This window comes from Clytia hemisphaerica, unplaced genomic scaffold (genome assembly GCF_902728285.1).
Source record: "Clytia hemisphaerica strain Z4C2 unplaced genomic scaffold, Clytia hemisphaerica genome assembly, whole genome shotgun sequence".
In the NCBI taxonomy this organism is placed as follows: domain Eukaryota; kingdom Metazoa; phylum Cnidaria; class Hydrozoa; order Leptothecata; family Clytiidae; genus Clytia; species Clytia hemisphaerica.
In genome coordinates this window covers 1,902,584-1,961,146 of record NW_027104114.1, presented here as the reverse complement: position 1 = coordinate 1,961,146, position 58,563 = coordinate 1,902,584, and the positions used below count along the sequence as shown (strand labels likewise).

Below are 58,563 nucleotides of genomic sequence, written 5' to 3'. Positions count from 1 at the left end.
AATTTTCATTTTGAGGTGGCTTACAGGGGGGGGGGGGTTGTAGGGGTTCGAAATACCGTTTTCCCATCAAAATTTTTGCTGAATCCAAAATTGAAAAAAAAACAAAAACACCGTCACGCCGGTTAGTAGAGGTTCAAATACCGGCATAATGACAAAAAATAAGGCTAAATATTGTCACCGTCTGATTTTAAAATACCGTTGTCCCGTCTCTTTTTTCGTCAAATCCCGTAGTACCGTACTAACATAGGGCCAATCCTAGACTATGCTATAGTCTAAGACGAGTTTTATCTAAGAGGAACAAACGTGAAGACAGGAATCTTTTTCAGGGGTAGCTGTTGTCGTAAACACAGACTCTATCCGCCGCGAAACATATTACGTTTTATAATATACAAACTATGTTATATCATAATAATATATTATACGGACGATAGCATAGTCTAGGCCAATCCCGTCACACCGTAAGAGTATTACCCCCCCCCCCATACAACGAAATTCGTTTTAGGTTTAAAGGAAAAAAAGTAAATTAGGAAACTTTTAATCTTGGAAGATCAACTTTAATAAAAATAGAGCACCTCTATCCATAATAAGTAAGCAATTTTACGTGACCTTTTCCCATGCTACTACTGTTCCTCCAAAATATTTTCAAACCCCTTTGATGCAAAAAGAAAACGGTCTAAAAGCCCATTGGCATAGATTTTCAGTATGATAAATTTTTACCTAAAGCTTCTTGTGTCATTAACATGCTAAACTGTGCTGCAAATTAGCATACCTTTTTAATTCGGTCAAATTGATCGTGCTGAAATTCCGTGTAAATGGAAAAAAAAAAAATTTAATTCGATTTTTAGGGCCAATTTATAACAAAACACAATGAATGGCTTTTTGTCAGTTTTTTTTCTCCACGGGAAAGATGCTACTTTTTGAGATCCGTAAACATTCATCATGGATGGGATTTCAGAGCACACCGACAATAATTCATATGCGAACGAGCGTTATAAAATGGAAAATTTTCACCTTTTGATTCCCCACATTAGTTGCAAGACCTATATAGTTTCAGGTATAAAGAAAAGCACTAGTTTCAATCCGTTGTCAGAAATCTAGTTTTTCTTTGCTTGTGATAGAAGATCCTCAATTATACTTAGCCGTCCACAATTATTTCACGGTACTTCTAGGACATTTCTGAGCCATTAAAGGGGGCGTAATTAAGGTAAACTATCTTAGCACATTCTTATCCGTATTCTATGGAGTTACTATAGGCCCTGTTAGTACAGATTATTATGGCTTTAGGAAATAAGGGATTGTGGGTACAGTACCTAAAATTCTGAAAAGTTTAATTTTTCTCTTTTCCTCAGTATAAATGCTACAAATTCTCTGACTTTATTCAGTATGGAAAAAAAACTTAACTCTACGTATGATGTTTACAATGGTTTATTTAAACTTTACTAAAAGTGGAATTTTATTTGAGGACCTTGTTATTTAATGTGACTTGACCGTATTTTAAAAAATTAACTCAAAATGTCTAAATATATACAAAGTTGAGAACAGTTAAAGCAAAAATTAAAATCTTTTTATTTATATTGCAAATTTTCATTTAAAGCAAAAAATATTGGAAACACACTGGCAAAAACTCTTTTCAAATACAGTTGAGAAGTCGCAGTTTAGAGGTCTTACCGACAAATTTATTACTTCACTGGAGAAAAAATGGTATACAATATGTTTCTTTTAAAAAGTAAAGTCCAATTTACACAAAAAATTAAAGTAGTTGCATAATAAACTAAAGCAAAAAATAATATCTAAATTTTTTAAATAATCCATTGAAATAGCTCTGAAGCCATCATCCCTCTAGTTATCATCCTCATTCGAGTTTAAAGACTCATCTTGTTCAAGCTCATTAGCATAATTACCCAGTAGTTCACGGAGTTCTTTGAGATAATAATCAGGTGGTAAGGGAAGTTTGACCACGTATGGAGCAACTTTGCTGGTCGACCATTTGGGATTCTCCTCGTCCATGTCTTGGTCATTTTCACGAAGTTTCTAAAATTAGAATGATGAGATAAAGTGTTCTTAATATGAGCAACTTCAGTTAATCAGCGGGGCACGACTAAAATCAATCGTTCCCCAAAACTCCCAGCCACCTTTTTGAACGGAGTGATTGGCACTATAGTTTTCAAGTATTAATCTGAGCATATACATAAGTATATTTACAGGCGTTGATTTTTTCTTACGAGGAGACAACACTATTGGCATTAATTATCATTAATTGGATTTTGGGATTAAATCAGTCAAAAGTTTCCCCTTTACTATCCAAAGGGCTTTTGATGTGTTCAACAACACTCTACTCGAAATTGTTCCTATAGTTTTCAAGTATTAATCTGAGCATATACATAAGTATATTTACAGGCGTTAGTTTATTCTTACGAGGAGACAACACTATAACAAATAACACTTCAGGAGGCTCACCATTTCAGAAAACACAATTTTTAACATATTGGAACAGTTCCTTGCCATCTCTGATTGACATAATCTAAATGAGAAAGAAATTTCATTGTGTTTACATTATGCTTCGATAATCTCAGAATGTTTAAATAAAGTTTAAACAACAAATTCTTTGATAGGATATTTTTGGATGAGACATCCCTTCATGAAATGCTAGAGCCGCAACCACAGTTCAGTTCAAAAGTAGATATAAGAGTGACGTTACAGTTAAAACGCCTTATCCTAAATACACGTTTTTTTTGTAAGAAACACACTTTTAAGAAATACGAGGCTCAGAATGCCTAAAAACTAAGAAACATCTAAAAAACATGCTGAGGCTAAGAATGAGAAAATAACATCTTTAAGTCGTTTTTTTAAAGAATCTTCCAATCAAAACAAATGTTGTTTTTTTCTTTGCATGAAGATTAGGCTGATTATTCAAAAAGTTTAGAAGCATGTAAGAAACATTTAAGACTCAAAAGGCCGATTTCTTAAGAACATTGAGGCTGCTTGGTAAAACTAGTTTCTTAAAAAAAAAGTGTATAAGTAAAATGATTGAAGATTTTTTGAAAATGAATTCTAAGAAGACATGGAATAGAAGATAAAATTCAGAGCAAAAGTGTACTATAATAAGTCCTGTACTCAATACACGAAGAAATTTAGCCGTTTTATGTTCGTGAAATCTTCAAGTTATACCTGCATGAACTATGAAGCTAGCCTAGAAATCTAAGCCAGATTGATTCAGTCACTTAGTAAAATCTGATGGTAAGTTTTGACTGAATATCTGTGTTTCAAGGCAAACTTAAAACTCCGTACATCATAAAAATCATTAAAGCACCGATAACGCTATATTGTCTTCAGCCGTATCTTGGCCTTGTAAAAACTGGCTTGGTTAACCAGGCTACTACGAAGCTTCCCAACTGGCACAAAATAATGTTGTTTTAACGTTTATCTAACGTAATATGAACGTTGTGAACATTAAATAAATGTTGAAACAACGTGGTGTGCCAGCTGGGTTAACTCATTTAGAAAAGGTGCAACCATACAAGGAAAATAAACACACCTTTCCCTAGAGGTAGTGACTTTGAGTAATGAGACACGATTGATGAGAGAAGCAACGTCCGTCTCCATATCTTCCAAATGATACGAACTCAACTCATACGATCCCTAACATTGAAAGACACATTATTTAAAGCTAAATTTAAAGGGAATTTTTCTTTTTTCTTGTCGGGGGAAAGTGACGAAAATTTTGAGGGGGTGACGAAATTTTTTCCCCGACGAAATATTTCCCCAATATTTTATCACCCGACCAAAACTTGCACCCGATTTTTTTATCCCCATCAAAACATTTACCCGAAGTTTTATACCGCAACCAAATTTCAAATCTAATTTTTTTACACCTTTATTTACCGAAATTTGTGCTTTAAACGTCGAATTACAAGATCCATTTTCGAGCTAGTGAAGGAAAACATTTCTTTTGGACAGTTTAGTCGGGGAAAGTGACACATTTTAAATTTTTGTCGGGGAAAAGTGACGAATTTGAAATTTTGGTCGGGGGAAAGTGACGAAAATGCCTCTAGGTGACGGAATTTTTCCCCGACGAAAAGACCCCAACTAAATAAAACTCCGACATTTTTTTCCCCGATAAGGTATTTGATAATATTCTACTTCCGAATATCTTTTCAACGATCATACGATCATAAAACTATCATTTTAGTCGTGTTCTATGAAAAATTACGGCCTTTTTTGTTTCCACTGCAGATTATATAGTATTGAAGGCAGAGAATTGCATTTCAGTTTTAATAAACCCCCAGTAAATGATATCGGGAATACATTGTTATGGTGAAGAGGTTTCAAAACTGAAGGACCTTACCGATTTGATATCTTCCAACTTCTCATGAAGTGATATATAGTCGAGGAAGACCTAAAACAAATAAAATGGATGGTTATCGGTGTTGGAATATAATCATAGTCAATCAAAAGTGGGAATGAATGTTTTGACTTAAAAAGCAGGATTTTTTTACCTGTCCCCCAGTCCTCCAATTTTTGACGGTGCAAACTCTTTCTGGTAAACTGATGTCCTGTAAAAGTTCACGTAATGTGTCGTGGTCATCTGTAAGAAGAAAGAAAACATAAGAAAATTCAAACATCATTGACGGTTGCATATTTTAGGCCTTTGACTTGCGAAAGTACATGAAACTGATTGCTATATAAATATCCACATTAGGAAAATTAATAAAAAAGCATCTCAATTCTCAAAATGAGCAGATATATACACAATAAAAGCTATTAAAACGTATCATCTACCTTCGATAATGGAGTCAGCTGCGAGGTGTTCAAGGATGACTTGATGTGCTCGATTCCATTGGCATGCGCGGATCAAAAGCATGGCTTCTTTATAGTACTCCTTCGCGTATTTTGCATGCAATGCTTTAGCTTCATGGATCCATTCTACCGGCACACGAAATTTGTCTACCATCAAGTCTTCTTCTTCGGTCAGGTCAATAGAATCATCCTCGTTCACTCGACAATAACGTTGTAGAACTTCTCGAACGTGGAATTCACGCCTGTGTGGGAATAATATTAGTTAACAAGGCCCAAGGAAATATCTTTCATTAATTAACAAGATAAATACATCTCCTGCTGACAAAGTAAAACTTATACGATAATACTTTTTAAATTTATGCGAGGAGGAATCTTTTGTTTAAAAGAGAAAAGGATGCCCCTTATTAAAACCTCTTTCGACAGTGTAAAAATATAAACACTCTACCTTTCATCATGGCGGAGGTGCATGAGAACATAGACAGCCCAATACCACAGACCAAGACTTTCCAACTGAGACGCATAACTGTACTGAAGGAAAGCATGTCGCTCATCTGTCATGTGTGTGTAACCAAGATCTTCCAAAACACGCTGTAAATGCCAGCTAATGAGAGATGGAAACAGTAGATATAAGCAAAAGAACTGAGAACTAGTTGGAAGATCTAGCAACTGCAATAAAGCTCATATGTTTTCGACGTTTAAGGTCAAATCGGGTGGCCCTTAGACCAATATAAAAGTCAGAAACAAACCTGAGATGATAGTCGAGCGAGTTGTCAGTATGTGTTTGTGGCGTCAGCATCTTTTCCAAGCAATGAGGACGATTGCAATACAAGGCAAGTAGGTGATAGCACAAATCTTTGACTTTACTTCCACTGTCCTCAACGTACTCCGGTGACGGAAAGACTGCGTACGGCTCATACGTGTTCGTACCCTGAAGAGAAGATAAAACAGTTTGAAAAGAAAAAGAGTTTTAATGCAAGCAAGTTAAGAAATTGTCTGTTAATAATGATAGTAAGCAAACGCTAATATTTTTGAGAGCAGGGACATTTTTTGTGATTTTGGTCAATACCATTTTTACCTTTTACCTTTGGTATTTAGATATTCCTCAGTAGTTGTGTTTTTATATTTCATTAAGCCATAGTATTTCAGGGGGGGGGTGGTCAGTACTAAAATGTAAGACATACATGAGTACTAAAAGGATTTTCGCTAATTTTTGACATACCCCCACCTATTTTTCGAAAATGTTATTTTAGTACACATGTACTAAATTATTTTGAGCAATTTAACATAGATACCACCCATTTTTTGCCCTTTTACGGCTTTAAATTTACCAAAATGGGGTCATTGTTACAAACCTAGTCGAATTTAGTGCATCAATCTGCAAAATAATATAATTTTATTACTAAACTGTGCTGAACTGTATATAAAAATATTTTTAAAAAATATTTAAAAAATTGGAAAAATTCTGAAAGATTTCTGAAGATTTTTTCGAAAATTTCTGAAAAAAAAAATCAAATTTTTTCCAAAATTGTTAAAAAAATGCTCCATTTTGGCTGATTTTAGAACAAAATACTAAGATTTTTCAAAAATTTCTTTAAGGGACCACCCTTTTTGGTATTTTAGTACACATGGTACTAAAATTATTTTTGAGCTTTTTTGCAGTACCACCACGTCACTAAATGTCATGATGTCTGAGATTTTAGTACCGACCCCCCCCCTGAGTATTTAGGTATTTAGATTTAGTTCGTAATGTACATATCAGTAGCATAGACAGGGGTGAAGAACGATTTGCTTAGGAAAGAAGATTTTTACCTATTCGTGGTAAAAAACATAATTACTGTGTATAATTGGTCTTAATCAACTTCCAGAAAAATACTTTCAGCACATGGGTAAAAAAACAATTACTGTGTATAATTAGTCTTGATTAACTTTCATTAAAATACTTTCAGCACATGGCGTTCTAAATCTAGATTTAGGACGACATACTTTCTGAAAATTCAGTCAGGTAACGTGGCATTCAAACAAATATCAGATCAGTTAATGATGGCTCAGACAAAAGAAAAATCGGACAAAAGGATATTCCTTGTGGTTCAAAATTTAGATTGTAGGGTGATTCCCTTCTATGGCTATAAAAGCCTGACAACAGAACAGAACAGAACAGTTAAAATTAAAGCTTTTACAGAAGAAGAAGACTTAACAGAGGAACAAACAAAAGCTATTACTGCGAAACTACCCATGATGCTGATTTGGACTTTCTTCGTTTTTGCCACCGTCATGTTGATGTCCAACTGCAGCGGACTTGGATTAAGTTACAACTACTACGACGAAATGGGCCATTCCATTTTGTGTCCGTACATAGGGGTGGACGAACTTTTCCAGGGGGTATTTTGATTGAAATTTCCAGGGGGTATTTGGAAAATTTCCAGGGGTTCCAGTAAAATTGAGACTATTTTCCAGGGGGTTAGACACGTAAGCATCGTCTTCCAGATATCTGATTTTCCAGGGGTCAAGTCGAAGTAACAAAAATTTCCAGGGTATAAAAAAATCTTATGAGAAATTTCCAGGGACTTTTGCCGTTAGAAAATTTCCAGGGTATGAACAATCTTTTCGGAAAATTTCCAGGGTATAGAAAAGCTTTGAAATATTTCCAGGGTATAGAACAGCTTTCGAAAAATTTCCAGGGTATAGAAAAGCTTTCGAAAAATTTCCAGGGTTCGAAAAGCTTTGAAAAAATTTCCAGGGTATAGTCGTATAGGTAAGAGCTTGGAAAATTTTTCAGTAGTGTACAGCTCAAGAGGGGAATTTCCAGGTTATTTGGTAATTTAAATGTTACACGTTGTTTTTTTTATAAGAACGTCAAAAATTTTCGAAGCCTTCGGATGTTCTTAGTTTTTTGGATTTGAAGCCTAAAAATGTTCTTAAAATGTTCTTATTTTCAGCATTTTTTGAGCATTTTGATGTAATTTCTTAAGAAAATGCATGTTTTTATATCTCCAAAGCCTTAGAATGTTCTTAGAATATTCTTAAATTTTTGGGCCTCGAAGCCTTATGTTCTTATATAGTTTGTTCTTATAAAAAAAAAAACGTGTATCCCCTTTTAGGTTACATTATTTTTAATGTTCCATCCTTGTTTTAGCGTACTTTTTTCTAATCTCGCATCTAAAAGGTAAATCGTTTATAAAGACTCCTCTAAATTTACAAAACTGGCATCGTAAAGTAAAGTGTGTTTGAATGGACCAAAAGTCGGTATCAACGATGAATTAAATTTAGAAAGCATGTTTCCCATACTGTACATAATAAGGTTCTACTAGGCCTACTACATATGTTTTACAATAGAAATGTGCCGTTCTTTCAAAATACTTTAGACAAAGGCAAAAATTCACACAAAATCAAATGTGTGATGTAGACTACACTAAAAATTGTTTATTTTGCCAATGTCTTTAGCTGACGTCATAACTTATTTGTTAAGGCAGTTTCTTTTTTTGTACATATTGACTGTTGGCGTCGCAACATTACAAAAGAAAAAAATCTTCAGAGCAAAAACATCCGAAAATGAGTTTTGGAATAAAAAAGGTCGCGGAAAAAAACATAATCATTATTGTTTAGTAGTGTGTGTGTGTGGCATATGTATGTGGGACTATGAATCAAAATTCTTAAATTTAAACAAGAAATTTTATTTTATTGAATTTGTTTATGGAAATTTGGGTACTGTATTGATGTTTCCCCCTTTCACTTTGACGGTAAGCATAATACTCACAGGAAAATTTACGGGAGCGGTATATATTGTGAGAAAATTTTGGTGCGATCGATATTTATGAGTCTGATTTATAGTCTGATAAGTCTGATAAGTCAGATTTTGCCCCCCTCTGACGTAATCTTTTTACCAAAACTAAAAAAGTTTACTCATGACTTAAAAAACTTAGTCATGCTTCGAGGCATGACTAAACTTTGATTAAAGATGATTAAAGTTTAAGTTCGTTTGGAAGTTTGGAAGATAAAATTTCACCAGGGTGTGTCTGAAAAAAAATTAAAATCGGCCGAGGGAACATTTCGAAAGAAAAAGATCTATTGAGGTGTGAATTTTAGCCTCGCTTTTCACCAGAAGTAATATCGAATTTTGGACAATTTTAGGGTTACATTATATAGTAGCCTGATATTGAATAGATGGTGAATTTTCTATCGGTACGTTAAAACTCTGAAAATAACCATCTGAGGAATTACGCAGTGTCTAGTGATACAACTTTTTGAATTGCGCCATTTTGCTCAAAATTATATTTTTTCTCCTTTTGTTGCTTCATTTTGAAAATTCATGATTGTTTTTAGTTTAGCTCGTACTCTATAATTTTTTAAATTATGTAAGATTTGATCGGGCTGGATCTGACACTTTTCGACTTTTTTCTCGCGAATCTAATTTAATATTCACAGCGCTAGACAAACAAAAAATTGTCTATTATCATCTAAAATCTATTATATAATGTCTATTGTTGTATTTAAGTCAAGAGCAACAAAAAATTATATGAGATGTCCTATACAAAATTTATTAGTATACGTACACTCTTTTTTTATAAAAACACAATTTTGTAAGAACAATGAGCCTGAAAATGGCCGAAAATTTAAGAACAGTCTTGAGGCTCAAAATTGTTCATTAACGGTTTTTTTCTTTTTCGAGCATATTTTTACCAAATATGTTTGTGACTAAGCTATAATATAGTATCTTTTGAAACCTTTGTTACCTTTTGCTACTCAGGTTCATGATTTGATTTGGAGTTCAAGAACATATATTCAAGTTTTAATTTTTATGACGTCATGGCTATGGCGTAATAATTTAATTTTGATGACGTCATAATTAAGTTTTTAGTCTAATATCTTTTTGTTTGTTTGAAATATCAACCTGTCACAGGTTTCTTTCATTTTTTACACCCAAGCCAAATATGTACGTTTCTTTTAAGTTATGAGAGTATGCTCAGATTGATGCATGCCGTAAACCGTCCGAGTAGAATTTTTTGCTCAACATAAGATTTTTCCCGCCAAAAAGTAAGAACAATTTGAGGGTGAAAGTGCATTTTTCTAGAGCGAAAAATCGTGAATTTCTAACTTGCTACACGGACTAATCCTATGGATCTATTGAGATGTGTGTCGTCGTGCTTTATCTCGGATACTTAGGGGTGAGGGGAGCCACAGTTTCAAAATATTTTTTTTTTTTTCGTTGCGGTAGAAATAAAATAAAACTGTAAAGCTGTTACCAGTCAGGAACTATTCCAAATCAGGCTATGTTGGCCTAACTTACATATGATATCCTAGTTAGCATAGATGTCTACAAAACTTTTTTGGCCTAATTTGGGTATTCTGGCAAAATTAGGCTACTTCTAGAAAAAGTGTCATATCTTTTAATTTTTTCCAAAAAAGAAGCAAGTTTTTCGTTGAAAAGACTCTTCATACATAGTACAAATGACAAGTTGAAAGAGTAAAAATGACGCGGATTTTTCTTGTCCTTCTAATATGCAAGTTCATTTTTTTTCTATATTCTAATTAGGTTAGATTATCTTAAATAAGATTTTAATTCTAGCCTTATTAGGAGAAAACGAGAATTAGGATATTATATGTAAACTTTCGAGGGTTTTTTTCACATGCAGCTTCGAGAGAAAAAAGTCTTTCTCCCGCCGTTTCAAAATTTAAATGGACGTTGTATTTATTTTTCGCGTCTTTTAACTTGCCGCCATTTGCTATAATTGTTGACTTCGCTATTTTGTGAAATTTTGATTAAATATATTATACTCAAAACAATGGAATTTTATGAAATAAAATAAATTCACAATTTTCTAATTTCTTTGATCATTCCGAGTGATTTCTCTGTTTTCCTCGCTACAAAGCTTTATTATATTTAGAATAATTCGATAAAAATGAACATCGCGTTGAAATTCAAACATGGGGGAAAGGAAATTGGTTTTGTTATTGTCAAGGAAGAAGTATTTTATGGCAACCTTGATGTTTTAAGGCATGAGATGAATTCACAAATTTCGGAACTGCTACCTAAAGAATTCTTTTTCACTATAAATAAAATGCCAGTTGGTCTGAAACAAGAAAGTTTCCTAAATACTCAGATGGTTTCAAAACATCACGATCAAAAACTATTTGACCTTGAAACCTACTGCCTTGATATCAAAGGAAATAAAGAGGAGAATCTTGATGTGTTCTCTTCTACCATAACATCCAGTCTTTCTTCGATTTCTACGACACCAGTCCTCGAGTCGACAAACATAAATCAATCTGATCAAAATGAAGATGCCACTTTTGAAAAAGATATATCTGGCGATGAAAATATTTGCACGACAAAAAGTTTTTTGGAAGTCTTAGGGCAGAAGCGAAAAAACGACGGATACAACGATAGGACAAAAACGGCGAAAAAAACTAAAATAAACGAATTTTTTACATCGCCTTCTCCCAACTCCTCCAAAAAACAAACTTTTTTATCACAGAATAAGCAGTCATCTGCATCAACTTTCAAATTGAAAGGCATAAAATTTTTGACACAAAAGAGCTTAGTGATAATAATGTTAGTTTTATCGAAATTCAACGGCGTAGGTTTTGGAACAAAAAGGCAACTGCCATAATAAACACTCCCAAATATCACAATTGGTCGAAACACGCCATAACAGGGTTGATCAACTCGTCGTGGACTCTAGAGAAATGTTCTCACTTGGAACAAAGTGTGAAAGAAATTAAAATTAAAATCAATGAAGAGCAGAGGAAAGATTTATCCTTTAAAAACATTGATAAAAATCTTCAAAGCATGTTACAGAAGAAAGATGATCTAAACAAAATTGATATGGAGATACAAGAGTTGTTGTCATCTTTTAGAAACGAGACGAAAAAACTAGAAAAAGAAAAAATCCAATTTTCTGTCAAAAAGAAGCGTAGCCTACTTGATTTGAAATATACAGAATTAAAAAAAGTACAAGACGCATTACGAAAAAGTCTCAAAACATTAGAATCAAAGTTGCTTGTTAGCAATATCCATAATGCACCAGAAATCGTGATTGCTGAACTTGATGAAGAGGAAGAACAAAAAGTTGTGAAATTTAGTCTTTTAAGTGATGGAAGCGACTCGAGTGATGGAAGCGATTCGAGGGATGCAGGTGGCTCGAGGGATGAAAGCGATTCGAGGGATTCTGGTGATGATTAAAAGTTTTTCATGTTGTTGTGTATTATGTATTATGTTTTGTTTTGTTTTGTTTGGTTTTGCGGTCAATCAATGTTAATTCAGATTTCTCTGGTTAGTCTATTGCCTGTACCAGAAGATCCCGCTTTTTTCCCACACACAGCACAGTACCTATGATTAAAAAATGCTGAAATCTGATAGGGAATCTGATTGGATAAAAAAGTGACGTAGAGGGCAATTACGCAGCAGTAATGACTTTTTAACAAAAACTGCAATGGCTTTGCATTCCAAGTACACTTTTTTTTAAAGAACATCATTATGTACACATGTTTCAATAAAAAGTAAAGAGGTTGTTAAGCCAATTGACTTAATAATTTAGGACAATCGCGTTTAGAGACAATTAAGTCCCCTGTGCGTAAATTTTTGAGACTTAAATTAAAAGAATAATTAAGAACATTTTAAGGCTTGAAACCAAAAAAGTTAAGAACATAGCAGGCTTCTTCGAATTTGAATGTTCTCATAAAAAAACGTGTGGTCACAAAGTTGCGATTAACTAACCTAAAAATCCTTAAATTGGAAAAAGTTTCCTTGGAAAGATCTAAACACTGTAAAAAATTTATATGCAGCTTTAGTGGTAACACAATGTAATAAATATATAACTTAGTTATTTTCTTCAGTTTTTTATTTACGATAATTTTTTTTTTCATCAACTTCCGTCATTATCTGATACTAGAAATCAGACTGTTTTAAGGTTTTCTTTTTAGATCAATCTGAAATTTTAATTTTGTCAACAATAGAATTGAAATTGAATACAGTATGGAGACTAGCCTAAAGAAAATAAGGAGCTCACGTTTTCTCAGTTTTCACGTTTTCATAAGCGAAATTTATTTATTTTCTTTATAGTTATAGAACAAAGAAATGTTTAAAGAATATTTAAAAACATTGAAAACTCTTTCTACAGACTTTGAAGCTTTTGTAGACTTTTCCACTCATCTCATAAAAGAAGTCGGAGACAATGAAGTCTTCCAATGCAAACTGGTACTGAATAATGATCTCTCGAATTTTCCTGAAGATAAAATGTCAACAAATCTCATCCCAGGTAAGCCTTTTTATGCAAACATTTTCTTAAGCAAAAACTTTTTTATTGTACAAAACGCCTACGCGATATTATATGGTAACTCATATCATTGGAAGCAGGCGCGTATCGTTTTACTGGATTTTTAATTGGTCAATTATAATTTTTGACATTTCATAATCTTAGAATCCTTAAAAAGACCATGTGATTTCTTCTCTGGAATTCTTAAAATATAAATACGAAAGAGCTTGTAATTAGAAAAAGCCGAGTAAACTTTTGAAAACAATTCAAAACTCGCGCCACCACTTAAAAAAATAGTTCTGTTTGACGTCATCACTTTTGTTTATCAAATCATAACAATAAAAAATTTACCAATCAGAAACTGCGGACAAAATTGGTATCCTCGATAATCCCTGTACAAACAATGACATGCTTTTACTTTTTGCTTTTCTTATAAAATTCTTCTTATAAATAAAATGAGAGTAAAAGTTTTAAGCATCTAAGAAGGAGAGCGTTTTCAGGCTTGGATACAACAAAGGTAGGCTATAATCAATGGAGGAGAGTTATTAGATATTATTTTGATATATAATATTTTAGTTCATTTTTAAGTCCTGGTTCTTTATCTATTGTATATTGTTTATGCTCAGCATATACTTTATTCTTTTATCTTCATTTTGTTTAGATATCCAATCATGTGAAAATGAAATCGCTCTAAGGACGACAGGGGATGGTAACTGCCTTTTTAACTGTGCAAGTATTATGTTGGTTGGAGATGAATCGATTTCCGAAGAATTAAGACTTCGAACTTGTCTGGAACTTGTATTGAACTTGTATTTTTATGCTGATCATGATTTTCTCAATCAGCAAATAAAAACCGTCGACGGGAAATCTTATTATAAAGTGGAAGCATTGTATGATGTTGTTTGTTTTTCAAAAACATCATCAAAGATTTTTGAGCAACAAGGATTTCAAAAGGCTTTGGAAGCGGAAATGACGAAAACATCATTTAATGGACAATTTTGTGGTATTTTACAAATTGCGGCTTTATCGTCTGTGATTGGATACCCCATAAAGTTGATTTATCCAAATCAAAATTTCAATTTACTTTTGTTGTACCAGGGCTTAGTTTTACCGCGAATAGAAAGGTCGGAAAAACAGTTAACTATACTTTGGAGCAGTACAAACAATTGTGACCAAGATGTAAAGTATTTTATCGCAAATCATTTTGTACCTTTGATTAAAAGAAGAGAACATCTATCAGAATGTCAATCTTTTGATAGTTCTCCCGGGCAGACACCTATCATAAATTTTTATCCACACAAGAGGAAAGAACCACCTGAAGAATTTGAATTACCCTTTCAAATGGATAAAGATTGGTATGCAAAAGTTGGCAGAAATGATTTGTCAAACGTTAAGAGATATAACTCCAGAAAATGTAAGTAAACTTGCTATTCAAATTTTATCAACTTGGTGCATATCACTGAATCAACACACTGCATACATGTCCTTTTCTAATTGAATTTAAATTCTTTTGTTTGAAGTTTTTTCATTGTCTCTTTTTCTATACGATTATACATTTGCAAACATTTTTAAAAATAGAAAATTTGAGTAAAATGTTGAGAGATGTTACACGATAATATTTTAAAGAAACATTTCATAACTCAGCTGCTATTTTCTATTGTATTCAAGTGTACACATGCTCAACATCCGTCTCTGCCTCTTTCTCTATGTTCAAAAATCTATTGTGAAAATATTGTGTAGCAAATCATTTTTTTAAATGTTTCTGAATATGTTAACCCATGTTACACGGTAACATAATGTATAACATTCGCTATTTTTAGAAAATGTTACACAAAAATGTTACCGAATGTTATCGTCTAACAAGACCCATATCCTCATTTGCCAGATACATACTCCTTTTAAACATAGGTCGATCAAGAGGCTTAAATTTTTAAGAATCATACAGCTTTTGATACACGCTTTCTTATAACAATATATACCTTAAAGGAACTAATTTTGGCGGGAATTTAATTTGGCGGATGGCCGAAAAAGTTTTTTTCAGAGGGAATTTAATTTGACGGATGGACGAAGAAACTAAATTTGGCGGGAATTTAATTTGGCTTTTGCTCAAAATTTTAACCTTAAAATGGCGTAAAAACAGCGAAAAAAATGCAAAAACACCTTTAAAGGAATCTTATTTTCAAAAAGTTTAATTTGGCGGGAATTTAATTTGGCGGATTTCGGCCAAATCCGCCAAATTTTCCTTCCGTCAAAATTTCTTCCTTTAAGGTACACGTTTTTTTTATTAGAACACCTAAATTTTGGTTTTCAGCTGTTCTTAGGATGTTCTAATTCAGTTTTTAAGCCTCATTAACAAAATAATTGTCTCTACTCCAATGAATTGTCGTTTTTGAATGAAGTTGAGCGACTTGAGATTATTATATCTTAACATATATTCTTTATCGTTTTTATAAACCTCAGTCTGAAAAATATTTACAGTATTATTAGATCTATTTTAGATTATAAAGATTTGACCTTGAAAAAAATTATAATATAATATAATAGGACAGTTTTAACATTTTGGCTAATTCCATCATGAATATTCTTATAAAAAAGCGTGTAATCATTACATGAGTGCTGACGGATTTTTTAAATCAGATGCGTATACATAAGGTACTCAAAATTGACAGAGAGAGAGCACTGACTTCCTTAATAAGGAATGTAATGCAAAAAGCAATTCACTTCCATTAAGAAGTCTGAGAACCTTCTGAATCCAGCACTCCAGCAATGCTCAAAAGGTCATTGAAAACTTTAGTTGCTAAAGCCTTAAAGCTAAAATTTATAATCACTTTTATGCTTTTATTACAGCTGCACCACCCCCACCGCAAAAAGATTTGCAAACCTGTATCGCAGAATTGAAAACCTCAGATTCACTCCATTTTCAAATAGTGGCAAAAATTGGTGAATATATAAATGAGAATGGTCCGCTGGTGCTCACATTAGATTTGATCCAAAAATACCAGGAGTTGAAAGGGTTGTCACGTATGTCAAAAATGAAATCAAAAGAGATGTATGAGATTTTGTCAAAACATCTTCCAGTGAGCGTGATTTATGTAAACCGAAAGTCGTATCTTTATGAGAATCTTTTCACAAAAGTGATTGAATCAGTTATGACAATGCCGTCAAGTTTTCTCGACCAGAGCAAGTTAAATGAATATATTGGTGAAAAGATTGGCACAATCTACAAAGACGTCCTTGATTTTATGGATACAAAAAGAGACCGTGATGCTCTCAAAGCCGTAATCTCCAAAATCACTAGCATAAGATTTGCTGCAAGACTTCAAGGTGTTCAAAGTAGAACTGGAGTGAGAAATGCTGTGAATTCCTTGGAAGGAAATCTTCTGAAGTTTGATGACATCAAAACAACTTCGAAAACAGTGAGGAATGATATGACAGTCAAACAACAACACGAGCACAATCAAAGATTAGCAACCCAAAGAAAATTTAAAGAAATAAAGGTAATTTAAAAAGAGTTGTAAACAGGGTTTTAAGATATTTCGGATTTATGAGACTTTGTGGGGATTTTGGGATTTTTTCGGATTTTGAGATATTATTCTAAAAATCAAACTACCGGTATTAAATGAAATAAACATACCGTATAAAGTGTCGGGCCATACGCGTTCTTTTTATAAGAACACAGTATATAGAAAAACTACAGATTTTTTCTTTTTTCTTAATTTCTCTTAGTTTTTGGAATAAAGAAAGGACCAAAATTTTCAAAACATCGACCCTATCAGAGTAGTTTTATTTTTTGGACCCTGTAAGACACTCCAGACTCCCTGTACCTGATTTTGCCTAAGTGCCTGCCTCCCCTGGGGTACAGTATATATATATAAGAACATAAAGCTTCGAGGTCAGGGAGAATCACGAGTATCGAAATAAGAATATTTTTTGTCATTCTTAATCATGTACACGTGAATTATTTATTTAGTAGGCTTCTTACGTTCTTAGAATTTAAATGTTTTAGATGAGCCCCCTCCCGATTTTAAGTTACTTGTTTGATCATCTATAACAACCTAATAATGCCTTTTCTGCTGTTTTCAAGAAAGAAAGAAAAAACAATACGGAAAACACATGTAGTCTCCCGCGAGAAAGATCAAATCAATGAATGATCAATCAGAAAGATCAAATCAATGAATGATCAATCTGAAAGATCAGATCAATGATAAATCTTTAATTAAAAACAAAATATGTTAAAAGCTTTTTTCCTTTTTTTATTTTATCGATGATCAAACTATTTTTCTGGCATTTTTAAATATAACTAAACAAAGAATTAGAGCTGCCCTAGCTGAATATTGAATTTATGGACATGGAAACTTTCATGATAAATTTGCTGTATTTTAACCATTAAAGATTTAAATGTAATAGAACGGTTATTCAATTTTTAGACAATCGCTGATGGTAGAGGAGCTCCATTGAAATGTGAAAAGTTCCCGGAGTTAACAGTTCTTCTGGAGAATATTTTTGCAGACAATGGGCTTGAAAGCCACCCAAGATTGATCGACGACGTTCTCTATCGTGCCACAAATAATGCTCTAACAATGAAAAAAGCACGCGAAGTTCTTTTGTCTCTTGCACCAGAAAATTTCAAAATTTGTCTATCAACTTGCTTCAATTATACGCAAAATTTCAAAGCTGGCACAGCCCAAGCAAAACGACACCACGAGGGCAAGAACATAAACTCATGTATTTCTCTTCATGCTCCACCACGAATTGGAACAGAAAAATCATCGCCAAACTTACACTGGACCTCTTCAAATGTTAAATTGATGTTATCAACAGATGATAAAAACACAATCTTTGACTCCAAAGATGCCAAAGCAATCGTTTGTGCTGATATATCTCCCGTTCAAAGGCCATCTAAGACTTGGAAAAAGAAAGAGGGGGTACTACTTGACCACGAATGGAACCAAAGTCGAACAAATGCAGTGACACCTATGGCTCATTTGTTTCTCGACGAGTCAAAAAATAAAGACGCCAATTCTCTTCTTAGATCAGGTAATTTCATGTTTTTTATTTAAAGCCAATCGGATATATTTTACACTGATCGGCTTTTGAAAGTGATACACGCTTTTTTTCAAATAAAAGTAAATTCAAAATAATCTCACAGTTACAGCAAAACACCCAAGTTTTGTCAGATATATTTTTGTCTCTGCGTCATATAAGTAATGCATTACAATGTAATACATTTTGTTTACATTCCAGGAGTTTTTTGGTCTTGATATTGTAATAAAAATGAATTGTTCTTTGTATAGAACAGTAGGATCCGAAAAGTATAAATACTCTGTAGAAGAACTCCAGTTTGGTACTCATGATATTCACGACGTAATCTATTATACGGAAACATCCCAAAAATCCGGATGTTTGCCACCAGTTTTATAGTTTAAAATTCAAAACTAGTGGAAAAATAGGATGGTTCCGTATAAAAGATTACGTCATGAATATCACGAATTCATGATATGCATTACGTAACCTTTTCTATAGAAACATTCAGTAGGCAGTCCAAAACTAGCGACAAACGCCGAGATTTTGAGGATGTTTTTCCATATAAAAGATTACGTAATGGAAATTTTTTTCTTCAAGTAGTTAATGAAAAACTTTTATTATTAGGAAAAGCCGCTGTGCTGGTCAACCTGAGTTACTATGAACCATCCACGACATTTCGATGTTTCAACGAACTTTTCAAGTTACTCTTGAACCCTGGGTTGAGTGGATCTTTCTTAAACAACGGTGACTTGAGGAAAAGCTTGGTAAACATCGTTGACAATGGACCTGGTGAAGCTCCAAGTAGCCCCCTCGTGCAAATGCTTTTGATCAGAACCAGAAAATTTCTGAAAATGGAAAGTGTCTGTCAAATTTCGTTTAGCGAATACCATTCTAAAAGAAATTTTGTAGAAAGAGTACACTCTCAAGAAAACCTTGTTCTATCAAGACACGGCAAATTCAGCAGTACGATGGTGCACGAGAAAAATAAAGCTGGATCAAAAGAACACAGAGAAAACATGGAAGCAATGGCCCATAAAGTAATTGATTGTATTTCCGACGCAAATTTTGGTGGCTCGCCGGTTACATGCCAACGAGGTATCAAAGATGATGAGAAGCTATTTAACGACGAAGAAGAGCTTAAAGCCTTTCTATCACTCTCCGAAAGTAAGAAGGAAACCTTTCAGCGCAATTATAAACCAACCAAGGGAAAATTGCTGAATGAACTCTGTACGACATTTAACTTGGATACAGATTTTGAAAGCAACTACTACGATGACTATAAAGAACTCATGACATCTTGGAAAGACAAGTACACGTTTTTCAGCAACTCAAATCAAAATCAACATCCTAAACAACCAATCCCCGATTACATTGGTTGGGTGAGGGTTAATGGTGAATTACACTACCTTTCCAAAGATCAGATTTCATGTTTGGGAACTGGTACGTGGGAAAGTGTTCCAGGGCTTTTTATGCCAACGAACATCCTGCAAATGGTATTTGATACATTGGTTGTACCTTTGAACAGCGTTAGCAGAGAGACACTCCTGGCGATATCTTTTCTTGCTTGGTATGGTTTTTACATTTTTAGACTTCTGATCATTATATAGTGGACTAATTTCGAAGATTTTCATCGAAAGAAAAAGTTATGATAATATAAGTAGATGATACAAGCCTCTTCATCATTCTTAATTTTCCCTGATTTGAGCCTTAAAGCTTGGTTTCCACTAATTGTGAGATAACGAGATAAAATGAAAATCTCATAGTGGAAACCAAGCTTAAATGTTCATAAATTTTTGAAATTTGAAAATTGTTTTCTCAATTCAGTGTCTTTTCCATTCAGGCTACCTATCAACGAAGTGGAGCGGTATTTCGAAGAAGAAACTTTGGCGAGAAAAGAGGATTTTCAAAATTCGGTCCTTCGTGAAGCCCTCCACAAGCTACCATTTTACGCACAGAAGAAAGAAGTCCTTCAAAAGTTGGCAAAAGAAAAAGGGTTGGACCAAAGTGGGACCAAGCTTGAAATTGCTCAGCGTATTGTCAAGGCTGACAAAATCAAAGTACAAACCAAGCCGTTGTATAATGGGCGAAAGCGCAGCATCCCTTTGTTTTCTTCCAAAGTTCGTAAACTTGGTAAGGTTTTATCATTACAATTTTTACTTTCAGATGCTTTTATTGATTTTCTAAAAAAAAAAATGAGAGCAGGCAAATGATTTTCTTTTATTTGTTTTGGTCTGCTACGTTTGGCTATTAAAATGGAAAGGAAAATTTTCATCGTACTGTAGATTTTTAAAATGACAGACTCTATTTTAATTATACTGTAGCGCCATTATTAAGCAACACAATTAAAAAAAAAACAAGTGTGACTGTGAGTCTGTATTTAAACATCCTCTCGGTGATTTTATGTAGTGATGATATATCATCAGTACTTTTCATTTTTATCTAGGAATTGCATCTCTGAAAGCTATTTTGTTCCACCACAATCAGCCAACGTCTGGAACAAAAGATGAGCTAGTGTTAAATGTATGTCTTCTCAGGGCCAACAGAGAACACTGCATCGGTAAAAACAAGGCTATTGCTTTACTGGGGTTGATCAAAACTGCCGAGATCTTAATCTGTCGACAATTGCGATCAAATGGAACCAATGAACCATCGAGAAAACGAAGGAGGTTCGAAACACCAAATGAGGCATCTCTATCATCAAAGAAGCCCAGAAGAAATGCGAGCCAAGCGGTCACCTACGTCAAAAGCCGGATTGATGTCCCAGTGGATATTAACGTAAACAACATCGGCAATATATTCGATCCACTTAAAAGTGACCTAATCGCTTGCTCTCGCCCATCTGATTCAGATACTCTTGACGTCGTCGAAGAAGAAGACTCCGAGGCTATGGAAGAAAATGCGTACGACATGTTCTTCGAAATAGGAGTAAAAGTGGAGGTTCGAAGATCAAAGTCTGAAACTAAAAGTGGTAAACGTGGAGGATGGTTTGTTGCCGTAGTGCAGGACTTTGATCATGAAAATGACTGGATAAAAGTGGAGTTTTCCAGTGAAGAAGAAATCATACACAAGATAAATGTAACCGAGCTTATTAATGGTGATAAGCTGAGATTAAAGAACTCATTATTTTAGATTTAATTTCGTTTTAACATCATTACACGTTCTTTATAAGAGTCAAAATTTTGAATTCAAATCAATAATGAGATGTTGTTAATATTGCTACGCGGAAACTCTATGGAATGGGGAAACCAAAGTAAAAGATCAATTATGTTTACACAAGATTTTCCTCCTTTTATTTTGAAAAGTAAATAAAAGCCTCGATTGATCACGAAATATAAAGGCCTATCTGTACGTATATTTATACATGTTTTATTTTCCTCTTTCGATGTAATACATTAACCAAGGTATGATTTATTGATATCAGAAGGATGTAATTTATTTTATGCCATTCTGTAATGCGTAAACCTTCATTCCAAGTATTTGTATGCTATTTTGTAATGCGGAAACTTTCATTCGAATTAGAGAGTGAGCATAGATAATAAGAATCATTCGGATTCGAATTAGAAATATAAAGTACACGTTGTTTTTATAAAAACATCCTAAACTTTCGAAGCAAATAAAAGTTCATGTAACGAAAGTGGCAAGTGTGAAAAGAGCTCACACCATACGCGTTTAAAAACGATGGAGAGAAAAAGAAAGAAAAAGTATCAGACGATCATGTTTATTTAACGCATCAATAGCTCTATTTTAATTTGATCACACCATGAATATTTTAGTGGTTTCCACATTCCATAGAGTTTCCGCATAGCGATATTAACAGATGTCAAACCCACTTGAAAACAAATTTTCATTCCCTCCTTTTTCTAAGAATTGTGTACAAATTCTTCTTTTGTTTATTTCATTTCTTTGATCTTACCGACTCCACTTTTACCAAATAGTTTAATGTTTTTCTTTTGTGTGCACAAATTCGCATGTAATGTAAACAAATCGATTTATAAAGGACTATTTATTTGCGAATAAAAGACATGCTCGTGAGCAAGAGGATTTCTCAAATTCCTTATTGTTTCTTCTCTTTGTCGGGTGGTGATATTAAAAATATAAAAATGACTTAAATGGGGAAGTTATTTTTCGTTGTGACCGCACTCAACAAGAAAGCTCCCATTTCAAATTTGAAACTTTAAAGGACATTTAAAAAAAATTAAATTGACCCAATTTTGGGTTTTGAGCCAAATTCTGAGTCAAATTTAAAATTAAAAAAAGTAAAATATGAGTACATATGTATGTTAAGTTTAGCACTGAGCATTTTTGAAGTCAATTCTTCGCCACGGTATGACGTCAGAACTGGGGTACAACAGAACACTTACTAAAGATTAATTATGTGTTTTCAGTAAAGATAATCTTTTAGTGAGTTAAACCATGGTGTTTGTTTTACCCTCGAAATTATTAAATCTTATTGGTTGAAAAGGATGTCACATGACTTTCCGTGGCAAAGAATTGATTAATACTGTCTACACTCTTTTTTTTTATATGAACCAGTAACTTTGAGTTGAGGGTCAAACTGTTCTTATTTTTTTGCATTTTCAGCCTCAAACTTTCTAGTCCATGGGTAGGGTCCTATAAGATATATTAGCTTAGTCACAAAGATATTCGTTAAAAACATGCTGGAACGTTTAAAATTCAATGTCGGTCAAAAGGTTCATAGACTTTTAGAAATAAGTTTTTTTCTTCAAAGTTGATGTAAATAAATAAGGTCATCTCTTGCTACCATATGTAAACAAACCACTTTCAAAAGCAACGCGCAGGGTTAAAGGGGAAGTTATACTGTGTTACCGGTGATTTTCTACTATAGTTATTAAAATTATTTTTGCAAAAGTCTACAACCTTTTGACTGAGGTTGTATGTATCAAATTTCGCTCGCGAAAGTTTGTTCACCTAAAGTAAATTAAATAGGTCTCTCCCAAAGGTAACAAATATATTTTGGTGTGTGGATTTTAGTTAAGTTGAAAATCAAAATAAAAGAATATTCGTTGGGGCTAATAATATCTGTTCATGAAAAAATTATATTTGTGAAGAATAATTCGTGAAGACAGTTTAACTGTACGTAGAAAAGAAACGATCAAAATTATATCCGGGCACAAACCAAAAACAGTCACATTTTCATAAGGTTTCCAGGGGGGGTTAAGTGAAATGATGAAATTTCCAGGGGGGTTAAGCAAAAAGATGAAATTTCCAGGGGGGTTAAGCAAAATGATGAAATTTCCAAGGGGGTTAGGCGAAATGATGAAATTTCCAGGGGTTAAGCGAAAAGATGAAATTTCCAGGGGGTGGAGTAAGCAAAACGATGAAATTTCCAGGCGGGGTTAAGCAAAATGATAAAATTTCCAGAGGGTTAAACGATGTCATAAGGCTTCCAGGTGTTTTAAACATAAGGACGAAATTTCCAGGGGGCTAAATGATAATATGAATATTTCCAGGGGGTTGATACCAAATTTTACTTCGTCCACCCTACCAGCAGAACCATGAAAAAAAAATTTTCCAGGGGGTGGTGGTAAAAATTTTTCCAGGGGCTTTTTCAAATTTTACCATTTTTCCAGGGGGTATAGACACATTTTCAGAGAAAAAAATTCATCCTAAAAAGGTTCGTCCACACCCCTGTATGGTTTTTTTTTGCAATGGCCCAATGGCACAAACTTATTGCGCAAGTCGATTATCGCAACCTGGCTTTGTGTTTGCAATCCGAAGAGATTGCCAAGGAACAGCACCCACCTGCAACACCATGTGTCAGCAAGCAAAAGCAGCTGCACTCAAGACTATCAGATACCAACGAAGAAAGTATGATTACCTATTTAATTCTTTTCAATTACCTCCTTAGCCAAACCACAAAGCTACTGCTTTTAACCAGAAAAATTGACCAAAAGAACAGTCTATTCATTTTGGAGCAATAAGTAAACTTTAACTCTGAACAAGGTCAGACCACGCTATATTTCATAAAACACTAGGTAGAACCATAATCAATAGAACAGATAATAACAAAGACATTCAATTGACATTGATTTAACTTCTTTATCCTCTTCACAGCAATAGAAGAAAAATAATGTGCCATATGCTAAAAGTAGACTGCAGTTAACTAACGAACATTCTGTGAGACTAAAATAAATGCGGGAAGCGCAGTGATAAGACAAATTGCTGGGATTTAAATGGTCTAAAGTAGTCTACTTTTTGTAAAGATGGCGCATCATTTGCTTCGCCTGCTGTGGCTTAAAAAGATAGAGAAAGTTCTATGGGTAGCCTGTGGATACTTTATGCGTTGTAAAAAATTGTGTATTTATTGCAGCTTTGGATGTTTTGATGCTATCTATATACGTAAAGAACACCCCCAACTCGCCATCGACACAAGCGCACGTCAACCAGACGCAGGGAAAATAAGTCAAATGACATATGGCTATGGTAAAGGCGGATGTAGTTGGGCACCAAACCATTGTGGACCCAACTACTGCTGTTGCGCAGCAACATAATGTAATGATCATTGTTAAACTGTTGTTATTTTGCTAAATTTTATCATTATTTTTAGTATATGACAGATGATTAAATCCTTTCTTATTTTTAATTTTTAAAAGTAAATTTTCAAGACTTTAAAACGAACTCTCTTTAAAAGAATAGAAGATGAAAACAAAATACCTAAACGTTATGGATACCCCATGAAAAAAATGTTTTACTTTTGCTAAACTTTTCTTACATAGAAAGAGGAAAAGTCTTAAAATTGGTAATATACAAAACCTGTCTAGGTTTTTCTGTGGCTTCATAAAATCATTTCTGCTTATCAAAAAAAGAAATATTGCGATAGACCAACGACCGAGGAAGTGAATCAGAGTGAATTGTGTCACTTCGTAGAGCACCCCTTAGATCAGGGCAAATTTTTGGTATTATGCTCCTAATAGGGTGCAGAATTGACAAAAAAATTTGCCCTTCGAATCTCCTGCATTTTTCGAGTGAATCGATATTTAGTTAATCGATAGAACTTATCAAGGCCCCCCTTTACTAACTTTTTCGAGGTCTGTTACCAACAGATTCATGTCTGATATCTGACAACAGCGTTCCAGTAAGTTTTCAGTGTTTTTTTGTAAGAATAAACATAAAGGGAAATGTAAATGCTGAGAAGGCCACTTACTTTGAAAGAACTTTGGTATTCGGTGAAAGCATCTAAAACTGTTGATGTGGACGAACAATAATACCTGAAAACAACAAGTGATACTTTTATGGACCTACCTGGTTATGCATTTAGCACAGATATAATTGATATCTACGTGAGCGTGACCATTAAACAATCATTCAGAACACAAATAGTGATGATCTATTAAAATTAGTCGTTTGTTTCTTATAAAAAAAACGTTTAGAAACCAAAATTTCATGCTCTTGAATTATTCTTTCGTATTCAAGACTTCGTGAGCAAAAAAACATCTATCTCATTAAAAAGTTGAGTAATTCGGCTAAGAACATTGATGTATGCTTATTAATAGTGATTCTTATAGATGAAGATGCGTTTTTTGAGCCGAAAAATTCTTTTTTTTACAAAAATCAGCTTGAGCCATCATTTACCTACTTTCATGCAAAAAAATCAGAAAAAAAACAATGATCCAATATTTCACGAAGTCCAAAAAACCCGTTTTTTAGCCGTTTTTGGCCCAAATTTGCCCAATAACATTTTTTTTTGAAAATCGGACTCCGTAACATTCGAAGGTTTATAGTTATGCATCTTTGTGCAAAATATCATGAAGAATGAAAAGCCAATCTCGAGAAAAGCTAATACCTAAGTAATTGATAATGTGCTTATAAGAAATATCGAATTTGGCCAGTTTTTCTATAAGAACACGCGAAGCAACTAAAATTTCCTGTCTAAACACACATATTCTTCAAAAGTAAGGCCCTCATGAGCAAAAAAAACATATCTCATACAAAAATTGAGTAATTTGACTAAGAACATTGATGTATGCTTATTAATAGTAATTCTTATAGATAAACATGCGTTTTTTGAGCCAACAAATTTGTTTTTGCAAAATTCTGCTTCAGCCATCTTTTACCTATGATACTTTTTGATGATCTTTTGATAATTTTACCTTTTAAGCTGTTTTTGGCCCAAATTTGCCCAAAAAAATTTTCCTTAAAAATCTGGCTCCGTCACATTTTGGGCATTGCCATTTTGCATCATTGTGCAAAAAATGTGAGCCAATCCTGAGAAAAGCTGGTAACAGACAGACGGACGGAGGTAGGTCCAAAAAGTAAGAATACGTTAAGAATATTTCACTCTCAATTTTGGCACTTTTTTAAGAATACTTGACCCTCATCCAAAGTACACTATTCTTATAAAAAAAAGCGTGTAAAGAATCTTTACACCTCAAGACCATGCAAAGTCTTCGCTAAGCATTTTTCAAAGTTATAGATGGAGACTTACCATAAATGCATTGCGAGACTTCGTTTCCAGTCCATATCTTGACACAAATTAATCGTGTTTTTATTGGACTTCCAAACCATCATGCCAGATAGTAGAACGTATAATTTCAATCGATCTTTATTCATGAAACTATCCACCTGTTTTTGATGAAGGCAGGAATAAAAGTTGAATTGTTCTACTTAATCACTTTCCCTACAAAGGTACCGAAACTTACGAAAGCTTGTATTTATTTTGTGGAACTATTTATTAGCTAAAGACTGGAGGGATATAATAATATTGAATATATTGGTTATTGGAGCTTGTCGAGAGATGAGCAGCTTTTGCCATTTTGTCCAAACCTGATGATGTGAGGATTTTCCATCGGATCAAAGGAAACTTTATTATGATTAAAATCTTACGTTGTTCTCATCCCACTGTGCGAGTTGGCTTCGCAAGTGATGTTTCAGGTGATGATCACCGCCTGCTTGCGCCAACAAAAAACCCAATCGATACTCCTTATTTTCGCGCGCTACCTGACACGCTTTTGTGATTTGACGTCCTGATAGTAAACTGAAGATGGCTGATAAATGGCCATCGTCCTAAAAAGGAAAAACATCCTATTAATAGCATCAAATTAAGAATATGGAACAATCTGAAATGAAAATCGGTCCCAAAAAGAGACCATTATATCTGAGTACGGAAACATGATGTATACGAGGCACGAGTTCACTTTTTGGTGAAGAAGAATAGAAATTATTTACCTGTAATTGTGTTTGTATTTCATTTTCGATTTGATCAGCAGTAACGTTAGACAGCCACTTAGATAATGCCTCACGGCGCGCTGAGTGGATTTCGTACAAGTTATTGTCGTTTTCTATAAGAAATGGAGGGGGATCAAGAAATATTCAATGAAAGTAAGCTATTCTTAGGCCGACCCTAAAGAATATTTTATAATAGACGTCACGTCACGGCTTTTTTTCTACGCAGTAACTATTCCACTTGCAACCTCAACCTTTTTCGTCATCACACGGCCTCACTTTTTTCGAACTTTAAAAACTTTCCTTCTTTTCCAATTTTCCCATTTACCTTTTCTACAAGGTGACTTTTGTTTACAATACTTGAATTTGGTTTTAACGTTGGTTTTGTTTTCGTCTTTGGAAGCTTGTTCGCCTTTCTTTTTATTCTACTTTGTGTTTAAATTTTCTTTCATAAAAAGGACCAAACAATTTTTTCCGTCCACCTGCATGACATTTGTCCTCGTCACTCTTTTTATGGTTGGTCTTATTAAAAGTGTGTACAATTGACTCGCATCAATTTTCAATTGGAAATCTACTGTGCGAAAGAATTAGCGAAGAAGTTTAAGTCATTGCATAAAAAAAATGAAGTATAGACGGTAGACAAAATGCTAACCTGTCTCTTGTTTGCCCCATAATGCAGCAGCCAGTTGCCATGCGTCTGAATGAACTTTGAAATTTCCGACATCACTGTCATCTGTAAAAATAAACGTAAGTGAAAATAAAATCCCATTTTTGAGGTCCACAAATGTTTAAAAGTCTCTCCAGTGGTGCATATCCTAGACTAGTAAACTAGTCGTTGAAAACAGACCCATATATAAAAATCAAGCTCCAAATGAAAATAATCGAAGGGGTGAAGTTGCGTCTCTTTTCTGAATTTCAACGACTAGAAGCTACTTCCCTCAAAAAACGTTGTTTAATTTTACAACTTTTTTTAGGTTTTTGAGAATCCATCCAACTTTATTGACTTAATGATATTTCATAGTAACATTGAACATGGGAACATATGAATAAATGAGCATTTCTAAAAACGCAATAAACAGAAAGAAAAATAAATGCAATCCCGCACGGGTCAGACATACAGAAATCTGTATGTCTCTCCTTACGATTTTAGGTGAAGGAAAAAAGGCTTCGGAAGTAGCTTCTAGTCGGTTATTTTCCTTTTCTCTCACGCGCGCTGAATATTTAATTAGTGTTTACATTATTTGATTGACAGTTTTATTATAACGTTATAAGTAATAACCGACTAGTTTACTAGTCTATGCATATCCCGAATAGCGGCTTCATTTAATTTTTAGAATCCACTAAGCGATAAATTTTGAAGCTTTTCAGCACAAAATTGTTGACTTTTACGCCAAGTAACATAACAATTACACTCATAATAAATTTTAATAATAAAGTTTTGGTTATCAGTTTGGGTCAAAAATACACAACTTCCTTCCTATACCTTATATTTAGGACTTATCTACAACGTAACTTGCTGAAATCATGCCCAATAGGAAAATTTCCAAAAATATTGCTTTCAAATTCCTGAAAACGGCAAAATTAAGGTGCAAAACAGGTAAAATATGACCAAATTTGAATTGTTTCTCAACAAAGACACGCAATAAAAATCCTTGTAAAACTTGTTTGCGACCTCTAATCAACGATTTACGTCAGAACCGCACTCTGGGTTCCACCATTGTAGTAAGTTTTAATTGGAGAGAAAGATTTACCAGCGATCTGTTTGAAGGCGTCAGCAGTTTCAACGTAAGCATCCAAAGCCTCTACACCTGATTTGATGGTGACACTATTCAATACATTTGAACCTTCTTTGTCATCAAAGTTGGTATACTTTAATGCAATATCCAAACATTCCTTGAAAGAGTAATAGTCATTTGATTTGTTTAAAAGAGGGCCTTTTTCAAAACACCAAGGGGTCCTTTTTTTGACAATTTTCGAAAATTGAAATGTGTAGATTTGTCTTAAACGGTACGATTTTACACTTTAGAAGGTGAGTGAGAGCAAACTGAAGCTTAACCCATTAAAGCTCGACGTAGGGGGCTGAGATTATAGAAATGGCTACACCTTTGAGGATAATGATTATCTCAAATCGGAAGCCTCTAATGCAAACAACAATGTCCATCGAAATTAAGTTGGGAAGGATGAAATAACATACTTCAATAAATTGTTTCATCCCTTCTTTAGTTTTCAGCTCCACTCTCTCAACATGGACATTGATATCACAGAGACCAAAAGACGGTAAAGGTTGGTGAACAGATGATGAGAAAATGTGTGGATTCAGTGCTTTCTTTGCTTCCACTGAACTCAAACCAACTTGCTTGGAAGGGTGTACGAACGTCCAGTCCGCAGACCAGCGCGTGTTGTATTCCCGACCGTGTGTTAAGCTGGCATCTGCAAGTAGGTGAGTTTTACCGAACATCAGGGATTGTTCGTAAGGGACCATATCAAAAGTTTTGCATTTGACGAAAACACTTTCTTTCACAAACTCAGGCTCGGTAGAGACTTCTTGCTCCATTTCTGAAAAAGTGAGAAACACAATTCTAGTAAAAAATCTATTCGAATAAAATAATTTTTCCTAAAAATCGATTACAAATTACTACAAAAATTACTAAGTAATATAATAAATAATATATAATCATAGCAATATTGCACAGCTATTCCAAAGTCTATTGAAGTTAGGATATGATAGATTAGGCAAGTGCAAAGAACAAGTCACATAAAACCAACTTTTGAAAATATGGACCATTATTACCTTGAGAGGGTCTAACAAGTCCACTTTTGAACAGATGACTTGTCTTGGCCATTTTAGTCGTTCTTTCAAAAGCGTTATTTTCACCATTCACCATGGGTTGAAAAAGTGAAGAGTTCAACTTGTTTTGTTCATTGTTATTATTGGCTTGTCTGGAGGTATCCAATTTGGGAAAAATTGATGATTGTTTCCTTGCAGAATCCACATACGTGCTGCTAAATATTGATTTATTTGAAAAGAGCTGCTGATTCTTGACAGCAGTTTTGGGGCTAGGCATATAGTCTTCCTCGTCGTCATACAAGACAGAAGTTTTCATTCCTTGAACATTGAAGGGTTGAACACGCGCGACGTGACCAAGTTGATGAGACATGGGGAAAAGCTCCTCTTCATAGTTTTCTTCTAAAAGAAGAATTTCCAAGTAAAATGAGCTGAGCTGTGAATGAATTAGACACAAGGCTTTTCTTATTATAAACTGCGTACTATCATTTAAAGAAGATCTAATGCGAGTGTTTGTTTTAAACGTCTTGAATTTTCAAGCCTCAAGAAAATAAAACAATCAAGAAAAACATTATTCATTATAATATAATGTGACTTTAAGCCAAGCATGGTTAAGAACTCGCTAACCATAGAATTCCGTAGTGTCTTGTTCACCAGTGGGAATACGATCATCAATGACGTCATCGTCCTCATCAACCATCTTTTCAACACTTTCACTTTCGTTTTCTTCTTCACATTTATCTTCATCTTCATCATACATCTCTTCATCGTACTTTTGAAAAATATGTTTCTTCAACCGTTCCTTGATTGCATCCTGTAAGAGATAGAGAGTTTAATGTTGAATTGAGATCATATTTTCAACACGCTACTTTCCTTTCAGTGTGGAATGCACCCGAGCCGTAAAAATACCTCCATAAAGAGTCATCAAAAAGATGTTGACTAGAATAGCATCATTCTACAACAGCTTGATGAAAGTTGTATGATGTTAACAGAGAAATCGTATAGTAGCTTATAAATATTAAGAAATCTGTACAGTATCTCAGAAGAAAAAAAATGTACGTAAAGAATATTCCATGGTCGATTGTTAATAATTTCTGACCCTTTGAAAATCAATATCATCCATGAAAGATTGTTCTCTGGCTTGTGCTTTCATTTTCATCGTTGTTGGATCAACATCTTCCGAAATGAATTGCTCATGAATCCCATATTTGGTGAAATGATTGACCTAGAAAAAAAACATTCCGGTTTAATAAGAGTGTCTTATCTTTTAATGATTACTGACTAATTAAAAACATTCAGGTGGCTGCACGAAAGAGTGGCGTCAATTACAGCGCCGAACTTTATTATACATTTTGATGATCGACCTCTAATTTTACACCTTATAATACACACTGCCGCTCCTTTGAAAGTCACCTGAAAGCATTCTTTAGTTAGTAATCATTAATAAACATCAGACGTATATAAATCGTAAAAGATACTTCAAAACGAATAAATGAGGTTAAAAAGTACATACCTTAAAAACCCAAGCACCTTCCTTAGGGCGGTAGTCAATAAAGACAGCTCCCATAGCTAAAGTTTTTTCTTCGATTTTCTCGATAAATCCAGAAGACTTCAATCGGTCAGGAGTCTGTACACAAAAAAGAAGTTAAACTTTCCAATGTTAATATTCATGTATATGTAAAAAACAATCCTATGAAATGTATTCCAAAAAGTGGATGTTTCGGTATTCTTAAAAAAGATTACATTGTAAGACAAATACCATAAGAAAATTGAAACAAAGATAAATAAAAGAATGCAAAATAGACAATCAAATAGAGAGTAGAAAAAGGACTAACCTTGACAGGTGTATGTGTAGACTTGTCGTTCGGCCACACTTTAAACAGCGTGATTTCAGAAGGTTTATTCAGCTCTTCTCCGACTTCAGGTTTATTTGAATAATCGTCAGGATAAACCTCTGCTTCTCTTCTTCGGAAGAAAACTATGTAAGAAATAGCAAGTTAATTGTCAGAGTAAGAAATCATTTCCAAGCAAACCATGTATATAAAAAAGACCTCCTGGAATAATTAAGCATTTGAGCTCTTTAAAACTTACTGTTTTTACTACTGTTTTTAAAAGTCGTATTTGAAAGGTTGATATTTGAAGATCTGGCAATGGAAAAGAAAACTTCATACCTATTTGATCCAGATTCAATCCATAAACATCAGTTTCACCTAAGAAAGTCACTTCACCATAACCTTCTCTGCCCACGGTAAAATCACGTGTCAAACAAGTCCCGTCCCCAACTCGATCATTCAGTTCCTTAATCGGTGGCCTTGTATAATATTCTGGTCGGTTCAAAATAATTTTACATTTTGGAATCTCAAATACTTCGTTTTCAGGTACCGGTATATCAGCACCAATAGTATCATTCATTGATTCAGACAATGGCGTCAATATATAGTCTTTGGTTTTCTTCATTATTGGGGTAACCGTATTATCTTTTGAGTTCAGTTCAGAAATAGTACTTTCGAATACAGGACCGGTGTGCTTGACAGGGCTTTCCATAAAGTCGGTGCTTTCGTTATTTTTCGTCTTCACAACTTGCGGGGAAGGAGCTATCAGTTCACTGTCATCATTGACGAATGAACGGAATTTCAATTGACTTTCATAGGCAGAATCCAACTCCTGAAAATAAGAAGGTATAATTTAACGATAGCATCGAATTTCATAATAATTATGTACAACCTAAGAATATCAAATCCTAAGCTAAAAAGAATAGTCATAGTTAAGGCTCTTTTTATCTGAATCATCACATGTATAAAGTAATAAGTAATTTCTTACCTGATGTCCTTTATCCTTAATGACGAGTTTTTTCACACTTTGTCTTCGATTAACAGGGTGCGGACTGAAATCACCATCTTCTTCCAGACCATCGAAAAGGCGAGACTGAAAAATTGACAAACACGAAACTATTTAAAATTGGATTTCGGAAAAACTCTGGGTCGTGGATTTTTAAAATTGTTTTATATGTTTTAAATAGAACTATTTTTACTTATATTGAAAACTTCTCCACAATATGATTCACCTTGCTCTGATATGGAATTATGGACATGATGCAATTTAAAAAAAAACCTGAAGAGTAAAATTAAGCTTAGAATCTCATGCCGTTAAAATGATTGTAAAAAATAAAGCATTTTACCTTCCCAAGTGATGGTGATGAAATAGGTCTTGGTTTGATTCGCGCTGCAGGACGTGAAAGAACCTGAAAGTTAGGTAAGTGTGAGGTAATTGTACAGTATTGTTCGAAAATTCATAAGAACAAAAAACAGTAGTTTTAGAGGTCATTATTCTAAATCATTAGCCAAACAGAGAGAGGGAATACCCAGGAGCTTTGGAAAGCGGGAAGCTATACGAAAGTTAATTTATGTATTTGATCTATCAAGTTGATCAACAGTATGAAACTTACTTTATATTGTGAGGTATTGCTCGTATCTCTTTGTGGAACTATAGTGTTTGAAGCTTGACTAGTCTTTGTTTTGGTAGAGTTCTAGTAACGAAATAATAAGATGAGAAAATCAATACCTATACCTGTACTAAAATAGAATATTCAAGAAATGAATGGAAACAGAAAAGTGATATCATTATTTTTAAGCATTGAATTCAAGCAAAAGCCAAAGGCAAATTAAATTATGCAATAAAAATGTATTTTTGGTGAAGCAATAGGGTTAAAATCGTAGCTAAAATCACAGATCTTGTCAATCATCTCTGAACAAATATTGAGACAAAAGGAGTAGGAGTGCCAAGCTTACCGGTAGATTTCTGAATAACGGAGAGTCGCCAAAAGGTGTGTTTGCAATGGCCTTCAATTGTTGTTGAATCATTTGTTGTTGTTTCAATGCAGCCAGAGTTCCTTGATCTACACCTCCAAGGAGATTGTTAGTCCCTGTGTTTCCACCAAGAGATAGACCTAAAACAAAAACAGGTATTGATTGAGAAAAAATAATCAAGAAATCACCTTGTATTGTATGGATACCTGCATCATTATTTAAGTCAAACATTGTGTGAAGGTCAACACCCTGATCCTTTCATGCAAGACAATATAGAAGAAAAGCCTTCTCAGGACAAGTGTTCTGTACAGGTTGAAAATTAATATCCACTTGTGTAATAATAAATGATAATCTCACCTCCACCTGCACTTCCAAACAATGAGGTTCCAGTTGTCCCCGTTGTACCCAGAGATTTTCCACCAAACAGACCACCTGAAGAAGTACCACCGAATAATCCACCTGAAGAGGATGTTGCACCAAAACCTCCAAAACCAGTTGATGTATTATTTGCACCAAATCCAGTTGTGCCTCCACTACCAAAACTGAAAGTCGATTTATTTGCATTGTTTCCAAATAAGCCGCCAGAGGATGAGGTGTTATTATTACCAAATGAAAATGTATTTGTCCCAGTACCAAATCCTGTTCCTGAGCTGGCACCAAAACCCCCAAACGTTGGCTTGCTAGCAGTTGATCCAAATAGACCTCCACTTTGCTGAAAAGAAAAAAAAGGGTATTAATTATTATCAAAATGAAGTTGAGAATTACTAAATATTTTGAAATGAATTCACTGACATACATAAAGTGAGTGCAAGTATCAGTATGAGAAGGTACCTATATTATAAGGATGTCCCTATAAATAGGGACCTTTGCATAATAGATGAGGTTTTTTTCCGATCCAGTAGAAAAAAAGGTTGTTAAAGTTCAACTAAACTTAGATGTGCCCAAAAATTATAATTTGTAACAAGGTGATAATACAGTGGACAGCCCATTATACCGTTGTTTGACCAAAAGTAGAAGTACCACCAAAAAGACCACCAGATGATGAGGTTGTTGCTCCAAAGCCACTTGTTCCACCGCCAAAAAGTGATGGCTGTGTTGTTGTAGTTGAACCAAGTCCAAAACCCTGAAAACAACATGCATTTATGATAAACATCTATGGTTAAATACCCAAATATTGATGTCAGTGCAGGTCAGTGAAAAGAAGTACAAAAAGAAATATAATGAATATTGACTAAAAAAAAAATTCCTTAAACTCCAAGCAAGTTTTTTTGCGGTCGGATGACTTTCAAAAAGAATTTCACCAAATAATTTCTGAGATCGATGATGTCAGAATAGCTGTATTAATTTCGCTGCACCATAAGGTGGTAGTTTGAAACATATAGCATAGTATATTATAATAAAAAAATGTCAAAATACATACAGAAGATGATGGAGCAGCAGTGTTTCCAAACAAACTACCACCAGTAGATGTACCAAAGCTACCAAACCCTGAACTTGCAGTTGTTGTTGTTGTTGATCCAAACAAAGAACTAGTAGTTTTAGCCCCAAAGAGACTGGTGCCAGTATTCCCACCAAACAGACCCCCAGAGGTACTTGTACTTCCAAAACCTGAAATTGTTCGTTTGAAGGTTCATTATAATAATAAGAACGCAATAACATAAATGAATTGAGAGGTTTATATGGTTGTTTTTCGTTATAATTTTATATATAGAGACAGCCATACAAACATATCAATCCATTCAATAAATTCTCTAAATTACTTTTCTCTTTTTAAAGGTGTTGTAAAAACGCAACAGGAAATCTCACCTCCAAATCCACTTGGTTTAGATGCAGCAGTATTATTTGTTCCAAACAAAGAGGTCCCACCAGATGACGAGGTGTTACCGAAAAGCCCGGTTCCACCAGTTGTGCTACCAAACCCTCCAGTAGTTCCACTGGATCCTTTTCTATTAGCTGAATAATCTTCAAATCGTAATTCCTGAAAATATAAATTAGGATAGTTTGAATCAGGTGACGTCAGAAATCAATGAATGGGCAATTCAGAACTAATAATATATGTATGTGTTATCACAAGTGATTTAAAGTACAAATGAAAATGAAACAGTTGTGTCACATGTGTTTACATAGCATTCCTGGAACATTCCTCACAAACAATCCTTGTGTCCAACTGTGTCCAAAGGTTATTTACTTTACCTCGTAACAACGCTAAACGGGGATGTTTAAAGAACATTTAGGAACGTTTTTCAAGCCTCCTGAGCTAGTAGATAAAGGTTCTCTGGTGTTATTATAGCTTTTCTAAATGTGGGAACAACCTGTAGAAGGTTTCGTATTGTTTGTTCTACTCAAAGAATGTTATATTTCATTTATATTTAAATTGCTAGTGATGACACATTATATTATTGATCATTATTCTATAAAAATTACACAGTGAGCAACCATAGTGTAAAGAAACAAAACCAAAAGAGTGCCCTATGATGTGCCATGAAGGTATTGGTTCAATCTACTAAGTACTCAGAAATTAGAGAAAAGGATAAGTATGATGATAAGCATAGCAATCAGGAGAAAGAGGGTGGTTTCCCCTCCTACCTTCAGATAATCAGCTTTGGAAAGAGCAAACTTCACGATGCCTCAGACTAAATTTAAATTAATTGATTAGAAAAAAACTTTACCTCTATAGATTTATCCTTATAAGCATCCATAACTGTTATACATTGAGTGTGAGTTTTGACTTGCATTGAAATTCCAGATTTTTGTGTTTGTTCGGTGCTCACAACAGGCTAAATGAATCAAAAGAGCAATGTTAATGAAAAAGTACCACTCTTCGTATTCTTTATATCAGCTTTTGGCCACCTGAAAACATAATTACAAGGAAAAGGATAAGCTGTATAATAGAAAAATCAAATAAAGTTACATACCTGAAATTTAACTGTTGTCCCCGATTGATTTGATTGACCAAATACTAAAAATTGAAGAAGAGTCAGATTACAATGAATTCATTCAATCAAGTTTTTGTAAGAAGATAATGGTCTTTTGAGAAACTTACACCATCACATCATGAGATCCTGTTGTGTTCCTTCCGGTTGTTGTTTATATTTCTGTTTGGATATTTCTGCACAACATACAATGCTCAAGAAATATCTGGATATTTAAAATCCACTTTATCTAGATTTAGAAATATCAGAGTACCATTATACCTGACCCACCTCCACCGCCACCGCCACCAAAAAGACTGCCACCAGTGGTACTTGTACTTGTAGTGCCAAATGCTGATGTTGTACCAAACGCATTTCCACTTGATGATGTACCAAAGCCTTAAAAATGAGTTATAATTTCATGACCCAATTCAAACTTTTTTAATACTGCCTCCATTACAAGTTTTATTTTAAATTTTCTTCATAATATTCCTTATCAAAATGCCAAAGATTATCTTAACTATACAAAGGATTAGTAAAAAGACTTGGTATTTATATTTCATGAACTCAACTAGGTAAATGAACTCTTACCACCAAATCCAGATTTTTGTTGTGTTTGTCCAAATACATTGTTTGTTTTTGGGGTTTGAAAGAGACTGCTGTTGTTTCCACCAAAAAGGCCTCCAGATGTTGATGTCCCTGTATTACCGAAACCACTGCCGAAGCCTTGAAAAGAAAAATGCGTGAATTTCCACAAAACTGATTTGTTCCAGCCCTTTAACCCAGTAAAAATTCAAGCACTTCATTTAGTCACTGACTGCCAGAAATTTTTCAAAGCACTTTGAGCTGGGGCCTTTTTTATAAAATTAGATTTAAGTTTTCTCAGCAAAGCTGTATATTGATGAAGCTGGGGGTTTGCATGGTGCTCAGAGGATGAAGCTCCCAAAAATATTTTGAATATGTAGATAACAATTAGAGATTTTTGTCTGGTCTGTTAGTAAATTTTGTTGGAAAATATCTTTTATATTTTGGATTGATTTTCAAAAACTCAATCTTACATTGCGTATCTTGGCCCGTATACGGACAAAAGTGCTTAGAAAAATTCCTGGCTGTTTTTGACTTCTGTGTTTTGGCCTTCAGAGTAACTGATATAGGTGGCCAAAATTTTTTAGAACCAGTGCTTGAAATTTTCACTGATTACATAATCATTATTTGTGATATTGAAGATGTTAAATGTAATTTCAATCCTTTTCTCTATTCTAAAAACCTAAGCTTAAAAAAGTTATCTTAAAAAATATTTATAGTTATACTTATATTCAATTTCTTACCAGATGATTGAGTTGTCTTATTTCCAAAAAGGCTAGTTCCTCCAGATGAAGTACCTCCAAATAAACCCCCTGCAGCAGGAGTTGTTGAACCAAAACTAGGTGTGCCAAAGGAACCAGCCTGTGGCGTTGTACTGCTACCAAATAGTCCTGAGAAAAATTAAAAAAAAAAGTTTTTGATAATGCTAAAATATGGACATGAGCGAACAAAAATGTTTGTTTCGTAAAAGGTGTTGAATTGACATATTACAACCAACTAGAAGCTAACTTTCACTTACCTCCAGAGGTAGAACCACCAAATGGTGTGGATGATTGTGATCCAAATGCACTATTTGTAGACCCAAATCCACCACTTCCAAAAGGGGTTTTTGACCCAAACATTATTTATTTTTTTACTTCTTATATTTATTCCAATAGTTGTGTAATGTGTAGTGTTTCGTGTGTTTTGTCTTGATCTAAAAAGAATTGGAATTAGCTGAACTGAGTCCAAAGAAAAACCTTCCTACTATTTTCATTTTTAATAAATTTATTTTTATAGATTCATACATTACCTTATTCTCATAACAGATCATTCATTCTGCATGTATCACGCTCTGCTCTAAAGGGATGTGCGGAATGTGACAATCTGACTTGGTTGCACAGACAAAACATTTAGAGTCGCATTATCTTTTGCTTTCCTACATTTTTTGTGATTCTTAAAACTTTGTAGACTATCATGTAAAAATCCTTGACCCTAAAATTGGAGGTTTGTTTCGATTGAAAGTTTTAAATTAGTCTCTCTAAGGGTCGGAAAATTTAGGATTTTTAGGAAATATTTATTTTGATTTCCAGAGAAAAAATTGTAATAAAGTCTCTTAAGGGTTGGTTTTCGGTTTTCGGTCCGCAAATACCTCTCATTCGCCAACCCTAGTACCCCCCCCGGGTTACAGTCCATGATTTCGAAATTTAAAAACACATATGAAAATATATGGGTGGGAATTCACCGGGGGGAATTCACCGACTGGGAATTTTCCGGGGGAATTCACCAGGGGGGAATTCACCAGGTGGGAATTGTCCGGACCTGTCCGGACACCTAAAAAAACACTGCCTGAAATAGACTTTAGTTACCGTCTGGTTTGAATCTTCTTGTTTTACCTCTGTGTAATGCGAAGCATAGTGTAAGTTGGTCTAATGTCAACGTCTGTCTTCTAATTTCGACACCCTTCTTTATATATATACAGAAAGGAATAATAGAAGGTTGGAATCACTGATAGACTAAAGATTTTTTATCCATCTATATATAGCCTGGGAATCCATGCTATGATCTCTTCTTTGATAAACTGATGGCGAAATGTATAGCATGGTATGGGTTGAGAGTTTGAATCTCTCAGATCCTAATAACGGTTGAAAACATAGCCAATCAAATTTTGTTATCCTTTTACTGGTCACACTTTCTTAGAGAAAGTGCAACTTTCGAAATTTGGTTTTTATTTTAGTAAGTGAGGACAGCGCTAAATTCGAATTTCCCACTGTAAAAAATGTGAGTCCAATATTGGACTCACAGCTCGAACCCGTCTTGTGTACATCAAATTATAAAAAAACACACGACGGGTCTCCTGTCTAATCTATATATTGCTCGCTAATCAAAGAAAATTAGTTTCAATCAGCAAATTTGATCGATCAACCTTCCTCAGTTCCTATTATTGTTCTAGAGAAGGGTGTCAAAATTAGAAAGAGGGAGGTCAACATTAGACCAGAACTTATGGTATACCGTAAGTTGGTCTAATCTCGACATCCGTCTTCTAATTTCGACACCCTTCTTTAGAGATAGCAATAATATAAAAGTCAGAATCGGTGATTGAAAAAAGATTTATCCTCCCTTACCACTAAGCAAATAAAATAATTTTGACCTTTTTTTAATTTTTCAGCTCTAGAAAAAGGTGTCGAATTTAGAGGAGGGATGTCAACATTAGACCAAGTTACGGTATCAGTTAGTGAAAGTACTTCGATTTGCAAAGTGTCTTTACATCACACATAACAAAACAACAAAGGAATTATCCATAGCTACCATTTCTCAACCGTGGGGAATCACGATTTTACGGAAATGGGAATCCTATAGACCTTTTCGACTTTCCATCCGCCATCTTGAATTGTATGCAAAATTACAGGAACGAAAAAGCCGTGGTTAGATTTAGTTGGAAAATATGCAAAATATATGCAAATTTACACAAAGATTAAAAAGACAACAAAGCATCGATTATAAATAAATTTTATAATAATTAGAACAATAAAAGATGGAATTTCTTAATCCAAAAAGAAATATTTACCGCACAACAAAAGCCTTTTAGAAATTTGTTCTTTAAAGACATACCGTGAAAAAGGGTAACTTGCATCAGTGGAGGCTAACATGCATAGCCCTCAAATGAATGACCTGGCTGGTCATTAAAATACAACTACGCAGCTCCGCTCGCAGCTCTACTCTACCATTTTTGTTTTGATTTATTTTTGTATTTTAATGACCAGCTGGGTCTTTCATTAGAGGGCTATGCATGTTAGCCTCCAATGATGCAAGTTACCCTTTTTCACGGTAGCATATTCTGTTTTCATGCCATTAAAAAATTCCACAAAGACGGAGTACACACACCAACTTTCAAAATAATTTCCAGAAGTAATTCATCAATTATGCTGAACTGAGTAAGTCATAGCCTGGAGATCCATGCTATGATTTCTTATTCTATATACTGATGGCGAAATATATAATATAGTATTCATCAGATTTAAAAAAAAATATGCAGATGGGTTCCTGTCTAAGTAAGTCATCACGTTCTCCCAAACTACTGCTATAAAATAAAATGATCACATGCAAAAAATATAGTTATAAAAAAAATACTGAAATACCGTGAGAAAGGGTAACTTGCATCAGTGGAGGCTAACATGCATAGCCCTCAAATGAATGACCTGGCTGGTCATTAAAATACACATACGCAGCTCCGCTCGCAGCTCTACTCTACCATTTTTGTTTCGATTTATTTTCGTATTTTAATGACCAGCCGGGCCTTTCATTTGAGGGCTATGCATGTTAGCCTCCACTGATGCAAGTTACCCTTTTTCACGGTAAACTACCAAAAGAAAAATCACGTATTTCAAAATAGACAAACCAAATTATGGTTTATTTACTGAATCATACTCAAAATAATAAGAATATTAGACAATAAAAGGTAATAGCTATTATAATCAGCTTCATTTTTTCTTTCTACTACATCTCGGGAATGGTTTGCAAGGAACATTTTGAGGTAGGGAAAACATCAAAATGATTTTTTGTCCTGTAAGACCGAGGGTTTATAGATACCTTGTAATGAATATCGAGGCATTTTATAGGGAATTGCTATTCAGTTCAAACAGGTTCAAACTATAATTCACAACCTTTCACTTGATAAAACCAGTTTCACCATGTTTTATCCACTCATGCTTATGCAGACGCGAGCGCGGCGAGCGCTCATTTATAAACTTTCCGCTGAGGGTGGCAGTAAACCTTCCGCCCTCCCTTTTTCAACGCCATCCAAAAAAATTAATTATTATTGCGCGTTTGCCGGTTGTCCGTTTTCCGAACTGTGCATGCTGCTCCGTACTTTTTCTCTATTAGGTAACTCTAATTACCGTGAGTATCCCAGCTCGAATAAATATTTTCTCTTTGAAAACTTGGCCTCTGATAGATACTCAGGGTGGTAAACCCCAACCTCGTTCCCTGCGTATTATCAGCTTTTGATGCTTACTGATAGCGCTAGATAATACCCTGGCATTGGCTGGTTTTCGAACGCGTATGATTACGTAATTCAAAAACAAAACGTCAGATTTCATTTGTTCCTGGGTTTGAAACCATTGCATTGCAGTGCAACTTTGTAACGTCAATTTTTTTTATGACGTATTGTTTTGAGAAGTTCCCCCTCTGAGAGGGGGAACTCGCATCAGCCAACACCAGGGTATTCTCTGGCGTCCATAAGTAACGTAAATAAAGCCTGGGATACACGGGGACGAGGTTGGGTAAACCCTAGTAATAGCAGAAATAGGCTCAAGTTCTACGTACCTAGCTAAGAGGAAAATAAGTCGGTGGAATTTAACTTTAAAAGGTTCGAAGGTTGCTAAGTAATAACGGCGGAAATCCTTCTAGTCCTCTACAGGCTCTACACTTCTTGGCTGTTGCACTGTTGTTAAGACACAATTGCACTGCAACGTGCAAGCAGTAGTTAGTTTTGGTATTAGCCCCCCCCCCCTCCCTCCTGCAGGTTATGTAGATACGACGCAAACGGAGATAATTAAAACCGCGATTGGTACCGGGTGGTGGGTCTGTGTGAAAAGGTGGCTGGGGTGAGTGGAAAATTCCCCCGCGACCGGGAAAAAGGTTTTTCCATTTCTGGGTTTTTCACATTATTGACGACACGACCGACACGCACGACACACGGTGAAAAGCATCGGACAGCTTTAAAGCATTTTTTGAAAACAATAGGCTTCTAAATCATTTTCTATAATAAAGTCTAAGTCGCGCACCTGGGATCAGAGAAATCGAAGAAATCTGTCCCAAATAAATCATTTAGAAGTTTCACACAATGGGGCGTAAAAAATAAAAAGTCTTTGTCCTCTTTGAATTTTTGCGCGGTTGCGCTGGAATGAGTACGAGTCATTCAAGCATTCTGATTGGTCGATGGAAAATAATAAACTCATCGTTCGTGACCACACACACCAAAGTTCGAAATCTACTATTTCTTGCAGTAATTTTATCTTAGTAAGTCTGTCGGTGGGTGTTGCTAAATTTCATCAAAACAAAAAAATTTTGAGCAACAAAAAAAAAATTTCAGTAGAAACATCTGGCAACTTCGGGAGCGCACACAAAGTTTTTCGTATATTCATTACAAGTTACTAAATTTTGTGGGGCAAAGGGTACAGAAACCCCCCAAAACCTACAAGTTATGATTAATAGTTGTTACCAATATGTTGGATAAATTATGTCGTGATCCTTCTCATCTTGAAAGGCTACTAAAGATCAGGTTAGCCGAAGAAAAAGAGCTGAAGCTGCTGGATTGGCTCAAGCTTGTAAGTCCACTCTTCTTACCTTGCTTCATGATTAGGTTCAAAAATTACCAAATCTTTCTCCCATTACATTTTATTATCAAGATCAAACTCTCATTTTACTTTTATATTTCCCCATATTCAGGACCAATATCAAGATGTTGAAGAATGGAAGGAAATTCTGAGAAGCTTGTTGAAGTTGAATCAAAAATGCTTGTTTCAATCAGAGACTTTTGTATTGGCAGTGCATATCCTAGATGATTTCTTAGGATTTGTGAAGGTACACGGAAAGTACTTGAATTGTGCTGCTTATGCATCATACTACAGTGCATGCAAGCTCTTGGAAGAGGATGAATTTGTACCAGAACTCTCCACTTTCGTTGAATTGATCGGACATAAATTTACTACCAACGACATAACCCGAATGGAAAAAATCATACTGGAAAAAACTGAATGGAATATGAATCATGTTACAATTTGCAATTTCTTAGATATTGTAAGTCCACATTATTCTTGATATGCGTAAGTCATTTTTCTAGCGGAAACACTCTAAAAAAGCCGGGATTTGACCTCTCTCTGTTACTGAAAATAGAAACACAGAGGTCAAAAACCGGCTTTTTTGGGTGCTTCCGTTAAAAAATATGTTAAAAAAGCCCTGCGCCTGGGTTGAATGACGCAGAGTGTATTTTTTCCCTTCATTTGTTTATCCTTGTATTGAGACAAAAAAATTTCATCTCCCTTGAAGTTTACGTCATAGAACTCATTAAAAACGTTTCTAATTTTAGTATTACAGCTTGGTTTGTGGAAAGTACTTCAAAACACTCTTTGGTAGCGATTCTTTGGCTTACAGTATCTATCGAAATCTTGCAGCACAAGGGGTTCAATGTATCACATATGTCAGCTTGATAAACTTCAAGGTAATTTTTGAAAATTCTGAATTATCCAAAAAGGTTTAAAAATGTACAACTTTTTGTGCCCTGTTGGTATCATACAACATTAAAGCTTTTTATATTGTCTTTGTCATTAGTCAACAAGCCAGAGGTAATATTCTGTATTCTTTTCTCTTTTTTAGGGTTCAATCAAAGCCTTGGCATTATTGAGCTGCACACTAGAGAAAATAACATCAAGATGGTTTAGCTATATTGAGGAGATCTGCCAAATGGGAAAAATTCAAATCCAAGATGTTTTAGAATGTAGAGATGTCATCAAAACAGTTCTGTTTGGCCAACAAAAGAAGCTGAAACCGCCACGAAATAAGAAATTTTTAAAACGCCAAATGATTTTAACACCAAGAAGGCAACTTCTTTCACCGATAGATGAAATACCTCAACAAGAAAGTGACAAGTTATTAAGTTCTAATGAACCATCTGACAGTGAATCTATGAAATGTCTTTTCAATGAGGAATTGGCTCGTTTACGTCAAATCAGTTTAGACGATATACCTCTACCATCTCCATCCAAGCGACGGAAATTGAATAGTTGTAGTTTAGAATCAAAACTTAGTCATGGTTTCAATGGGTTGTTGACCAGTCCTGTGAAAACTTTATCAGTCTAGCTTTTAAATTAACTTTTATTTTTATGTTGTTTTAACATTTTATCAATTTTGTTGTTCTTCTGTTGTATTTTTTTAACTTCTTGATTTTGCCTTTTATTTTGCTCTGTGCTTGTAAATATTCACAGACATTTTTTTTTAAAAGTTGAATTTAGTTTCTTATCACAATGTTAGATGATCAAGCCCTTATTGTTAATATTTGATTCATATAGGACAATTTTTGATCCTTAGTTTAAATTCTTTTCACGATTATTTTATTTATTATAGTTTTAAAAGTACCATTTTAGAGTCACCAGCCTGGATACAATAAATGTTTTATGTTCCATAAGCTTATTTTGCAACCAGCAATTATCATTATTTAAGATTCTTTTTGATAAAAGGAGTTCTGTAAATGTTATAATTTCTCTTTCTTTTGTGTGTTTTATACACAGCATTCTTTTAGTTTTAATGTGGATAGTTGAATTTTTTGAAGAAAAAAAATGTTTTTGTTATTTTTAGGTTTATACTGTAAATTATTGCTATTGTTATTATATATATCACACCTAAAAATTGGGTACTTACCCCTTTGAAAGCTTACTAAAACTATATTTTGCTTTTGCATATTATTAATATTATCTGATGTGATATATTTGAATGTATTATAATATCTATATGCCCTCAAAAGCAATTTTCTTAAAGATGTACAAAAAAAATGTAAAAAGGTATAAAAACTTTTTTAAAAAACGAAAAAATATTCAAAACGCTATTACATAAACTTTTGAAACTGGTTTATTTATTTTGTTTCCCTAATATTTGTTGATTCAGAACTATCAGCTGATAAAGCGATGTAAAGTCATATTTTTTTCAGCTTACTTAAGGTGCACAGTTGCTAAGAAGCTAAACAATGTTTTCCCGTTTGAACTATTTCTTTGAAAGGTTTTATAAGATAAAGTTGAAATGTATTTGATAAAGAATGCAAAAACAAGCTTTTATCCTGTATCTAATCCACCTACAATAATCTTAGATTTCCTAATTGAAATAAGCTACTGAACAACAGTGTTTTATTAGTTGGAAGGAATCAAGTTTTGTATTGTCAGAATAAAAGAATACTTAAATATCTCTCAGTTATCTGTCATAAGGTAATTTCTGTGAAAGATTATGCTCTAAAAACATCTAAATTGAGCAGCATTCTTAAGAGAAGCAGATAGATGAGAAGGATTTGCCAGAGTTTCCTGCCTTTCTCATTGTAACTTATTTGTAATAATCGTGATATTTGTTCGTTTCATTTCTTGTTCTTAATTATGTAATAAGCTCGTTACGAAACTTTTTTAATTGTAATAGTAATTCGGACACAAACGCATGGGATAAAGTTCAGAGGGGAATTTGTTTTGTTTACATGTTGAAATATCTTCTTTTGTAATTTGAGTATGCTCATAGTCAACGTTTTACAGTGTGTCTTAAAAACAGATAGAACAATAGTTTGCATTTTTTCAGGCGCATAAGATTATTGGTAGTTGTCAATAACTTTGTATCACATATCTGACTTTGAATTGAAGGGGAAATATTGTTATCTAGCAATATCAGCGAAACAATATTCCTGCCGGGTTTTGCCTTTTAAAAAGTTATGACGCTTTTCGACCATCATCATAAAGTAGATTACTAAGCATTTTTCGGTTGTTATGAAATTCAATTGAACAGTCATTGTGGTGTTTACCCTTCAGACAATCTTTCTAAGAATATATACCTTTTTTCTACCTGACGATATTATTATGTAGCGGATAAAAAACAAAGTTAGTTACCAGCCAGTAATCAAACTAACTATAGAAATACACTTTTCGTGCTAAGAAACGTGAAACCAAAAGCTAAAGGAATTATAAATGCTTTAACCCTTTCAGTCCCAGAGTTTTCACAGCTACTTTCCCAGAGCCGTAAAATGAGTTTTTGAATGCATTTACTCATGCTTAAATATCTCTAGAATCACTAAACCTAGTCCTCTCAAGTTTTCACCCTTTTTCACTTATAGTATGAGGGTCATTTTGATAAAAAAAAAATGAAAAATGACGTCATCAGCGTGTCACGTGACCAGAAAAAGGCAAAAAACAATTTGAAAACAGCAATTTTTTGCCATTCAATGGTAATTTTTTTTATGAAAAAATTATTTAAACCCATTCATTCTTCTGATAAATGTTTAGCACAACAGTATCTATTAACTGAAAAAAGAATTGTTTGACTAGCCCTTATAAAAAAATCATAATGATTGATAGAAGTTGTAAAAAATCCCATTTTCGGCCTTACAGATTTTGCTTGCGAAAATTTTTGTAAATACTTTTGTAAACAAAACTTTTTACTCAAACAAGCTTTTTTCACGCGGTCTTTTGCACACGACGCGCTATCTTATCTTCTTTGAAAGCTGTTTAAAGACATCTCTTTATTTCCCGCCAAAACATCACAATTTGAAAAATAAATCAGGGACCGCTATGCAGCCCTCTGGGAAAAAACGACGGGTCCAAAGGGACCGCAGTGCGGTCGCGTGGGACTGAAAGGGTTAAATTCAATTAAGATATCTCATCAAAAAGTCGACATGGCTACAAATACTGCAAACTAGTCTCTTTTTGATCGAATTTTGCAATTAGACCTGCAGTTTGTCTGACAAGAGCCCGCAAAATCAATATGTCAATTATATTATGGGCGGGTTCGATTTAATGCCGATATTGGGGCAGAGAAGTGCGTATATTTGGTTTATTGTTTACTTTTTCTGGGATAAGGTGCACTTGAACAAAAAAACTAAGAGATGTCTTCTTTACAGGATGTTGGGAAATAACCAAAAGGGAATTCCTGGTTTGATCTGTTTTTCTTCTGGTTCTTTTGAAGTAAGATAATAATATCTTGGTGGTTAAAACGTCACTACCGAATATAAACAGAAAGGCGGAGGTCATTCTAATCTTTCAAATCCGTATTCAAATAGGTTTGCTTTGAAATTGAACAAAGCTTTATATTGCCCTCGCCTCATTTTTGATATTCGCACTTCTAGTGCAATTAAAAATAATACCGAACCTTCCCTTTTGCTTGTTTTCGCAAAAGATGGTACTAGCAAAACAAGTTCGGACAGAAAAAAATGATTGCGAAAATTAATTCGCAAATTACTTACTGAAAGTTAACAGAATAATTATCACTTTGATAGCATAGGTCATTACTGCTTAAATGTTTCAATTAATATTACAAATTGTCATTAGCAACTAAAGTACACTTTGTTTTGTTTTTGTATTACATCATCAAAATAAGCCAAAGCTTAACGGGTGTCCGACAAAAAAAAACACGATTTAATCACTCTATTACTGTAGTGAGCTTTAAAACCGGACAGGTTTGGGAGAAGATCATTTATTACAAATAAAGCTAGTTTCATTTTCGATTACTATTTTTAGACAAAGAACACCTTTTTAACACCTTCAAATTTGTGTTTGTGCTAGAAGTTCAAGAATTGACAAGATAGAGTTCTGAATTAGGCTTGATCAAAAAAGGCAGGTCAAAAACCAGCAGCGTCCTGTTGTCATCTCAGTAATTGAAGTTTTCGTAAATAATAAAGAGATTTTTGACGTCACTGACCGCAAAAAAACCCAACCTCCTTCAAAACATAAAACCAAAACAAAAAAGTTGAATTGATAATAAAAAAATGTTCAAGTTTTAGAAGCTTAGCTGTATATATTTTATCTCAACACAAAATCACTTTATTTTTGTAATATTCTGAAAATATATTATTGGAAATACAGTACATAAGATCAAACTCGGTTGACATGAAACATTTAAACCAACCCGAGATGGCCATCATAATACATAAACTATCAAAATGTCAATACATAGGTGAAAATTATCAAACAAAAAAAATGACCTATAAACAGTATACATTCAACTAAAAAAATCTAACCTAAAGTGAAATTTCTTAAAAAAATAATTTATTAATCTATAGATTCTATAAAAATGAGTCAAAGATATCATTGGTATTTCAATAATCTAAGATGCATTAATTTTTACATAAAATTTCATCACCCTTGCTATACTAATTCGCTTAGTAATTTTATCCCTTACCTACGTCAAAGGCACTCAACATTAAAATCTATGTTAAACAATGTATCTAAATTTGGCATTCATTTCACGGGCTGCAATGTCTATATTTCAATCTCGACATGACTTCACAATTTGAAACCGTGATTCTTAACAAATGACGTGTCGTAAAACTGGCATCGACTACATAGACGGCGTTACGTCAGATTCACGAAAGAATAGCGGCCAAAAATGATTGTATTACGGGGGTTTTTGATTAAGAATTTTCAGTGCCCATATACGGTAAGACTGCATAACAAGTGTAAAACCTTTTTTGTGTGGTATGAAGTAAAAAACACCTCAGACTTTTTTCATCTTTAAATTGAGCTGGCGTTACCGGAAACCTCAAACGGCATGAGCAAAATCAATATATCATACGTTCTAACGGAAAGACTGGGATAAGCTGGAGTTATTACAAGATGCTTAACGGATTGGTTATTTTTAAACAATAGGGATGACGCGTTCTTTAGAAAAAGTAATAAAATCGTTTGTCTCAACATTTAACGACCAACAGAGTCATCAAAGAACTCCAGTAAAAACTACAGCTTGTCCCGAAAGACTGCATATTGATATTTGACAAAAAGAAAATTCATCGATAAAGAAATCATGTCGACTTTTGTCGTGAATTTTATTTGAATAATAGTTCCGCATTTAAGAATTTATCTAGATGACAGGATGGTTCCTGCATTTTAAGGTACCGTAGTTATTTATCCCAAGATGTTATATTTTCCTCTATTGCTACCCTTGCCCTACCCTCACGAATTTTTTTGTAACATTGCACCATCTTGCTGGATAATTCCTACACAAAAACTTTCTGGTCAGGGGGATGAGCTGGCTCGCACAAGATCAAAATCTAAATTCTTTCATAATCATCACAAGTAAATTTGTAAATTTGATATTTCATGAAGAAATGGTTTTCACGAGAAGCTCACATATACAACAAACATTCGCTGTCATGACAACAGTTGAGAGCTCTACTGGATAAAAAAGGGCGGTTTATAAAAAGATTTTGACGCTTAGACAAACAGGTCCACTTAGTGTTTTATTTGGTGACAGTTTGAACATGAAAACTTAAATCTACTTAAATCAGATTATCATTAAAGACGATTAAGAATTCGAGTCGACAGAGTGTTGAGAAGAGGGACACACGAAAGACCCCTTGCAATGACAATCAAAAACATCTAGTCTTTGTTTGTCAACTGAAACAATCAAAAAGTCGTGATTTCTCTTTTACTTTATCAATATAAAAAGGAATCAAGTTTTTTTAATTTAATTCTACACGAACAAAAATATAATATATCTAACGGTCCTTTTGCTATTTCCCGGTGTCCAAAATAGTCCAAAGTCCAATACGAGGGGTAATCGTGTAAGTGCAGGGTACAAAGATCTCATTACCTCTTTTTTACGGATTGGGCCACGCATTGGGGATGGACACAGCCTACTAATTTATTTTCATAAAAACAATCAATAAATAGGACATTTTAGCTACCGAAAAGCCGTCACTCCCCTAGCTTTACTAGCCAAATCCATTTAGACCCCCGATTTCCCGATTCTTAATGTTTCGGACTCAAAAACCGATAAAAAGGGGATAAAAATAAACTTATGCGTCAATTTTTTTCATGTTTTTGAGGTGGTTAACCTTTTTATACAAAACAGTTCGGTTTAGAAGTTGTATCACTTTTGATGTGTTAGTTTGGAACTTATGAAAATGACAGCGTAAAAACCCTTTATACTTAATTTCTTGAAAGCGAATGGAAACCGCAATGAACGTTTTATCTATTACTGCACTCACGAAAAGATCACAAATGAACACGTGATCAAAACATGTTTTGACCACAAAGATAAAGACCGCACTGCTCATCAAAATTCGAAACCGTGGACGGACTCTTTAAGAGATTATCAATCTTAAAATCTTGTAAATGGATTTTGCACTCACTCACACTGAGTTCATACTGAGTGAATGTGAGTGAATTATTTTCAACTTTATCAACCTCTTATCTCAAGCTAATCATGATATCAAAAAAGTTACCAATAACAACAAAAGCCGTCTATTTTTATTACTTGGCGTTCTAAAGAAGTCAGAAAGCTTTTTTGAGAGTGCTTAAAATGACTTGAGATGCATAACTACAGGACACTACTTAGGAAGACTTGTTGGGTGTGAGAGGGGATAGAGGGTTTGAATAGTCCTTGAGAGCTAAATTAGTTGTTTTGACCACCATTTCCTTGATTTGAAAAAAAAGAAAAAGGGAACACCCTGTTTTCATTGAAACATCTAGGTTTCAAACCCGGTAAGATCAAACCAGCTAGCTTTGATAATTATTACAGCTCGCTGATCAAGCCTTTTTCGTAAATAAGTGCTAAATTACTGAGCGTGCTAGCAAGATTAATGACATTTTTTATAAAGATTCGAATTGGCCTCTTAAAGTTCGAATGCACTTAATCTTAACATTGATTTAAAGATTACTGTAATAGCAGTCTAAATAACAGGTTGCCCTAATCTTCCTTTTGGTATAGCAAAGAAATATAATTTAGAAAATTAATATTTATCTTCATAATCAATATCTACTAATAGTTATAATAAATAAATCTGCTACTCTACTCTTCACAACAAAAGAAATTAAACAAAAGAAACATGTTTTTTAATAATTTTTTTTTGGCGGTTGAATTTGAAAATAATCTGTGTTTCTATTGGTGACGAGGATAGGGAGATGGATTTGTCAGTGTTTTGTGCGAAATTTCACATATCATTGACGGTAAAAAGTTCACCTTTTTCTACACAAGTGTTTACTAACAACTCGACAAAAAGCGAAAGTCGAGATCGTTTTTAACCATCTTTCAACAAACCTTTTGTTATGAACCCAAAGTTTAATATTTGACTTACGTTCAACTCGTGTATGTTCCGTCTCGATCATTGAAATCACCATGTAAATATCAAACATTCATGTGTTGACTTTAGAATTAGTTTTCAAAACATTCCCTTCTTTTTTCGTGTGTGTCGTTTGCCATCGGATTACAATTCTTTGCAAATAAGACCTGATCCAGGCCTTTTTTTGAGACGGGCAAGGGTGAGGGATAATTTGAAGGAGCGCTTTTCTTGGACTTCAAACATCATAAACTCCACACCAACATCCGCATTAGAAGTTCTTACCAAGGCATTCAGTGAGAAGGCATGGTAATATCGTCCGATTCTCCCTGCAAAACAAAAAGTAAAAAAATGTTAAATTAAGAACAGTGATGAAAAAATCTTAGGCCGTTTCAATCCTAATGCCAGCAGTTAAAGGACCAGCGCATTGATCAGTCTTTTAGACGTTTTTTCATAAGTTCGATGGCCAAAATGTAAACAATTTCTGAACATTTTAAGACTCTAAAACACCCAATTTCTTAAAAATGGACAAAAATACTCAAAAAATGGCGAAAATAAGAACACGTTAAGGCTTAAAACTCAAAGGCTTCAAATATTTAGGATGTTCTTATAAAAAAAACGTATAGAAAGTGGATAAATAAAATGCTTAAGAGAACGGTGCTGAAATTACAGTAGTCTCTTTAACTCGAACCTCTATAACTCGCATGACTTTACAACTCTAAAAAGTTTTCCGGTTCCTTCAGTTAACAATGCCTTATTAACGTTATTCCACAACTCGAAGTTTCCAGAACTCGAACAAATTTGTCTTCCCCTTGCAGGTTCGAGTTATGTATTAGGAATTGTGGGACAATTTTTGCTAAAATCAAGGAGGATTCTAACACTAATCCGTACGAGCTCCTGATTTTGTTGATCTAAGAAAACATTAACTTGGCTTGGCTGTAATATAGCTTAGTTTGGATTAAACTAATTAAGAATATAGGGATAGGAAGCGCGTGGAATAACAGAAGCTAGATTTGAAATTCTTTTCGCTGAGTTTTAGGATTAGATTCTTGGCAATTACACAAAATTACATTTTGGTTACAAGGAAATTTGTTATGGTCAATGAAATCTGCGTTCCTAATCAATCGCACAATGCCAATAATAATAATAATAAAGACACCTTTTAAAGTTATGAAAATTCCTGACTAACAGCTTTCGTTAATTGATGACAATCGAAACCAACAACAGTCTATGATAAAGTGATTAATCAGCAGAAACAAAGCTATAATGAATTTACTGGTTTACCTGTAATGATCAATTAAGGAATTGATTGACGCAAATGCGGATTCAGTCCCTTCCAACACACATCGCCCATCATCTTTCAAATAGATCTGTGAAAAAAATAGAAAAATATCCCAATATTTTAGTGAAGATGGCCAAGAGCATGTTTCAACTCAAAAACCAGCTCATTTATCGGTTGTGATAATATGAAATTAGCAGAGAAATTATGACCAAGTTGTTTATTGCCATGGCGTCCTCCAGCTTTTTGGTCCCCCCTAATAAGAGCTAAAATCCCCCATCTGGCCTTCCCCCCCCACCTGTCTTTAAAATTCGCGCTCCCCCCAATTGGGAAATCCCCCTAGCCGTATTGTATAAGGGTTGCAAAGTGATGATCCAGACTTGCCTCAATTCGCAAGCTACTATAGCAAAAAAAAAGACTCTCAAAATCCCTAGAAAGACAAGCTCATAAGCCTGAATGCCCAAACACACCAGGAAGGTCTGTATTTATCCTATTACTCCCCCCACTAGGTAGAGGACTGAATATACCCCCTATTCGCCTTTCTCCCCCCATCAAGCTTGAAAATTTCACTTCCCCCCTGGCACCAAAATCTGATTCCCCCCATCTTCCTGGGGGGGGATGATCCCATGTATTGCATAGTATGATACTGTTTTACCAATTATAGCACTGAACGCCTATTGAATTTAAAGTTAGTTGTACAATATCGGTTGTGAGTGATAGATGCCTTTAGCTTGAAAAACAAGAATTGGTATTTAGAAGATTCTCCTCCAAAGCTTCTTTCCTTTGCAAATACAAGGAGATTTCCTTGAAAGTAACAAAAAGATTTTTCTTTTGAAAATACAAAAGTTCTTTCTTTTTAAAATACAAATCAAAGGTTTTTCCTTTAAAGTACAGAGGTTTTTCCTTTGAAAATACAAAGATTTTTCTTTTAAAAATACAGATCTTTTTTGTCCTTTGAATATATAAAGATTTTTTTTTGAAAAATAGAATCGTTTCTTCTTGGAAAAAAGACACCAAGGTTGAAAAACTGGAGCGAGTTATGCATAATTTATCACTTGCAGATAGATGGACCTCATTAAAAAGAACAGCTGAAGCAAATTGTTGATTATAGTTATTCCGAGATCGTTATCCAAATTAACTCATATCATACCACCTCTTTAATTAAACAAATGAAGATGGAGGAGAAAGGGATAAGAAAGAACACCCAATTTTATTTCCAATAAAACTATGAATGAAAACCTTTGCTCCTATGAGGAGGCTTTCAAAAGGTCAGAAAAAGGCATCTGGAATCAAATAGCCAAAGAAAAAGTACATAAGGTATTATTCAACAAATTACCCAAACAAATTGTTTATTTTATAAGAAATTGATACATATTTTTCATCACACTAGAGAAAACATGTTGTTGTGCTTATTAAAAAATCAACAAATGAAATTCTCTCCCGTCATAACATCAGGAAACAAACATCAGGCATTCTTTGAAATTCGTCATTCATTTTCTTCACTATTATTATCACATCAAAACAAAGATGACTAATACCTTTACCATATTTAGACAAAAATATCCTGAAGCAAAGCCGGTACTAAGGAAACAAGCTGATTTCCTTCTGGACGCCGCCAAAAGAATTCTATGTAGTTATCATATGAGGGATTAATTATCAATTAATCTTATATGAAAAATATCTTTTAATTATGAAGATTTATCCGTTGTTACTATATAAATGCTACAGAAGGTAGCACTTTTGATGGAAAATGAATACAAGTGGCTCTTACGTAAGGCTTGATAATTTTATTATAAGAATACATGAATTCCCCTTTTGGTGATTCACCTAATTTTTGTAGTAATATTAAAATCTTGAAGAAAGTCCATAAAAAAAATCCAAATGTCGGTTTTTAGGAATCGGGGATAAAGATGAACTTTAAAATATCAGCCTCGAGTTGAAAACTTCAACCTTGAAACTTACGAAAGGAAATTCTTATACAAAATTACTATGTAAGAGGTTACATAAGAGATAAGGAGAGAACGTCATAAATGACACAATTTCCAATGTAAAAAAAGCACAGACAACAACCATCATGCATCTGTCATAAATGAAATTATTCTGGACAGAGCTTTTTGCATTTCGTGAATAGAATAGCCCGTCACTTGCCTTGAAAATATTCACTTTAGTGACTATTGGTAAAGACCCCCCCCCGCCCTGGGTATCATCTACACGTTCTTTTATAAGAACATCCAAAAATTTTGAAGCCTTTGGATGTTCTTAACTTTTTGTATTTCAAGCCTAAAAATGTTGTTAAGATTAACATGTTCTTATTTTCGCCATTTTTTTTAGTATTTTTGTCCATTTTCCTAAGAAATTGGGTGTTTTTGAGTCCGCATGGCCTTAAAAAGTTCTTAACTTGCTTTTAACATTTTTGCCATCGAAGCCTTATGTTCTTATATAGTTTGTTCTTATAAAAAAACGTGTATGTATAATTTTGCGTAGCCCCGGACGATTACCCTGTACTAAGTACTTAAAAGGCCATACTACCAAACCAAACGTAGTTCCTTTGTAAAATGTCATGTTTAGTAATTGAGTTTTTCTTGAAGAAAAAATTGACTCATGGTAAAATATTGAAAAATTGAAGATTTTCTTTTTAGGAAGATAATCATTCGGGGGACAATCGTCCGGTAGGGGATAACTGTCCTGTCAAATTCTTTTTCATGGTTCTGTAAAACAATCCTTCCTTTAATAAAATCAAGTTTGTAATTTCTCAATTACTTCTTGGATGTTGAAATATTTCACACGCTACTTAAAAAAAATAAAAGTGAGGTCTTGATGATGTTAATCTATTACCGATAAAAAGATCAATTGACATAGGTCAAATCGATTTCCAGATCTCTCCCTTCTCTCACGTGATTTCGATTTCAAGTTTTTGGAAAAGTAATCATTTAAAAAAAATGTGAGAATAATCTGGTTTTTGAATTGGGATAAATCTCAAGTTTACTTGAATGGTCAAAGGGGTTAGTTATCGCGTCATGGGAATATTACAAAAGCTATCACAAGAGTTTTGCTAAGCGTTTAAATTCATAATCGCTGATAAGATATTATAAAACTCGTCGCTAATTTATACATAAACTTTGGTACAATTTCATAAAATGTGTTTTAAAACTTCGTCGACCTTTATCTATTATGTTATTTTTCGTTGAGTAATATCTTATGTTAATGAACCACGCCTGTCGTTTTTATGAAAGTACAGAGATACAGTGAAAAATCTTTATTTATTAACTAATACCTCCATGATAAAAAAAGTGCCCGTGTAGTGACAATACATCAAGGAGGAAAAATTAGACTAAAAGGTTCAAAGCTTGAAAGGGATGACCTGACTTTATCTAACTGAAGATTAAAGAGAACTTTGACTTCAAAAAAGAAGAGGTCACCGCCTTCTTAACATTACAACAACAGTGTGAATAATGATAGTCTGCAATAAAACCTATATCATTTCAACTTGTCATCAAGTTGATTACAAATCCTTTTTCTCTTTCCTAACAGTTTTGAAAACTGTGACATTTAACGGTTCTTAAAAACTTGACCTAAACAAAACCTAGCGAGAGAGAACTTTAGGTGCTGCATCTGACTGACAAATCAAATTTCCCTTCCGACCTTTCTTACACGTGACACCACGAACGATTGCGTGTGTTGTTTTGATATTATGAGAGAGGGGAGGTTAAGATTTTAATACTATTTAGGGTCAACTAGTCCAATACTTGAAAGGTATTAACGTTTTGTTATTATATCATATAATTCAAAACATAATTTATCTAATCCCCCTAGGAAGTCAACTGTAAGGCTACACCGATAAATTTTTCAGGCGGTTGCAGTGCAATTTACAATGTGTTGCGAGAGGGCGTAAAAGATTGGGAATTTTGATTCTAGTCAGTCAATTTTTTCTTTATTCAATCTAGAATGCAATAAAAGAATGTTATAAATACTTGCAATTTTTTAATCATGGAACCTTTTTTCTGTTTGCGTAATTGCACAAGGTGGCTATACCACAATAATACCCGGGGGAATGCAACGATTGTATTTCAACCGTCTGAAAAACATAAAAGTGTAGCCTTAGCTTGAATTTTGTACTAGCAGCAGAAATCGAGAGATGATGAAATGAACAGACAAAATAATAATAGTTACCTTGAAATAATACAAAGATGCGTTGTTCTCTAACGATTTCGAATACAGTGTCAGCACCTGCAAAAACCGAATTTAGGGAAAAAGATTTAGGGGATGGAATGTTTAAGCAGTAAGCCTGCGAGAGCAGTCGGAGGCAACTTTAGGCTCCCCTTTCAATAGCCGTCTACCCTAAAAAGTAGGGGAGGGCGCCACTCTTTCTCCTGGATTGCTCAACTTACCCTTGATCGTTTTCTTAATTGCTTAGCATCAAGTAGAGAAACATCAAGTATCATTTTTTGCGAAGTCTTTGGTATGATCCGGTCACGGTCTCCGTACCTGGATGCTCTACCTTCAAGCTACGGCCGCTTATGGAATGTTTTCTCGAGTTCAAAAGTTTGAACCTACAACCTGTATGATGCTCAATTTTTACAAATAATATATTCTTTATGGAAAATCATTGCAGAAAAAAACCTTGACAATTTATGGGGAAAGAATTTTGGTCAAATTTCTTAAAACAAATAAATAAAGTTCTTAAAGATGGCGCATGAAATATAACGGACGAATTCTAACAAGTACTTAACATGTGATTAGATATGTCTGGAAAAAAAAGAAGAGTATAAAGTACATTCTTGGATACTCTGGTTGGTAACATGTAACCGTGTCAGTAGTGAGACTCGCGTCATAAAGCAAATACCAAAAATCCTAGGCATTAATGTGTCAGCTACTATGAGTTGGCTGGCCAGTTAAGTTTTGGAAATGGTTCAAATTGATACTTTTCTAAAGACTTATTTCCGATATGGAAAAGCAAAACCATGAATGAAGTTTGAGATGTTATTCTTACCAGTCAGCTTTTAAGCTCAACTAGAAAAATATTTAATTTTAACCAGCAGCACCCGAGAAAAATTAAACTAAGTTCCACTTTAATTTATCTGTAATAGCGGCAAAATCAAAGAAAGTGAAGCACATATTAATTTTTAATTACTTCAAAGCCGAAGAGCGATTAAAATTCGCTTAATTCAAGATAAGTGGTGTTTAACCTGCATTTCTATGGCAAGATAAGTATCTCATTTAATTTGCTGAACTCTTCTCTTAATTACCCAAGTAAACAAATGTACTGTGTGCGTAAAATCTTATTGTATTTGCGAAGCAGTACGTTAAGTGCAAAAGTTCATTAACTATACCATAAGTCATAGTATGCTAAAGCTTCTTTCTTTATTAGGTCTCTTATCGTTTTACCTAATACCAGAAAATATTGGAGGGTTGTAACGGTGGTGGGCGGTGGTTTAAAAGACACAATTTGATTTCTCTTGGGGTTCCAATAATCTACAAACCTTGCAGCTAGAAACTGTCGTTGAATTTCGTATAAGAAACAATCCATTACGTTGATCTTCAGGTAATTTCATTACACAATCAGCTAAATAATCATCAAAATCCTACAGAAGAGAACGAAAAGATAAGGTGTATAATTTTCAGGTAATCTAGCGAGCTCGTTGAGTAGCTTGATTGGAAGACAAA

General features: G+C 34.1%; 4 protein-coding genes across 5 annotated transcripts in view; 2 read left to right on the top strand and 2 right to left on the bottom strand.

The window, feature by feature from the left end:
* Positions 1-1,311: 1,311 nt before the first annotated feature.
* LOC136813449 (nuclear pore complex protein Nup98-Nup96-like) lies at positions 1,312-38,540 on the bottom strand. 2 transcript variants are annotated; one of them, XM_067069970.1, is made up of 35 exons: positions 38,364-38,540; positions 38,089-38,235; positions 37,352-37,486; positions 37,043-37,159; positions 36,764-36,807; positions 36,518-36,625; positions 35,655-35,826; positions 35,269-35,456; positions 34,843-34,971; positions 34,206-34,560; positions 33,831-33,988; positions 33,488-33,568; positions 33,221-33,283; positions 32,863-32,967; positions 32,214-32,706; positions 31,878-32,020; positions 31,556-31,669; positions 31,142-31,267; positions 30,670-30,856; positions 30,049-30,444; positions 29,452-29,813; positions 29,009-29,150; positions 27,910-27,990; positions 27,261-27,373; positions 26,919-27,098; positions 26,521-26,657; positions 25,240-25,303; positions 5,544-5,725; positions 5,243-5,398; positions 4,780-5,039; positions 4,497-4,585; positions 4,346-4,396; positions 3,536-3,639; positions 2,458-2,521; positions 1,312-2,031 (listed from the first exon to the last, which is right to left on the bottom strand). In XM_067069970.1, the coding sequence occupies exons 1-35, from the start codon at positions 38,464-38,466 to the stop codon at positions 1,840-1,842; spliced, it is 5,541 nt and encodes a 1,846-aa protein (XP_066926071.1). In that variant the 5' UTR covers positions 38,467-38,540; the 3' UTR covers positions 1,312-1,839. The 2 variants fall into 2 exon arrangements, with proteins under 2 accessions (XP_066926071.1, XP_066926072.1); XM_067069971.1 differs by having other exon boundaries at positions 37,052-37,159.
* LOC136813450 (uncharacterized) lies at positions 13,739-21,635 on the top strand. Its single transcript, XM_067069972.1, has 6 exons — positions 13,739-14,463; positions 15,897-16,546; positions 17,477-18,086; positions 18,699-19,641; positions 19,915-20,204; positions 20,518-21,635. The coding sequence occupies exons 1-6, from the start codon at positions 13,788-13,790 to the stop codon at positions 21,201-21,203; spliced, it is 3,855 nt and encodes a 1,284-aa protein (XP_066926073.1). The 5' UTR covers positions 13,739-13,787; the 3' UTR covers positions 21,204-21,635.
* Positions 38,541-42,830: 4,290 nt separating the features above from the next.
* Positions 42,831-45,434, top strand: LOC136813448 (cyclin-I-like). The gene is made up of 4 exons (XM_067069969.1): positions 42,831-43,152; positions 43,274-43,624; positions 43,914-44,045; positions 44,201-45,434. The coding sequence occupies exons 1-4, from the start codon at positions 43,051-43,053 to the stop codon at positions 44,681-44,683; spliced, it is 1,068 nt and encodes a 355-aa protein (XP_066926070.1). The 5' UTR covers positions 42,831-43,050; the 3' UTR covers positions 44,684-45,434.
* A 2,898-nt stretch (positions 45,435-48,332) lies between these two features.
* LOC136813447 (uncharacterized) overlaps positions 48,333-58,563 on the bottom strand; it is a 13,475-nt gene continuing 3,244 nt past the window's right edge. The window contains exons 4-7 of the mRNA XM_067069968.1: positions 58,380-58,481; positions 57,070-57,126; positions 52,905-52,990; positions 48,333-51,949 (exon numbers count right to left, since the gene is read on the bottom strand). Of these exons, the coding sequence (XP_066926069.1) occupies positions 51,892-51,949; positions 52,905-52,990; positions 57,070-57,126; positions 58,380-58,481 (303 nt within the window). The 3' untranslated portion in view covers positions 48,333-51,891. The remainder of the gene's footprint in view (positions 51,950-52,904; positions 52,991-57,069; positions 57,127-58,379; positions 58,482-58,563) is intronic.

What these genes read in the sequence shown, in the direction of transcription:
- LOC136813450 (XM_067069972.1), top strand. Translation starts at nt 13,788, where the DNA reads ATGTTGGTTGGAGATGAATCGATTTCCGAAGAATTAAGACTTCGAACT. An exon ending in GAGATATAACTCCAGAAAAT is followed by an intron (nt 14,464 to 15,896) that starts GTAAGTAAACTT and finishes CTTTTATTACAG; the next exon opens with CTGCACCACCCCCACCGCAA. An exon ending in GAAAATTTAAAGAAATAAAG is followed by an intron (nt 16,547 to 17,476) that starts GTAATTTAAAAA and finishes TTCAATTTTTAG; the next exon opens with ACAATCGCTGATGGTAGAGG.
- LOC136813448 (XM_067069969.1), top strand. Translation starts at nt 43,051, where the DNA reads ATGTTGGATAAATTATGTCGTGATCCTTCTCATCTTGAAAGGCTACTA. An exon ending in TGCTGGATTGGCTCAAGCTT is followed by an intron (nt 43,153 to 43,273) that starts GTAAGTCCACTC and finishes CCCCATATTCAG; the next exon opens with GACCAATATCAAGATGTTGA. An exon ending in TTTGCAATTTCTTAGATATT is followed by an intron (nt 43,625 to 43,913) that starts GTAAGTCCACAT and finishes TTCTAATTTTAG; the next exon opens with TATTACAGCTTGGTTTGTGG.
- LOC136813449 (XM_067069970.1), bottom strand. Translation starts at nt 38,466, where the DNA reads ATGTTTGGGTCAAAAACCCCTTTTGGAAGTGGTGGATTTGGGTCTACA. An exon ending in GGACAACAGTTAAATTTCAG is followed by an intron (nt 36,626 to 36,763) that starts GTATGTAACTTT and finishes TGATTCATTTAG; the next exon opens with CCTGTTGTGAGCACCGAACA. An exon ending in AAATTGTGTTTTCTGAAATG is followed by an intron (nt 2,032 to 2,457) that starts GTGAGCCTCCTG and finishes TTCTAATTTTAG; the next exon opens with AAACTTCGTGAAAATGACCA.